General features: G+C 44.9%; 1 protein-coding gene across 3 annotated transcripts; it reads left to right on the top strand.

Annotated features, from left to right (window-relative positions):
* Positions 1-14,240: 14,240 nt before the first annotated feature.
* On the top strand, positions 14,241-60,292 carry TRAF5 (TNF receptor associated factor 5). Of its 3 annotated transcripts, none has more exons than XM_066361813.1 (11): positions 14,241-14,345; positions 41,946-42,164; positions 43,150-43,207; positions 45,475-45,576; positions 47,744-47,908; positions 48,566-48,643; positions 48,955-49,029; positions 50,156-50,248; positions 54,009-54,149; positions 55,932-56,100; positions 57,269-60,292. In XM_066361813.1, exons 2-11 carry the CDS (start codon positions 41,947-41,949, stop codon positions 57,844-57,846), a joined length of 1,677 nt encoding a protein of 558 aa, XP_066217910.1. In that variant the 5' UTR covers positions 14,241-14,345; position 41,946; the 3' UTR covers positions 57,847-60,292. The 3 variants fall into 3 exon arrangements, with proteins under 3 accessions (XP_066217910.1, XP_066217911.1, XP_066217912.1); XM_066361814.1 differs by lacking the exon at positions 14,241-14,345 and adding an exon at positions 38,040-38,063; XM_066361815.1 differs by lacking the exons at positions 14,241-14,345; positions 43,150-43,207.
* Positions 60,293-71,829: the final 11,537 nt, after the last annotated feature.

Raw genomic sequence — 71,829 nt, 5'->3', positions numbered from 1 at the left:
AGGCATGGTTATATGTCAATAAAACTTTATTTACAAAAACAAGCATGAAAATTCTGTGACTTACACTAACTGATTTCCATACTAGTTATGAAGCTGCAGAAATGAAGGCTGTGTGATATTGGTTTAATGGTGGACATATACATATTGATAGCATTGAAACAGAATAAAGAGTCCAGAAACAAACACATATATGACAGAGTAATTTAATAGCAGAAAGGACATGATAGCTGTATTTTTAAAAATTCTTACTTCATACCATGCACAAAAATTAACTTTCAATGAATCACAAGCCTAGATGTAAGAACTAAAACAACAAACTTCCAGAAGAAAATATAAAAAAAAATATGTCATCAAAAGCATGACCTTTACTTGTAGACCAGGGCACATGATTACAGTTCTTCCTGTGAAGGAGAGGCAGAAACCGCAGCGACAGCCCCAGCGGGCTGGCACTGGCAATGCCCATACCCGAAAGCCCTAGGTAGCAGTGGCAGAGGGGGTGGCAGGCCTGCAGACAGACCACACCTAGGGATCACAGAGGCCACACCCATTGGACTCCAGTGGCCATGCCCTTCTTATACACAAACAAAATGGGAAGGCAGAGAAATGCAACACAAATGAATCAAGAGAAATCCCCAGAAAAGGACCTGAATGAGTCAGATATGACCAAATCACCAGATGCAGAGTTTAAAATAATGATTGTTAGGATGCTCAAAGATCTTAAAACAACAATAGATGGTCATTACGAACACCTAAATAAAGACATAGCAAGTATAAAAAAGGACATTGAAATAATAAAAAAGAATCAGTCAGAAATGACAAATACAATATCCAAAATGAAGACCACAATGGAAGGAATTAAAAGCAGGATGGATGAAGCTGAGAATCGAATCAGTGAGTTAGAGGACAAGATAAATGAAGGCATGGAAGCAGAGCAGAAAAAAAGAAAAGAGACTCAAAAAGTCTGAGGAAACTCTAAGAGAGCTCTGTGACAACATGAAGAGAAATAACATCCTCATTATAGGTGTTCCTGAAGAAGAAGAGAAAGAACAAGGGATAGAGACCTTGTTCAACCATTTTATAGCTGAAAACTTCCCTAAATTAATGCAGAAAAATGTCTCACAAGTTCAAGAAGCACAGAGAACTCCATTAAAGAGAAACCCAAAGAAATCTACACCAAGACACATCATAATTAAAATAGCAAAGCTAAGTGATAAAGAGAAAATATTAAAAACTGCTGGAGAAAAAAAGGTTATCACCTACAAAGGAGCCCCCAAAAGGATGACATACGACTTCTCAACAAAAACACTTGAGGCCAGAAGGGAATGGCAAGAAATATTCAAAGTAATGCAGAACCAAAAAATTATATTCATAGTAGTATCAAAAAGAATAAAATATTTGGTAGTACATTTAATTAAAATGTGAAAGACCTGTTAAATGTATAAAATATTTCTGAGACAAATTAAAGTGAACCTAAATAAATGAAGGCATATACCATGTTCACAGATTGGAAGACTTAATATTGTTAAAATGGTTATGGATTTAACCCAATCCCTATAGAAATCTTAGCAGGATTCTTTTGTATACACTGACAAGCTAATTCTAAAATTTGTATGTCCATGCAAAAGACTTAGACCAGGAGCCAGCAAACTTTTTCTATAAATGGCAAGACATTAATGATTTTAGTCTTTGCAATCCACATAATCTCTGTTGCAAATATTCATCTTTACCAATGTAGTTCAAAAGAATCATAGAAAATACATATATGAACAGGCATGGTTATATGTCAATAAAACTTCATTTACAAAAACAAGCATGAAAATTCTGTGACTAATACTAACTGATTTCCATACTAGTTATGAAGCTGCAGTAATGAAGGCTGTGTGATATTGGTGTAATGGTGGAAATATATATCATTGAAACAGAATAAAGAATCCATAAACATACACATATACAAGACTACTTTATCCAGCAAGACTATCGTTTAAAATTGAAGGAGAAATAAAAAGCTTCCCAAACAAAAAAAAAAAACCTTAAGGAATTCACTACAACCAAACCAATGCTGCAAGAAATGCTAAGGGGCCTGCTATAAACAGATCAAAGGGGAAAAAGAATATAGCAAAAGAGGAATAGAGCTTTAAAGAATAAAATGGCGCCTGACCAGGCGGTGGCGCAGTGGATAGAGCATCGGACTGGGATGCGGAAGGACCCAGGTTCGAGACCCTGGGGTTGCCAGCTTGAGCACGGGCTCATCTGGCTTGAGCAAAAAGCTCACTAGCATGGACCCAAGGTCACTGGCTCGAGCAGGGGGTTACTCAGTCTACTGAAGGCCCACGGTCATGGCACATATGAGAAAGCAATCAATGAACAACTACGGTGTTGCAACAAAAAACTGATTATTGATGCTTCTCATCTCTCTCCGTTCCTGTCTGTCTGTCCCTGTCTATCCCTCTATCTGACTCTCTCTGTCCCTGTAAAAAAAAAAAAAAAAAGAATAAAATGGCAATAAACAACTACATATCAATAATAACCTTAAATGTAAATGGATTAAATGATCCAATCAAAAGACATAGGGTAGCTGCTTAGATAAGAAATCAAGACCCATACATATGCTGTCTCCAAGAGATACACCTTAAAACAAAAGATGCACATAGAGTGAAGGTAAAAGAATGGAAAAAAAATATTTCAGGCAAATGGAAATGAAAAAAAAGCTGGGTAGCAATACTTATATCAGACAAAATGGACTTTAAAACAAAGACTATAGTGAGAGATAAAGAAGGTCACTACATAATGATACAGGGAGCAATCCAACAGGAAAATATAACCATTATAAATATCTATGCACCTAATATAGGAGCACCTAAATATATGAAGCAGAACTTTGATGGATATAAAGGGCAAGATCAACAGCAATACTATAATAGTAGGGGATTTCAATACCCCACTGACATCACTAGATAGATCTTCAAGGAAGAAAATTAACAAAGAAACAGCAGACTTAAAGGACATACTAGATCAACTCGATTTAATAGCTATCTTCAGAACCTTTCACCTTAAAGCAGCAGAATATACATTCTTTTCAAGTGCTTATGGTACATTCTCTAGGATAGACCACATGTTAGGGCACAAAGTGATCTCAACAAATTTAAGAAGATTGAAATCATATCAAGCATTTTCTCTGATCACAATGGCATGAAACTAGAAATCATCCACAACAGAAAAACTGAAAAATACTCAAACACATGGAAACTAAATGCCATGTTATTAAATAACAAATGGGTAAACAATGAGATCAAAGAAGAAATAAAAAAAATTCCTAGAAACGAAGAATAACGAGCATACATCAACTCAAAATTTATGGGACACAGCAAAAGCAGTCCTGAGAGGGAAGTTCATAGCATTACAGGCATTCCTTAAGAAGCTAGAAAAAGCTCAAATAAACAACTTGACCCTGCATCTAAAAGAACTAGAAAAAGTACAGCAAATAAATCCCAGAGCTAGTAGAAGGAAGGAAATAATAAAGATCAGAGTGGAAATAAATGACATAGAGGCTAAATAAACAATACAGAGGATCAATGAAGTCAGGAGCTGGTTCTTTGAAAAGGTAAACAAGATCGATGAACCTTTAACCAGACTCGCCAAGAAAAAAAGAGAGAAGACTCAAATAAATAAGATTAGAAATACGAGTGGAGAAATAACAACTGACACAACAGAAATACAAAATATTGTAAGAAAATACTATGAAGAACTGTATGACAAAAATTAGACAACCTAGATGAAATAGACAAATTCCTTGAAACATATAATCTTCCAAAAATTAATCTGGAAGAATCAGAAAACCTAAACAGACCGATTACACCAAATGAGATTGAAACAGTTATCAAAAAACTCCCAACAAAGGAAAGTCCTGGACCTGATGGCTTCACAAGTGAATTCTACCAAATATTCAAAGAAGAACTAACTCCTATCCTTCTCAAGCTATTTCAAAAAATTCAAGAGGAAGGAAGACTTTCAGGCTCTTTTATGAGATGAGCATAATTCTGACTCCAAAACCAGGCAAAGATAACACAAAGAAATAAAATTATAGGCCAATATCTCTGATGAATTTAGATGCTAAAATCCTCAACAAAATATTAGCAAACCGGATCCCACAATACATGAAAAAAATCATACATCATGATCAAGTGGGATTTATTCTGGGGAGGCAAGGGTGGTACAATATTCGCAAATCAATCAATGTGATTCATCATATAAACAAAAAGAAGGAGAAAAAACACATGATAATTTCAACAGATGCAGAAAAAGCATTTGATAAAATCTAGCACCCATTCATGATCAAAACTCTCAGCAAAGTGGGAATACAGGGAACATACCTCAACATGATAAAGGCCATCTATGACAAACCCACAGCCAACATCATACTCAATGAGCGAAAATTAAAAGCAATCCCCTTAAGATCAGGAACAAGGCACGGGTGCCCCCTCACATCACTCTTATTCAACATAGTTCTGGAAGTCCTAGCCACAACAATCAAACAAGAAGAAATAAAAGGCATCCAAATTGGAAAAGAAGTAAAACTATCATTATCTGCAGATGATATGATATTGTATATAGAAAATCCTAAAGTCTCAGTCAAAAAACTACTGGACCTGATAAATAAATTCAGCAAGGTGGCAGGATAAAAAAATTAATACTCAGTAATCAGAGGCATTTTTATACACCAACAATGAATTGTCAGAAAGACATATTAAGAAAACAATCCCCTTCACTATTGCAACCAAAAAAAATAAAGTACCTAGGAGTAAATTTAACCAAGGAGATTAAAGACTTGTACTCGGAAAATTATAAAACATTGATAAAAGAAATCAAGAAAGATCCAAACAAGTGGAAGCATATACCGTGCTCATGGTTAGGAAGAATAAACATCATTAAAATGTCTATATTAACCAAACCAATTTATAAATTCAATGCAATACCAAATAAAATACCAATGACATACTTCAAAGATATAGAACACATATTCCAAAAATTTATATGGAACCAAAAAAACCACGAATAGCCTCAGCAATCTTGAAAAGGAAGAATAAAGTGGGAAGTATCACACTTCCTGATATCAAGTTATACTACAAGGCCATTGTACTCAAAACAGCCTGGTACTGGCATAAGAACAGGCATATAGATCAATGGAACGGAACAGAGAACCCAGAAATAAACCCATACCTTTATGGACGACTGATATTTGACAAAGGAGGTAAGAGCATACAATGGAGTAAAGACAGCCTCTTTAACAAATGGTGTTGGGAAAATTGGACAGCTACCTGCAAAAAAATGAAACTAGACCACCAACTTACCCCATTCACAAAATAAACTCAAAGTGGATAAAAGACTTAAATGTAAGCCGTAAAACCATAAACATCTTAAAAGAAAACATAGGCAGTAAGCTCTCTGACATCTATTGCAGCAATATATTTGCCGATTTATCTCCAAGGGCAAGTGAAATAAAAGACAGGATAAACAAATGGGACTATATCAAACTAAAAATTTTTTGCACAGCTAAAGACAATAAGAACAGAATAAGGCCCTGGCCGGTTGGCTCAGCAGTAGAGCGTCGGCCTAGCGTGCGGAGGACCCGGGTTCGATTCCCAGCCAGGGCACACAGGAGAAGCGCCCATTTGCTTCTCCACCCTTCTGCCGCGCTTTCCTCTCTGTCTCTCTCTTCCCCTCCCGCAGCCAAGGCTCCATTGGAGCAAAGATGGCCCGGGTGCTGGGGATGGCTCTGTGGCCTCTGCCTCAAGAGCTAGAGTGGCTCTGGTCGCAACATGGCGACGCCCAGGATGGGCAGAGCATCGCCCCCTGGTGGGCAGAGCGTCGCCCCTGGTGGGCGTGCCGGGTGGATCCCAGTCGGGCGCATGCGGGAGTCTGTCTGACTGTCTCTCCCTGTTTCCAGCTTCAGAAAAATGAAAAGAAAAAAAAAAAAAAAAAAAAAAAAGAACAGAATAAAAAGATAAACTACACAATGGGAGAACATATTCGACAATACGTCTGATAAAGGATTAATAACCAAAATTTATAAAGAATTTGTAAAACTCAACACCAGGAAGACAAACAATCAATCAAAAATGGGCAAAAGAAATGAATAAAGACTTCTCCAAAGAGGACATACAGTTGGCCAATAGGCATATGAAGAAATGCTCAACATCACTAATCATTAGAGAAATGCAAATTAAAACCACAAGGAGATATCACCTCACACCAGTCAGAATGGTGCTCATTAATAACACAGAATAAGTGCTGGCAAGGATTTCGAGAAAAGGGAGCCCTTCTGTACTGCTGGTGGGAATGCAGACTGGTGCAGCCACTGTGGAAAACAGTATGGAGATTCCTAAAAAATTAAAAATCGAACTGCCTTTTGACCCAGCTATACCACTTTTAGGAATATACCCCAAGAACACCATAGCACTGTTTCAAAAGGAGAAATACACCCCCATGTTTATGGCAGCATTGTTCATAATAGCCAAGATCTGGAAACAGCCCAAGTGTCCGTCAGTGGATGAGTGGATTAAAAAGCTTTGGTACATATATACTATGGAATACTACTCAGCCATAAGAAATGATGACATCGGATCATTTACAACAACATGGATGGACCTTGATAACATTACACTCAGTGAAATAAGTAAATCAGAAAAAACTAAGAACTATATGAATCCATACATAGATGGGACATAAAAATGAGACTCAGAGACACCGACAAGTGGGTTGTGGTTACTGGGTTGGAGGGAGGGGAGGTGAGGAGGGGAGGAGCACAAAGAAAACCAGATAAAGGTGATGGAGGACAATTTGACTTTGGGTGATGGATATGCAACATAATCAAATGTCAAAATGACCTGGAGATGTTTTCTCTGAACATATGTACCCTGATTTATCAATGTCACCCTATTAAAATTAATAATAAATTTATTTATTTATTTTTCTGAAGCTGGAAACGGGGAGAGACAGTCAGACAGACTCCCGCATGCGCCCGACTGGGATCCACCCGGCATGTCCACCAGGGGCGACGCTCTGCCCACCAGGGGGCGATGCTCTGCCCACCAGGGCGTCGCTCTGCCGTGACCAGAGCCACTCTAGCGCCTGGGGCAGAGGCCAAGGAGCCATCCCCAGCGCCTGGGCCATCTTTGCTCCAAAGGAGCCTCGGCTGCGGGAGGGGAAGAGAGAGACAGAGAGGAAGGGGGGGGTTGGAGAAGCAAATGGGCGCTTCTCCTATGTGCCTTGGCCGGGAATTGAACCCGGTTCCCCCGCACGCCAGGCCGACGCTCTACCACTGAGCCAACCGGCCAGGGCAATAATAAATTTATTTTTATTGAAAAAAAAAAGTCAAATTGGATACACTGGTATTTATCACAAAGATTCAATCAGCACTAGCTGTAGGGGAAAAATTGTTATATAGGGAAATTTTTCTTCAGTGACCTTTGCCCTCTTTTTAGCAGCCTTCCCATATCCTCTGAGTCCCAGTTTCCTAAGCCCAGAGCTTTAGGCTAAGTCCCATTACCCACCACTTGACATTGCAGGAAATGCTCCTCGTTATTCTGGTTACTTTTACTGTCATATCCTGGAAACTCCTGCCCTCACCTTAATTAACATTTGATGCTTACCATAGGTGCTCTCTCTTTTTTAATTTATTCATTTTAGAGAGAAAAAGAGAGAGAGAGAAAATGCCTGTGGGGGGGGGGGGAGGGCATCAGTTCATAGTTGCTTCCTATATGTGCATTGAAACCCAGGGTTTGGAACCAGCAACCTCAATGTTCCAGGTCAACGCTTTACCCACTGTACCACCACAGGTCAGGCCCATAGGTTCTCCATAAATGTGTTATGAATAGGTAAATGTACAGGTGAATAGATTAGTTACTTAATCAGTAACTCAAAAGGTGAGAATCCCAAAGGAGGTAAGAAGAGAGAGTGATAGTGTAGCAGTTTAATAGAGGAAGGGACAGAGGGAACATTAACAGCAGGTTTAACTTTCACTGTACCCTTCAAATTACTGATAAATTACTAATTTAACCATTTTAAATAAAAATAAGTGGTAAAATGTACACTAAATATAGTCAATACACAAGCAAAAAGGCTAGTGAATTTAATGGCATTGTGAATATAGAGTGTTTTGGGAAAAGCAGTTGTAACCACCACCCCCTCCAGGCAAAATCCCATTTTAAAAAATCTCTTGCATTGCTGGTAGGACATCACCGTGGAAAATAGTATAATGGTTCTTCAAAAAAAATAAACATACAATTACCATATTGTGTAAGATAATAGACAATATATATACAGTATAGTGGTCGCTGCCCTCTCCCATTCCTCAGTTCTTGTCGCAGTACTCATGAAATCTTTGTAACTTCCTAGCCAATCATAACACTAGGACCATCCTTAGTTCAAATTTTGGGTTTTGACCCCAGTTTCTGACATAGGGCTCCTCAATTCCTTGGAGTTTTCTGGGTGATTAAAGTGTCTTTCCTTAAAAAAAAAAAAAGCATGACCTATAATAGATTAAAAAAAAATTGATAAATTGGATTTTATTTAAAAATATTTTCAAAAGATGCAACTAAAAAAATAAAAAGGCATATCATCAACTAGGGGAAAATATTTTCAAAACGTACATCTGATACACAATTTGTATGTAGAATATATAATAAACTGTTAAAACTCAAGAACTCTTACAAGTCAGTAATAAGAGGACAAAAAAATTCAAATAGCAGAAGATTTGAATAGACATTTGCCAAAGAAGATATGCAAATGGCAAATGAATGCACGGAAAGATGTCACATCATTAGTCATAAGGGAAATGCAAAGTAAAACCACAATGAAGTAAGTACAGATAACACCCACTAGAGTGACTAATATTAAAAGACTGACAATACCAACTGTTGCCAGGGTTTGGAAGAAACTGGAACCCTCTCATAAGGCTGGTAGAAATGCAATGTGATACAGTGATACAGCCACTTTGGAAAATTGACAATTTCTAACAGATTAAATGTACGTGTATAATAAGACCTAGTAATTTAATACCTAGGTATCTACCTAAAGAGAAATAATGTATGTCCACACAAAGAATTTGTACTCAAATGTTCATAACAACATCATTCATCTTAGTCCAAAACTGGAAATAATCCAGATGCCTATTAGCTGGTGAATGGATAAAACGTGTGTAACCACACGATGGTATACTATGCAGCCCTAAAAAGGAAGAAAGTACTGATATGTGTAACAAAGTGAATGAACCTCAAAAACATTATGCTAATTGACACAAAATATTATATATTTACGTATTTATAATATATACAATTTTCGGAAAATGCAAAACCATAGAAACAGAAAGCAGATCCCCTCTTGCCTGAGCCCGGGGCTGGGAGTGGGGGTTGACTGCAGAAGGACGCAAGGAGGGACAGATTCCTTCTAACATGTCATTGCGTTTAGGGTTGCATAACTGCACATTTACTAATATTCATTGATTGGGTGAATTTTGTGGTCTTGAAAGTAGAACAGTAAAGCTGTTTTAAAAGAAAAAAAAGGATGAAACAAAGGTATGTGCACTGGATGCAGCAGCCCCTGATGGTGTGTCACGTGAGAAACCCTCAGTGTGCCCATAGAAGGCCCCATGGGAATTCCCAGGATAGAGGGACAAGGGCGGGGAATACTGAGCTGTGTTGGAGTCAAGGACATTTGAATTTTATTTGTGGGTTTTTTTCCAGACTAAGCCTTTCCTGAGTTTATGCCTTGTCTTCTGTCCTGTTTTCTGTAAAATGGAGGCCATGGCTAACCAGAGTTATAAGATCATTGTTTAAAATCTCTCTATATAGAGTAGGCACCATTTTCAAAAAGAAGAAACACCGAATAAATGGTCTTTTGTGTTACCAACCTATTACAAAGTCTAACAAAACCAAACTGTGCCCATCAAATCTTACTTCATGGTTCCCAAGGCTAAACAATAACTTTAATATTTATATTTTAATGCCTTTTAGTGGCTATGCAGAATTAATATGTTAAAATGTATTCTGAGCACTGATGGGAATTGCATGTGTGAATCTTAATAAAGGAACTGTCAAAATGGACAGACTCCACATTTAGCCAAGTAGTGTAAATGAAGACAGCAGGTCTAATTTTAAAACAATAAAAATCTCATTTGTCCAACAAAAAGACTGACTAACAGATAATCAAACCATGAACAGAGAATGGGAGGGGTGAGTGCATATATATTGAGCAGGAACAAATACAGAATATATTGTCTCAGGTACAGCCTAAGTCTGATTTTTTTTGAATGGGTGCTGAGCCTATGCATTATAGATCAGAACAGAGTGAGGCAGGTAGAACAAAAAACACAGTCTTTCTTGAACTCCTAAGCTAAAAGAGCAACTGTGGGTGCACATGCACAGAGGATATATGACCACATCAAACCTGCACATGGGCCCTGGCTGGTGGCTCAGTGGATAGTGTGTCATCTCGGCATATGGGCATCTTGGGTTCGATTCCTGGTCAGGGCACACATGAGAAGTGACTATCTGCTTCTCTTTCCTCCCTCTCCCCCTTTTCTCCCTCTTCCCTTCCCACAGCCAGTGGCTGGATTGGTTCCAGTGTCAGCCCAGGCACTGAGGATAGCTTGATTGATTCGAGCATTGGTCCCAAAAGGGGGTTGCCAGGTGGATCCCAGTCAGGGCACAGGCAGGAGTCTGTCTCACTATTTCCCCTCCTCTCACTTAAAACAAAACAAAACAAAACAAAACAAAAAAATAGAAATAAAAAGGTAAAACCAAACCCAAAAAACCTGCACATGGATGTTATAGCAGCTTTGTTTAAAATTGCCAAAGCATGGAAGCAACCAAGATGTCTTTCAGTAGATGAATGGATGAATAAACTGTGGTATGTTAAGATGTATCTTCGGGAAAAGAGTCTTTAAAAATGAGTCTTTTTAAAAAAAAAAAATTACATCAGTCCTGGCAGAACCACAGCCGCCAGCACTCCCTGCCTCTCTTCTTGCGGTGTGATCAGCACCCTGACAGGCAGAGCTGCGATCAAGTTGATCTGATGAAAAAATAAGGGACCGCGTATCACTGGATCAAGAAATTAAATACAGAAAATCCAGACAGTCATTTGTTTATTGCTCAATGCAGGAACTACTCAGTGAGCAAGTGAGCAGTCTATGTGCTCAGGCCCCTGAGGTTTTGCTTTTTGCCTGAGAGCGGCTTCTGCTCTATCACATTTTCCATTACGGGCAAAGACTTTCCACTGTAACTTGCAATGAAAGTTAGAGGTGCAAGCTAAGGCCCAAGGAGAGGATTTTTTCTCCTCTGATCTCACTGATTTTTTAAATGATGGAAGATAGGACCTTTCACTTTGCTTTACCTAACCCACTACATTGATGGGCCTGTCAGGGTAGGGCCGCCTGAGGAAGATAATGTCTCCATCTACTATTCCAGTAGGTGGCACCCTGCTCTCTCCATTAGCACCGTCTCTTCTTTGACAGCCAGGGCTGCAATCTCTTACCCCTTTCAATTTATCCAGCCAAATAGGTATAAGCTATGTCTTTCTGAAATCAGGGTAATCTTAGGGTGTTTGGAAGAAAAAAAAATTTAACCCTTTTTTTCATGTAAAAATGTAGTGTATAGTTCAATCCTACCCTCATTTTTGTTGATGAATTTAGTTTCAAGACTGGATTCTGTTTATTGCAAATATTTTGAGAACACTAAAACTGCTAAAATTTGTCTGCTGCCTGACCAGGCGGTGGCACAGTGGATAGAGCATAGGCCTGGGATGCTGAGGACCCACGCTCAAAACCCTGAGGTTACTGGCTTGGGCGCAGGCTCATCTGGCTTGAGCATGGGCTCACCAGCTTGAGCATGAGGCCTCTGGCTTGAGCATGGGATCACAGATGTGACCCCATGGTTGCTGGCTTAAAGCCCAAGGTCACTGGCTTGAGCCCAAGGTCGCTGGATTGAGCCCAAAGTCGCTGGCTTGAGCAAGGGGTCACTGGCTCAGCTGGAGTCATCTGGTCAAGGCATGTATGAGAAAGCAATCAATGAACAACTACAGTGCTGCAACAAGTTGATGCTTCTCATCTTTCTCCATTCTTGTTTGTCTGTCCCTGTCTGTCCCTCTCTCACTCTCTTTCTCGCTTAAAAAAAATAAATTGTCTCCTTAAACTCATTTGGTTTGAATTCACACCAACCATTTCTTTGAGGGACAGCAGGGCATAGTGCTTAAGAGCCAGAATCAGACTTCCCAGTTTTAAATCTCACTTCTTCCAAACTAAGAATTTGGCAGTTTGGGGCAAATGGTTCTAGAGATGAGTTTTCTCATCTTTAAAATAGAGCTGATGATTTAATGTGTTAACATGAATAATGCACTGAGCACACTACTTGGTGTGTGATAAGACAATAAATCATAGCTATAACTGCAAGTATTTAAAGTTTGCATTATATGTACATTTATGTCTTATTCTTCCCATCTGTCTGCAAAATCCTTGAGGAAAGGAATCATGTCACCTAATTGGACCGGACTGGGCCCCAGGGTTTGTCTTCTCTATTCTTCCAGACACCCTGCCTAGGATTCTGCTATTTACAAGGGGACCTGGGAAAGTGTTCTTGACTTCCAACTGACAGCCATCTATAATTCCTCTACCTTTCCACTTAGGCTCCTAGCCCTGGAATCATGTGGCCCGTACTTGATACCACTGTGATTCATTATCTATCCCAGATTCTGATTTCATCACATTTAAAGATTGAAACAAATTGACTGCATTTTTCAGTCTATGACGAAGAGGGGTGAAGGGAGACAAGTGAATCACAGTCAGAGCCAGTACCAAGGGACCTGATCATCCCTGCATATAGGCATACTAGGCATTCCTGTTTCCAGCCAGCAAAAAGAGATACACCTTGACAACACATACTGCCTTACAGTGTGCTGGGGTGGGGGTGGGTAATGAAAAGGGAGGAGGAAGTAGGTAACCATAAGAAAAGGTATACTGTGTGGGGAACAGGGAGTGATACTGAGGTTCACAGAACACCTGCTCTGTGTCAGGAGTACAGGAAAGTCATCTCATTTAGTTCTCACAAAATAGTGAGGTGGATCTAGAATCCCAAAGCGGTACCCTCAGGCCCCATTTCCTCAAGGAGTGGTTAATCTGGCTCACTGACCAAAAGGTTTCAATCTGAATCTCTTGCTCTTGTTGAAAAATAAGAGAGCAGGTAAGGACAGGCTGGCACTGAACCTGCCTGAGAGCCTGCCTGCTCCCTGAGACCCCGCAAGCGTTCTTTAGTGCCCCAATGTTCCTCCCTTTCCCCTCACTACAACTCTAGATTCCTCCTTTTTCCTGTCTGGCTCCTATGCATATCTGAGTTGACTATATCATTATTCTCTCCTTTCACCAATGAGTAACTGATGCTCAGAGCAGTTAAGTAATTTTCCCAGGCTGCTAAACTGAAACTGAAGAAGCTAGAATTGAAATTCTGGTCTATTGCCATCCGAAGCCCATACGCTTCATGCTCCACCCATTCTTCGCAAAGGAGATTTATATAGAATACAAGCATCACTCAGAACATATGCTCATGGGGAGAAGGAGCGTGAGAAAGAGCGCTATATTTAGGAGTCGGGAGACCTGCATTCAAGTTGTAGCTGCAGCACTTGCGGAGCTCTGGCTTTCAGCACATCACTTCCTGTCACTTCTCTGCGCCTCAGAGAGCTCATCTGTAAAACAGGATGCCCAGATCTACTTCACAAGGTTGTCTGGACTGGAAAGAGATGTTTGGGGAGGGCTGGCAATTATGTACTAACTGTGCAGGTGTAGTATTTGTAGTATTGTGTGCAGTAGTATTTGCACTACCGTGAAGGAAGGTGAGGAAGGACGATTCGAGCCAGACCTCAGACCTTGGCTAAAGAGTCAAAATGTGAATGGATGGGCTAAACCTGGTTATATCCCTGGTAGAAGGGTAAGATGTATACAGTTCAAACCCATTTGAGAGAAATCGGAGATGGTTTTTAATTCGTAGACATTGATGATTCTAGCGAGGGTGGGTTAAAGTTCTAAATGCCGGAGTAGATGGATCTTTGGACCTCCTGCCCAGCACCTCCTGCCCAGAGCTGCCGCAGGTCCCCGAGTCCCGCGCCCCTCACTGGGGCCGCTCCCCCGGGTCCGCCCCCGGCCCCGCCCCCGTCCCGGGACCGCCCCTTCCCCTCGGCGGGCGGGGCTCGCGCTGGGCTCCCGGGCTGAGAGCCTGGCCCCCGCTTCTGCTTGACCAGCCGCTGCCCGGCGTAGCCCAGAGCCTGCGGACCGCTGCAGGAGGAGCCCCTCGCGCCGGCCACACGTGAGTCCCTGCAGGTCGCCTGCCGGGGTTGAAGCCCCCTCGCGGTAGGGCTGGAGTGAGGGGACACTGGAGCGCTTTCGGCTCGTCCCATATACACTGAAACCGAAAGCGCCGATGCGGCGTGAGCCCCGCAGCCGCCTCCCCGCGCCCCCCGCGCCGGGTCCTGGGGCCCCGGGCGAGTCCCTGCCTGGCGCGGGGAGGGCGCGGGCGGAGGGCGGAGGGCGCAAGGCGGCAGCCGGGCCGGGGCGGGGCGGGAAGGCCGGCGGGGCAGTGGCCACCGATGCGGGCCAGCGGGCGCGGTGTGGCGGGCAGCTGGACTCCGGCGCCCGGAGTAGGCTTGCTTAGCAGAGGAGGGGTGCGGCGAGGACAGAGGCTGGGGTCCTGGGCTGGGGAGCTGCTCCAGAGCGCGGCTGCGGACTGGATGGGCCAGGTTTAAGTTGGGGTGCACAGGCCCGGACTTTCAGGTGTGCCCCGCACATCCGCAACCCACCTCCTGGATCCCCTTCCCATCCCCTTAGGCATCCCTTCCACTTTTGCAAGACTTTACAACCAGAGCACGCCAGAATGAAACTTTAATATTGGAATCAATAGAAACCTCTTCGAACTGTTCGGTTGAGCATGCTCATTTAGAAATGGAAACACACACACACACACACACACACACACACACACACACACACACACACACGGTGAGCTCAGAAGGGTCTTGGAGGAATCCAAGCCGCAGAGGTGAAATGAGTGCCCCCAGAGGACACACAGAGACTGGAGGCCATCTGGATTCTCCACACCACATTGCCTCCTTCTCATTACCTCTGTGCTGGGTTTTGGCAATTCTAAGAATGTTCAGTGAGTACAGTACTGGAGCCACGGTCCTGACTGCTAACCCCGCTGCCCGCTGCCGACTTTCTCAGCTGGTTCTGCCCCCTCCTGCAGAGTTTCCATATTTGGCTATTTCAGATTTACTTTCATCAGAACTCAGTTCTCTGGCTGTGCAGGCACGCCTGCTGTAGGCCGGCCTGCGGTGGGTGAAATGGGGCATGGCTTTCTGCGCAGGCTGCCCCTGCACACCCCACCTCCACAGCCCTGGGCTCTGACCCGTGTCCTGTGAGGACAGGCATCTAGTAACCGATTTAATTCAGTAAATATTTGGGCACAGGTGTGTATGGGAACTGGACTAGGGCCAGTGGAATATGATTCCTTCCTTCAGAGATATTTGCCTTTGAAAAGGGTTGTGGAAGACAGAACATGAAAAGAAATGGGTTGAAGTACTCCTGGGAATAGAACAGTCTGGGTGTGTGTGAAATAATTTTCGTCAGGGAAAGATTGGGTAGTACTTTTCAAATCCAAAGTGCAGCCGCCTGCTCTGCCTCACATACACGGCCAGAGACAGGGGTGTTAGCACAGTTAATGGTTTGGGTGAACATCTTACCATATTACCCCCCACCCCCAAGTCTATTCTAATTTGAACACAAGAGACAGGAATTGCTGCAGGAAAGATGACTGTGAGATGCAAGCAGAAAATGTCTAGCCTCTCTAAGGCTTTTTGTTTTTGTTACTTTGTTTTGAACTCTATAGAATGGTTTGGCTATCGGATCCTGGAAGACCCTTCCTGGGTCTGGGGCCTAGGCAGGAGAAAGTCTCCTGTCTGAACCAGCTTCTGGAAGTCCTGCTGCACCATCTGAGTGTCTTGGCTGTGGGTAGCAGGACAGTGGGAAGAATATGGAAAGGAGATGGGTTGCATCCACTAGAAGGATAACTGTAGCCACTCGGATATTCCAGTGGAGATGACTTGCAGAGAGAGGGAGCTGGAATGGAGTCAATCCTGTTAGGCTAGCCATGGGCAAGGCTCATCAGCATGTGGACAAACCTTGGTGACTATCTCAGCTTTACTGGGGAGGACCCTGAAGAAAAAAATGGTAATTTCTTGTTTGTAAAGCTTTTTCCTTTTTCATTGCTCTTGTCACTTTGTTCTCGTTTTGTCTTCCATGATATACTTGTGAGTCAGGCCAAAGCAAGACTGTTCCCACACCCTCCTGTTGGGGAGGGTGCAGCGTGGAGAGTGTAAGAAGCCTTCAGGCTCCACTGCTGGGCCAGGCCTGGCCCTGCCATGTGTCTGATTCTTCTTCTAGGCCCTTTACTCTGGTTTCTCAGAGCTAAATCTGCCCATCTCTGCTCAATCCCAGGGGATCACATGCCTATGCAGTTTGTTCCTACAACATGGGGCAGATCCTACTGCAGATGCCTTGGCCATCATTTGAACAGACACCTCCTCTGTTGGCTCTACCCAGCTGAGCGCACTGAGGGCAAGTTCTGAGTCTGTTCCTATTTGTATTCTGGCATCTGGCACAGAGTAGATTTAAACCAAGGTTGCACTGAATTAATTTGAGATGTGTCTACGGTGGGCTCTGAGCTGCCAGGGACTGCTGGCTGGGAACATGTATAGGTGGGGATCTGTGGAGAGAGGCTGAGCTGCCAACAGGATCTGCTTAGATCTCAGAGATTAGAATAGCACTGGGCAATTTAAAAATAGCCTATCTCACCTGAACTCCTCACTGCCTTCCTGAGAAAAGAGAGATGCACACGCTGTTTCTTTCGCTTTACCCGGTTGCAAGCTGGGGTTCAGAATTGACTTGAAAGGTGTCATAGCATGCAGGGACTGGCCAGGATCCCAGCCCAAGTCTGCTGATTCCCATTCCTGTGCTTTTCTCATAGTATTTAGGCTTGAGAAAGATGGCATTCTGGGCAGGAAGAGGGTGAGGGAACCAGAAAGGCATCCATCAGAGGCTGTTTGGCATCTTTGTCACTCAGTGGTTCTTTAAGAACTGACAGACCAGGGGGAGGGGGGGGCAGCAGTGGCTGACCCAGTCTCTGAGGAGCTGTTCCTGCCCAGGTGTTAACTTTTTCTGCGGTTTCTCTGGTGCAGGAGCTCTTACCCCAGTAGAGTGTAGCAGGTGTGTGTGTGTGTGTGTGTGTGTGTGTGTGTGTGTGTGTGTGTGTGTGTCTGGGGTAGAGGCGAGCATAGCTCTTACCCCAGGAGAGTGTAGCAGGTGGGTCTGTGTGTGTGTGTGTGTGTGTGTGTCTGGGGTAGAGGCGAGCATACCACAGGGCAGAAGCCAGCAGGTGTGTGTGTGCGTGTGTGTGTGTGTGTGTGTGTCTGGGGTAGAGGCGAGCATTCCACAGGGCAGAAGCCAGCAGGTGTGTGTGTGTGTGTGTGTGTGTGTCTGGGGTAGAGGCGAGCATTCCACAGGGCAGAAGTGTGTGTGTGTGTGTGTGTGTGTGTGTGTGTGTGTGTCTGTGTCTGGGGTAGAGGCGAGCATAGCTCTTACCCCAGGAGAGTGTAGCAGGTGGGTCTGTGTGTGTGTGTGTGTGTCTGGGGTAGAGGCGAGCATACCACAGGGCAGAAGCCAGCAGGTGTGTGTGTGTGTGTGTGTGTGTGTCTGGGGTAGAGGGGAGCATACCACAGGGCAGAAGCCAGCAGGTGTGTGTGTGTGTGTGTGTGTGTGTGTGTGCTGGGGTAGAGGGGAGCATACCACAGGGCAGAAGCCAGCAGGTGTGTGTGTGCGTGTGTGTGTGTGTGTGTGTGTCTGGGGTAGAGGCGAGCATACCACAGGGCAGAAGCCAGCAGGTGTGTGTGTGTGTGCGTGTGTGTGTGTGTGTGTGTGTGTGTCTGGGGTAGAGGGGAGCATTCCACAGGGCAGAAGCCATCCCCAGGCTGCTGAGGCCTCCTGCAGAGGTGGGACCCCAGTGAGTCTGTCGCTTTGCTCAGAGGACAGATTTATTTGGAGGATCAGACAGCAGTTGACTCATATGGCCCCCAGCAAGCCCTGTCTTGTGAGGAAGTGGCTGGAGGACCAGGGAAGAAATAGAAGTGAAAATATTCATCACTCCGGACAAAAAAAATCTCAAAGTTCAGTTGCAGTGCCAGTGGTGAGCACAGTGCATACTGTTACCTGGAGGCAGGTGGTGTTAGATGGCCCCGTGGCAAGAGCAGGAACACCTGGATGTGCGTGCAGGGTCTGTGCGCCACTGTTTTGTAATTTATTGAATTTATTGGGGTAACATTGGTTAATAAAATTATATCATTTTCAGGTGTACAATTCTCTAATACATCATCTATATATTGCACTGTGTGTCCACCACCCCAAGTCAAGTCTCCTTTCATCACCATTTATCCTCCCTTTACCCTCCGCTACCTCCCCCACCCTCCTTTTGGCCTCAGTGTTAAGTGATAGCCAGTGGGCGGCCCCCCTGGGGTGTTTGTGGGGAGGGATCCCATCTTACTTGCTTTCTGCAGACCCCAGGCCCTGGTTTTGTCATGCGCACCATCAGCTTGCACTCTAACCGATTCAGAGCATCCCTGAGTGTCCCCCAGAGCTCCTTCCTCTCATGCTGTCCTGACCACCCAGGAGGAGCACACTTTCTCCACCTACACTCCCGATTCAGCGCTCTCCTCCCTCAGAGACATGACAGTTCCCTCCGTTAACCCTCTGAACACTGACTCCTTCCCCCACACGTGCTCCGTCTCTGTTAAACAGTAAGGCCCCAGATTTTGCCAGCCCCTGTTCTCTGCCTTCACTGACCTGCTTCTAGAAGAGCAGCCAGCACTTGCCCCTGTGCCCTCCTCCTCAGCGCGTGCACCTGCCGCGCTGCTCGGCTCTCCCTTTGAGGGCTTATAGGGACTATAGTAATCCTCTGTCGCCAGTCTGCTCTGCAGCTGCTGCCCGTCTCCCTGGAGGGTGCCACTCCGTCCCCACTGACGTTCCCTTCCTTGACTTTGAGCTTCTTGTCTTCCTCCCACCCTGCAAGTGCCCATGTGGGGCTGGGTCCTCAGCTGGCTTGCTATTCCCTATGCTCCTCTTCCTCGACCTCCCTTATGCTCCCAAAGTCAAATCTCTCCCCAGCTTCTTCGTGGCCATTTGATATGTGATACACAAAATCTTCCCGCTGAAGGTTCAGGACCCCTTGTCCCAAACCACCTCTTCCTCTGTCCTCCCTAACCCATGTAGAGATCAGTGCTTGCTCTCAGTCACCCTCATCTTTCCTCCCGCCAGCCAGTCCGTCCCCAGGGCTGCTACCCAAGTTCACGCAGCCCAGCCTCTTCCCTCTACTACCTTAACTGTGCATTCGCTCTCCTTCCTGCCCTTCTAAATTCTCTCCCACAGTGCTGCAGAGGGTCCTTCTTAATGCACAGCCTCATCAAGACCTACTGCCTTCACCAGACATCGTGGAAATAGTGTGGACTTTGGAATCTGGCAGGCTTGGGTTTGATTTTAGATATAGGACTTGCTGGCTGTAGTTTTGTGATCTGAGCTTCTGTGTTACCGCTGGTAAACAGAGATAGCAATGTCACCCACTTGGGGCTGCTGGAAGGGTTAAATGAGCCAATACATATACGGAGCTAGTGTCTGGAGGTTATTCAGTACAGCTGGTTTTCTTCTTCCCTGTGTTTGATGGCAATATGGAGTTGTGGGGCCTCTGAGAAGGTATATAATGTGTGTCTAGCCTAAAGGCCTTACAATTTAAATTAAAAACAGACAAGCAAGAGAACTGCTCCCTGCCAGGGTAGACCATCATTTAACTAGCTTATTGTTGCTACCTTGCAGTCTAAAGGAGGCAGACCGCAGGGGCCAGGCTAGGTGAGCTGGGATGGGGCAGGACATGGTGTGGAGATGCTGGGACAAGCCCTCAGCAGACAGAGGACAAAGGAGGGCAGGCAGCATCAGACATGGAGGCTCAGCCTTAGGGGGCAGATTTCAGGGGCAGGATTCTAGTCTTTTTTTTGTTTTGTTTTGTTTTGTTTTTAGGAGGAGACAGGCCGACAGACAAGAAGGAAAGGAGAGATATGAGAAGCATCAACTCATAATTGCGTCACTTTAGTTGTTCATTGATTGTTTCTCATACATACCTTGATGGAGGCCTCAGCTGAGTCAGTGACCCCTTGCTCAAGCCAGCAACCTTGGGATCATATCTATGACCCCACGCTGAAGCCTCAAACCGGTGACCCTGTGCTTAAGCTGGTGAGCCTGAGCTCAAGTCTGCAGCCTTGTGGTTTTGAACCTGGGACCTCAGCATCCCAGATTGATGTTCTAGCCACTGTGCTACCACCAGTCAGGCTAGATTCTAGTCTTTTGAAGGACTTGTGGGCTTAGCAGGTGCAGCCTTGGAGGAAGATTAGCATTCGCAGGGAGAAAACACAAGGACCTAGGAGAAGAAATAAAATGCACTTGGGATGCAAAATACAGGCACTGGCTTGTTCACCACGAGCAGAGCAGTTAGTTACTTCAGTGGGATCCTACTCTGAAGTCAGAGCCGGGTAGGGAGTGAGACTGCCAGCCAGAGCCCTGTCCTTTCCTCCTTACTAAGGGGAATGGCTTGGAACAACAGGCCGTGCTCTCAGCCTTCTGCTAGTGGGGCCCTCGACGCTGGAGGACTGGGGCAGGTGCGTGGAGTGTGCCAAGCAGATCATGAAAGTCGCTCTTCTGCCTTTGTGACATAGGAGTCGGAAGAAGAGGCCTATGATGCAACCTAAGAAAACCTACCATGCTTCTCCAGGCTAAAGGCTAAATGACATAAAGTGAAGGCATCTGTGCCAAGTAGCCTTAGATGAAGTGATTGATGTGTGGGGTTACTTCAGGAAGCCTGCCTGAGTGGCGAAGAGGGGTGACAGGAGGGAGAGGAGTGAACATTAGACTGTGGCCAAAGGCATTTCAAAGGGATAAAGGAAGGAGTCAGTAATTGCCCTTAATAAGTGCAAAGTAGATTATTTTTGAAGCGGATTGGTCTCCTTATGTTGAGGTGGTTTATTTGAAAAACCAGTAATTTGGAATGTTGCTTCAGCCTCTCAACTGCACTCCCCAGGCCTCTTAGAATTGGGCAGTGCCACATATGAGCTGTGAACAGCCGGACCCTGAAGTCTTTCCGTCCTTCCTTGATGCTCACAGCTCTATATGTCTGACTTCAAGTGGTCACTTCACTGATGCTGGGTCAGTGTGACTCTCTGGCTCCCTCTCTTCTATGTCATACCTGTAATGCTCAGTTTTCTCAGCATCAACTCTGTTTAGGTCAGATTAAAGGGCTGTAGGGCCATCTACACCTGACTTGTCTATTCTGAACTTTCTCTACATCATTTCTTCAGCCTAGAACGCCTCCTGCTTTAATCTACAAATTCATCCCTGTTTTACTCTTTAAAAAAAAAATAAAACTTCAAAATTCATGTCTTAAGAAAGTTTCTGTGTTGGGGGTCCCCAAGACCATGCGCAGGATTGATGGTTTGCTGGGAGCACTTGTAGGATTCAGCATATGGATACAGAGTGATTTCTTACAGTGAAAATATTCAAGGCAAAGTTAGCACAGGAGGCAAAGTCGAGAGGAAGCCAGGTGGAGACTTCCCAGAGTCTCCTCCAGTGACATCACATAGGACATGTTTCATTCCTACAGCACTGGATTGTGACAACAAGTGTGAAAATATCATCCGGGGAAGCTCATTAGAGTCAGTGCCCAGGGTTTTTATTGAGGAGTGGTAGCTCAAAAAAATCGCCTAGCAGATACCAAAATTCCTGACTTCCAGAAGAAAAACAAATTCTCAGCATAAAGGGCACTGGTTGCAAACAGTTTAGGTACAGTGAGCCCCCCTAGCGTTTAGAGCAGTGGTTGGCAAACTCTTTAGTCAGCAGAGCCAAATATCAACAGTACAACGATTGAAATTTCTTTTGAGAGCCAAATATTTTAAACTTCAACTATATAGGTAGGTACATTCCTTATGGAGGTAGCACCCGCACGTGGTATTTTGTGGAAGAGCCACACTCAAGGGGCCAAAGAGCTGCATGTGGCTCGTGAGCCGCAGTTTGCTGACCAGGGGGTTACGAGAACCTGCCCCTAATCCACCTGCTCAGACATCAGCCAAGGACCATCCTTGTAAGCAGACATCTGTGAGGATCATCTGCGTCAGGCCTGCTAGGTTAACTCTTTCGTGCATAGCTTCCCTGCATAATCCCACCTGTCAGAGCCTACCTGTGGTCATGTGGTAGAGAAATCACCCCAGAGAAGTAGCCAGAATGCATGGGTTGCAGCTCATCATGGTTACCTACTGTGAGATGACACTTTGAACCCCTTAAATTCCATTTTCCTTCCTCATTTAGAAAAGAGGAATTGTTCATTCTTGTTTGTGGACTTCAAGGATGACCGTGAGGACCAACTGAAATGACAGTGTCCGCCATCTTGGGTGAGCACCCACGAAGTCTAAGGCTGTGTGCGAGTGTGCACATGGGGAATGCAGAGGGCAGTGCCGTGTAGTGGCTCTGAAGGGCAACAAGCCTGAGACTGAATCCTTACTCGGTACTTACCAGCTCTGTTACCGTGAACGCATTATACATTCCCCTGGGCTTCGGGACCTGATCCATCATGTGTGAACGGGAATAATTAAATTAGTGCCCATACCTCATTGAGTTGCTGTGTAGAATGAGTGGAACCACCCACGTCAAGCTCCCAACCACCGTGTCTGGTTCATCGTAGGCGGCTGTTCATTCACGGAAATATTCAAGTACTTGCTCTGCGCTAGCACCTTGAAGAAGGGAGTCCCGTCCCCCTCTGTTTACTGGTGCAGGATAATTTTGAAAACACCGTTACATAAAAAATAAACTATAATCATAAGTACTATGAAGGACAAGTACAGGGTGACAAAGGGCATGTGATGAGGATGGGAGAAGGAGGAACACATGAGGCTACAGCTGGGTTTAGGGAGTGGAGAGACAGAGGAGAGGAAGTTTGCAGAAGAGACAGCAATTTGAGCAAAGGGCAACCAGCCTTAAGGCAAAGGCTGTTAAGGAGGGAAGTTTCTGCACCTATATGAGGAACGGCAAGAAGACCAGAGAGGCTGGAGAGTAGGGGCGGGGAGGGGGAGAGCTCACAAACCATACCGCAGATGTGGGCAGGCCGGGATCTGGAACTGTGAGCACAGTGGGAGGCCCTCTGAGTGACAACAGCTTGGCATTTCAAAAGCTAAATCAGGCTGTGGAGAATGCTTGGGAGGAGCAAGTGGGGGAGGGGAGACCAGTTATTGGTGGGGAATGAGGAGAGATCAACCATAGGAGGAGAGACCAGTTTCAGAAGGCTGTTGTGGCTCAGGGAGAGGGGATGGTGGCTTGAATAAGGGGTTGTGGTTTTTTTTGAGGGGGTGTCCATGACGTACATTCAGGGGAGCTCTGACCAATTGGCTGTGGGGGTGGAGAGAGAAAGCATCGCCAGGAATGATGCCTGTTGTCTGGTGACAAGAGCACCATAAAGAGTGAGTCTTCGAGAGCGAGCTCTGGAGAGAGAACAACTCAGGAGAGGTCGATGGGTTCCATTTGGGATGCGTTGGCTTTGGAGTCAGAGGGAGACACTAGGTAGGCAGTAGCATGTGTGGAGTGAGACAACCGGCCATGGTTAGTCATGCATGGTCTTTCATGGCAGGGCAGTGTGGCTCCAGGGAAAGGGTATGTTAAAGTGTGTGTTTTCCGGGTAAGGGGAGTCAGCAATGTCAGATGAGGCATAGAGGCCAGGTAAGATGAAGACTGAAATTGACCATTGGCATTAGTGACCCAGAAGTCCCTGGGGCCTCAGGGAGGGAAGTTTGGGGGCTTGGTTTGTGTAAGCCAGGTTGGAGCAGGCTGAGGACTAAATTGAAGGGAAGTTGGTGGAGGCGGTCACTCCACTGTGTCCGTGTGAGGACGAGTCAAGAAGTTTGGCTGTTAGAGGGAGAAAAGCTCGAGAAGCATAGGAGTGAGAATTTTTTGTGCTGCTTTCATCTTAGGCGGGTTTGTTTGAGCACTGGTGGAAGGAGCTAGCAGGAAGGGAGAGCCTGCCGGAGCAGTGGGGAGAGAGACTGACATCAAAAGACTCCTGAGGAGGCAAGAGTCCAGGGCAGCTGGACAGTCTGGCCTAATTCAAAGGTGACCTCTGCCATGACTCTGGGAGGAAAGGGCGGGGCAGGGGCCCGGTGCTGGTAGACCTGGAGGTCTGGTGGCAGGAAGTGGAGGTATTTCTGGTCTGAAGGCTTCTATTTCTTTTCTGTGTAGTAGGAAGTAAAGTTTGCCAGTAAGACTGGAGGGAGTGGTCAAGGTGTGTGGAAATGATAAACATTTAAAATAGATCTTAAAAACAAGAGAGTGAGCTGACAGGGAAACCTGGCCCCACCCTCTCTGACCAATGGACACCATGACGTCTCCAGAAATGGACCCAGCAAATGCGGTTTGAAATCTCCAGAGCCCTGTAAGGCACTGTTGGGCAGATAAAATATATTATGCTCACTTTGTTAAAGATGGCGCTGCTGGCCCTGGCCAGTTGGCTCAGCGGTGGAGCGTTGGCCTGGTGTGCAGGAGTCCCGGGTTTGATTCCCAGCCGGGGCACACAGGAGAGGCGCCCATTTGCCTCTCCATCCCTCCCCCTCTCCTTCCTCTCTGTCTCTCTCTTCCCCTCCCGCAGTGAGGCTCCATTGGAGCGGGGATGGCCCGGCGCTGGGGATGGCTCTGTGGCCTCTGCCTCAGGCGCTGGAGTGGCTCTGGACACAACAGAGCGACGCCCCAGAGGGGCAGGGCATCGCCCCCTGGTGGGCAGAGCATCGCCCCCTGGTGGGCATGCCGGGTGGATCCCGGTCGGGCGCATGTGGGAGTCTGTCTGACTGCCTCCCTGTTTCCAGCTTTGGAAAAATGAAAAAAAAAAAAAAATTAAAAAAAAAAAGATGGCGCTGCCCATGTGGAGGCCGTTGGCCAGGTGATATTAATGTGTGTTGGGGGCGGGCTGTGGGCAGGCAGGATCCTTGTAGCCTGGGGCTTGGTTTTAGGACTAAGCCTTTCCCACCCTTTTTGATGTGGGATGGTACAATCCTATCATGCCTCAGAAAGTGACTTTGTATTAGAGACTTCCCTATTTTGTATATAGGATTAAAGGTTTGGATTTCTACACTATAAAATAGGGGCAGACAAGGCTCCATTGGAGCAAAGATGGCCCGGGCGCTGGGGATGGCTCTGTGGCCTCTGCCTCAGGCGTTAGAGTGGCTCTGGTCGCAACATGGCGACGCCCAGGATGGGCAGAGCATCGCCCCCTGGTGGGCAGAGCGTTGCCCCTGGTGGGCGTGCCGGGTGGATCCCGGTCGGGCACATGCGGGAGTCTGTCTGACTGTCTCTCCCTGTTTCCAGCTTCAGAAAAATGAAAAAAATAAAATAAAATAGGGGCAGAACTGGAGCTTGCGCTCTTGGTTCCTGAGATTATCATTAGAGAAGAGAGCAGAGCAGAGAGCAGAGAAAGGCCACATGGAAGAGGCCAGGAGAAGCAGCCAAGATGGCGGAGTATTGAGTGAGAGGCCAGTTTGTTCAGTTTGATGCTGGAGAAGGAAGGAGATGGGAAACAGGTGAATAAGTCTGGTGAGCTAGAAACCTTTGATTCTAGGAAACTCGGGTAAGTCAGTAGCTTTGTGAGCACCGAATGTGAGTGGGTTTTGGAGCCCAGTGTGTGTTTTTACTTGCCCGCCGGGTGCAAGCTAGAATTAAAAATAATGGCCCACCAGTTCTTGGCTCCATTGTTTCTTTTTTTTTTTTTTTTTTTTTTTTTTCATTTTTCTGAAGCTGGAAACAGGGAGAGACAGTCAGACAGACTCCCGCATGCGCCCGACCGGGATCCACCCGGCACGCCCACCATGGGGCGACACTCTGCTCACCAGGGGGCGATGTTCTGCCCATCCTGGGCGTCGCATGTTGCGACCAGAGCCACTCTAGCGCCTGGGGCAGAGGCCACAGAGCCATCCCCAGCGCCCGGGCCATCTTTGCTCCAATGGAGCCTTGGCTGCGGGAGGGGAAGAGAGAGACAGAGAGGAAAGCGCGGCGGAGGGGTGGAGAAGCAAATGGGCGCTTCTCCTGTGTGCCCTGGCCGGGAATCGAACCCGGGTCCACCGCACGCTAGGCCGACGCTCTACCGCTGAGCCAACCGGCCAGGGCCGCCATTGTTTCTTTACCGATTGTCCGAATCCAATGAGAACCTGCATGGACAAGGCTGCTGTGTTGGCGGCCCTGGCTGCTGGCTTTACAGGCACCTAGGTAAGGACCCCATAGGTGCTTAGGGCACTGAATCATTGGCATGTCTGCTATTCAGAGTCCTCTGCATTTCCCCTCCTTCCCAAGTACCAGGCTCCTTACTGTGGCTCCAATCAGGGACTGGTTCACAGGAGCAAGGACCCTGCTCAAGCCCCACTCTTCCAGCCCCTAGCCCTCCCCCTCCGGCCATGGACTGCCCTCCCCTAGGCAGCCATCATTACCAGTGGGGCCCTCTCTCCCTGTAACTGGTAGAATTGCAGGACTTTTCAGAGCTGAGAGGAAGAGTTTGGACCGGGGAAGCATGCGCAGTGGGAGAGAGGCGGTCTTGCTTGCTGCAGGACACCGACAGGCTGCCATCCAGCCTGCCCGCTGGGCTGACTGAGCGCCTGTGGGGTGCAACGTTCTACGTATGGGCACCTCAGTAAACAAGAAACATCCTGCCCTCACGCGGCTTGTGTTCAGGCAGGGAAGACAGGCAGCAAAGGAGGAAACATACAAGATGCTGGTGGTATGAAGTGTTTTGGAGAAAAACGCAGCAAGCGACGGGGCTGCTGGGGATGTGGCATTCTCACGTGGGTCAGCGAAGGTCTCACTTGCGAAATAACATTTGAGCGGATGCCTGAAGTGGGGGAATGAGCCATCCAGGCGTCAGGGAGCAGAGCATTCCCAGCAGGGGAACAGCAAGCGGAAGGCTCTACTGCTAATCAAGAAAAAGCAAGGCTGGTGTGGCTGGAGTGCGCGAAAGGGGAACGTGCCAGGGAATGAGGACGTGGGGGGCGGGGCAGACGGGACGGGGGCGGGGCAGACAGGACGGAGGCCAGATCACATGTGGCTCTAAGGACACTGGCATTTACCCTGAATGGCATGGGGCCAGAGGAGCAGAGGAATGACACGTTTGACTTTGTTTTTGGAAAAATCACTCTGGCTGCTGGCCTTGCCACTGTGCAGGAGGGGATTGCCCTGGCACCTTCCATGGACCATCAACTCATGCGGCAGCCATGGGCTTCCCCAGCTCTGGGGCAGTCGGCAGTAGGCAGTATGTCATATGTCCGTGGCCCCCTTTGGAGTGTGATCCTAATTCAAAGGTAGCTGTGGCCTGACCAGGTTGTGGTACAGTGGATAGAGCGTCAGACTAGGATGCAGCAGACCCAGATTCGAAACCCCATGGTCGCTGGCTTTAGCATGGGCTCACCAGCTGAGTGCTGGGTCGCTGGCTTGAGTGTGGGATAATAGACATGACCTCATGGTCTCTGGCTTGAAACTCGAGGTTGCTGGCTTGAGCACGGGGTTACTTGCTCTGCTAAAGCCTCCCACCCCCCTGTCAAGGCACATAGAGAAAGCAATCAGTGAACAACTAAGGTGCTGCACAGAGAATTGATGCCTTTCATCTCTCTCCCTTCCTGTCTGCCTGTCCCTATCTATCTGTCCTTCTCTGTCTCTGTCACACACACACACACACACACACACACACACACACACAAAAGGTAGCTGTGCACGATTGTTTGTGGGAAAAAGAGGCACAGCTAGTGTTGGGCAGGTAAAATATATTATGCTCACTTTGTTAAAGACAGTGCTGCCCACGAGGAGGCCGTCGCCCAGGTGATATTAATGTGTGTTGAGAATCCTTGTAGCCTGGGACTTGGTTTTGGGATTAAGCCTTTCCCACCCTTTTTGATGTGGGGTGGTACAATCCAATCATGCCTCAGAGAAGTGACTTTGTATTAGAGACTTCCCTATTTTGTATATTGGATTAGAGGTTGTGAAGCTACAATATAAAATGGGGACGGAGCAGGAGCTTGCTCTCTTGGTTCCTGGGATGATTAGCATGAGAGAGCAGAGGGAGCAGAGCAGAGAGCAGAAAGAGGCCATGTGGCCAGGAGAAGCAGCCAAGATGGCGGAGTGCTGAGTGAGAGGCCAGTTTGTGCAGTTTGATGCTGGAGAAGGAAGGAGATGGGGAACTGAGGAGAATAAGGCTGGTGAGCTAGAAACCTTTGATTCTAGGAAACTCGGATAAGTCCGTGGCTTTGTGAGCACTGAATGTGAGTGGGTTTTGGAGCCCAGTGTGTGTTTTTACTTGCCCGCCGGGTGCAAGCTAGAATTAAAGACTATGGCCTACCAGTATTTGGCTCCATTGTTTCTTTACCAACTGTCCGAATCCAATGCGAACCTGCATGGGCCAGGAGGCTGCTGTGATAGTGGCCCTGGCCGTGACTACTGGCTTTACAGCTAGAATGATGTTGGTCTTTGGAAGCCGAAAGTCACCAAAAAGTCAAGCCAAGATTTCTGAACCCTCCTTGACAGGTCTGTTGTGTAGCTTGTGGAGGGGGCCTCAGGGCTTTCCCTTTCCCTCAGAGCACCCTAAGGCCATGGAGAGTGGGCCAGGCAAAGGCCCTGCCCAGTCCGCCTTAGAAATGTTTCAGAATTCTAAGCTAAATCCAAACTGTGGCCTGTTGGCTGAGACTCCAAGCTCCTAATCCCTCTGCTTGTGAGGCCACTGAAATCTCCATCACCTTTGGAGAGTGTGCACTCTGTCTGCCCGTCTGTGTGAGAGCACTGGGTGTCCAAGAAAGGAGAGGGCGAGGGGACCTGAGCCTGTCTGTGATGGTGTTGGTGGAGTGGGGACACCTGCCTTTGCATTCAGAAATAGTCCGGCCAGGGGCGTGGGGGAGCCTTTCACCTGAGAAGGGCGGGCGTTGGGGCAGGAGTGGAGGGCAGAATGCTGACCCAGCCTCAGCGGAGCCCCACACAGAACCTCTCGGGGGTGTGGTCAGGGCTGGGAGGAGAACCAAAAAGTACAGTGTCCCTGAGGCAAAGGATCAGGGAGTTTCAAGAAGGAAGCCCCAAATACCACACAAAGAGCAGGAGAGCAACAATTTAGAGGAGACCAATTGGCAAGTCTGGTGATGTGAAAAGTTAAGATCATTCATTGAGCTATCATATGCTTTTCCAAACTTTGCAAAGCCTCACACACAAGCCCCAACACCTAGAGGATTCGGGCGCCCCAGCTTGGTGGCAGGCAGGTACAGATAAACTTGGGAGGGGAGGGAAGGCGGCAGGCAGGTGCATGGGATGTGATGAGGGACACAGGTCTGCAGGGGACGGGAGGAAGTGGCCGGTGGGGGTGCTGCTCGGCTGAGGGTGGTGCTGAATCCGGCCCGCTGTGCTGTGCTCCTGTTTCCCCACCAGTGTCTGCGTGGGGTAGGTTCGCAGCAAAGGACTTAGTGAGTAACCAAAGGAATAAATGTTCAGTGGGAGATGGTCCAGTATAACCATGAACTCAAAATAATGCATTGGGCGAAGCAAGAAAAATGCATTTGCAGGGTGGAATGAAGAAATGAGAAAAACGGCAACAGAAAGGCAGTTCTAAGTAGAGGAAGAGCAGTGAGCTCAGTTCAGGGTCCCCGAAGAGGACGAGCAGCCCTTGTGTTGGGAGAGGCAGTACCCAGAAACCCGTGGGAAGGTGTGCAGCATGTGCACACAGGTGAAGGTAAGTCAGCAATGTGCTGTGCCCACCATGAGAGAGTTGTGGCCTGAGCCTTAACAGGAGACCCGACTGTAGGGGAGGGGACAGTGGGGCAGTAAGGGTGGGAGGCTCGCAGGACTCTGCTCTCTGATCAGACCTCATACAATCATCACTTTGACTTCTGGGCCCCGACAAGGGGATGGGGGCAGGAACATGGGGATACTGAAAAAGCAAAGTCACTTGAAGGTGAGTCATCAGGAAAAGGGGTTAGTGTTAATCAGTTCCTCCCCACCTTTAAGCCTCATATTCAGTCACCGAGTCCTCCTGATTCTACTGTGAAAATGTATTCTAAATTCCCCCGAGTCGCTCTGTGTCCCCACCAACGCCACAATCCAGGCCTGTGACATCTCTCCCTGACTACTGCAGCATCGCCACCAGGATGGCATCCGCCTCCTAACTGCTCTGCCCACTGCCCGGGCTCGCAATAGCGCACTCTCCTTTCGGCATCCAGAAGGGTTTTTTTAGATTCCAAAGCAGCCAGTGCCATTGGCTCCGTACAACAGCGCGCTGCTTCCCACTTCTCTGCTCTGAGAATGAGCCCAAGCTCCGTCCTGCCCCATGGGCCCCAGGACCCTTTTCTCTGGCTCCTGCCCTACCTCCTCCTGCCCTGCCTTTTACTTGGCAACACTGGCCTTTGTGTTTCTCCAATGGGGCAAGCCCTTTCCCAGGACCGATCCATCGTTATCCTGCCTGAAATGCCCTTCCCGCCAAGCCTCGCCCTTGCTCCTTCTCATCCTTCTGATAGCTGTTCAAACATCACCTCCTCCATGAGGCCTTCCAGTTTACAGTGGCTGCCCTCTCTCTCAGTCTCAACATCCTGGTTATTTTCTTCAGAGAACTTATCACAGCCTATAACTACCTCCTTCGTTTGTTGTTCTTTGGTCTCCTCCATTAGGTTGTGAGCTCCACAGGGACAGCCTTGGACCACTCCGCCCTGTCCCTCCTCGGCCCCTAGAGCCTAACACAGTGCCTGACCTGCCGGGCAGCCAGGTTATCCTCAGAGTGGAGGATGCTTATGGAAGGGCTCTGGGCCAAATGCTTTCATTGTAACTCCCTTCATAGCACTTACCGTGATCCACCACTATCAGCTACTTATGCGTGGGGGGCCAGCAGTCTTCTTCTGCAGAGGACCAGATAAGGAATAGTTGAGGCTTCATGGGCCATATGGTCCATGGCACAACCACTGCACTCCGCCACGATAGTGCAAAAACAACCATGGGCGATATACAGACGAATGAGCGTGGCTGGGTTCTTATTTACAGAAGCAAGTGGTGGGCTGGCCGACCCTTGATGTATAGTATTAACTTATTTAATCTTCAAAAATTCTGATAGGTAACTGCTGCGATCATTATCACCATTTTACCGATGAAGAAACTGAGAAGCATAGAGAGTGAGTCCGAGCTCACATGGCTATTCAGCAATAGACCCAGGATTTGAGTGCAGGCAGGTCTACTCCAGAGTCCACGGTGGTAACTACTGTACCACACGGCTCCTGGCAGACCTTTAAAGGCCCTCACTGCTTCCTGCCATCGGACCTCTCCAACTGTCCTCCCTTGAAAAATGGGGATGATAATATTTATAATATGATATATAAGTCACATGGTTGCTGTCAGGATGAAAATGAGACAGTGCATGTAAATTAGGTGGCGCTGAGCCCAGACACAGACACAGTGATTGTAATCCTGACCCATATCCAGTTTCAGCCCTTAGGTTTCATTCACATCTTTTTGTGTCACCCCCATTGCCTCTGTCTGCCTCATTCAGATCCGTCCCAGGATGTTTTCATGGCCCTGCTTCCAACAGCCCCTTTCCACTGAAGCCTCATGTTAATTCTAAATCTCCCTTCTTATAAATTATATTTACCAAACACTGATGAGTGCCCTGTGTCAGGTAGAGGGCTGTCCCTGAGGTGCTGGGGACTAATAAGGACAGTCCCCCCACCCCAAGGAGCTCACTGAGCTGTCCCTGGAAGGCAGTGGGGACTGTGACTGAGTTGGAGCTGAGCGTGGGGGCTGAGAGTTCTGGAGTCAAAGCTGCCTAAAGAGGAAGACGTTCCTTTGTGGGAAGATCAGTAGTGTTTTATTTTCTTTTTCTCTTGGTCTAAGTTCTGAGAACAAATCTAAAAGGTCTCCAGCAACCTTACTTGGAGCCAGGGGTACTCTGGATGGTTCTGAGCAAGAGAGGAGTTCCATTGAAGGCTTCCCTACAATGCGACTGACGTGAGTTAGGGCCGCGGCAGCCGCAGGGCCCGGGAGGGAAGTGGGGAAGCCCTCCCCTTTGCCAGCCAGCCGCGCTTCGCTGAGCTCTCACTAAAATGAGGAACCAGAGGTTTCCTGACAACTTGGAGAGAAATCACACTTCTCTTCAAAGGAATTAAGGTTACATCCACACCATTCTTTGTCCTGTGTCCAAGAAAATTCTCTTCTGTGAAAGTTTAGGGAAAAGAGAAGAGAACACAGCTGGCTTCTGCCTTGGAGACACCGTACCAGCTGTTCTGTGCACAGGACAGCGGGTGGATGGGCTGTTGTCACATGTTGGCTGGCTGCTGTGATGTCACTCAGTTCCTGTGTGGCCCCTGGCCTGATGGATAATAGCCTCGTTACATCTGTGTTTCTCCGAGGCCCTCCTCTTTGTCTAACCTGCATGGTTAAAGGCTCATGAAAATAAAGCCAGTTTCTCCCAGGGGTCTTCGCAGTGTTGTGTTGTGGTTGTGTTAAGCTCTGGGAGCAGCGGCGAGGAAGAGAGGTTCCAGGGTTGGAGCAGAGGCCCAGCTGTTGTCTGAGGGCTTTCTCCCTCAGAGGACAGACCTTTGGGGCCGGCACAGACAAGGCCTTAGTAACCCATCTCAGTTCTCCCCTGTGCTGTGAGGATGATGTACTAAAGTGCTTTCTTTCTTCTTCTGCCACCCCCACCGTGCCTCTTTCCCCTTCTTCTTTCCTGGTCATGAGTGTTCTCCCTGGAAGAGCAGGACCTCAGAATTAAAGGGCCGGCAGCAACCTGGAGGGAGGGCACTGCCCTTCCTCCTGGCAAGTAAGCGTCTCTACCAGAGTGGGGCTGTACCTTTTCCAGTACTGCCCAGGACACAGATGCCAGAGTCTCCTTGGGTCGCTGCATCTTGGGATTTGACATTTTAATTCTGCCTTATCGCTAACCATAACCTCTCCTTTAATTTAAGCCCAGCCTCCTTCAGTGGATCTCCGGTGGGTCCCACCAGGCTGAGTGGGGATTACTTTGGGGAAGTGGCACCATTTAAATCCCAAATAGGGAGTCACACAAGAGCTGTGCTAAAACCAGCTGGTGTGAGTGGGAAGCAAAAGCTGGCAGGCGTCAGTCAGTACTGGCTTCAGGGACTTTCTCCATTGCTGTCACTCTCGGATGTCTTATCTCTCCAGATCTTATTTTCCTGTCCCGATTATGTCAAATGCCATCACCAAAACAACCACCAAATGATTGGTAGAGTGGAGAAAAATGTAAATGTAATGCCTTGGGCAGTTTTATAATAATCACTGATACCACAAAGGAAATGTGGCCATTCCTAGGAAGTATGTAATTTATGCTAGAAGAGATGTTTGATATCAGCTGGTCTGACTCATCCCTGCTCCCCTAGACTGTCCCTAAGGCACCCCATGTGGCCATGTCTCCTCCCCACAATCTTAGCTCTCTCTGCTCCTCTCCCTCATCCCCTCCCTGGTGTCATGATTGACCCAGTCTTCCGGACTGGAACCTGGAAGTCACCCTCCACTGCCCCTTCCTTCAGCCCTTCCATCAAAGCCATTTCTAAGTCTATGCGTTTTATCTCAGTGATGTCTCACACACATGACTTCCCCTGGCCGCTGCCTTGGAGCAGGCCACCGTCGTTGTCCTCCTGTGGCCTATTGTGGTGCCTCTTCCCCTAAACTCCCTGCGTGGTCCTCTCTGTTTATCATCCCCAAACAGGGCAAAACCATGGGGTGAAAGTTGGACTTCCTGACTGTGGCATGCATTCAGGACTCTTCCTACCATGCTCCTTCCTTGTCTCTGCACACTTACCCCTCACAAGGACTCTTAAAGGTCTTTCCGACAGAGTTTGCACAGGAAACAGCAACGCAGGGGAAGGCAAAGCTGGGAAGCCAAACAGGAGACTCCAAGGGAGGCAACTCCAAGACAAGCCCTGGCAGGAAGCTGCCCACTGCCCCCGGAGCTACAAGAACAATGGGAGGAGATGGTGTTTCCAGAGCTTTGGAGCTGGGCACCATCCTGGCTGCCTGGCAGGAACTAGTCCACAGAGAGGGGCCATCTGGCGGTGATTAAAGCTGTGGAGGAGACCCAGTCACTGCTCAGGTGCTGCACCAACAACACCATGGGACGGTGAGAGGTGCGCTGGCTTCTCCCTTTCTCCCACCCCTCAGTCTCCTGACAGTGCCTCTCATTGGCCGAGCCCCGCCAAAAGCCAGGGAGCCCAGGAAGCAGTTCATGGGGTCAACCCTCACCGCACCTGGAGATGCAGGCCAGCGAGAGGAAGGGCAGAGTAGATCTGAGAGCAGACCTGCAGATGACTGGCATGTTCCCTTAATTCCACTTCAGCCTCCGTGAATTATTAACCATCCCAGAACGTTTAGGACACACTCTGGGAAATTCTTTTATCAACCTCATCTAGAAAATACCTCTGCCTTCTTCAAGACGAGCTGTGATGTTTTCTTCTCTGTGAAATCAGCAGACACCTCAGAAAGTGTTCGCTATGCCTCATCTGGGTTCCGGCAGTCAATTTTTTCTTCGTGGTACCTGTCACTGGGGTATTTTAATGTATCCTTCTTCTGTTCCTTTTCAAATTGGAGACACTCAAGGACAGATAAGATATCATAGGTCTCTGTATTCTTGGGACCTAACATAGGATATGTATATACTGTGGGGGTATCATGCCCAAAGTTTCATAGCTGCTGAGAGAGCAGTGATTGGACCCAAGTCTCTGGCCCTGTGTCCTTTCCGCCCTAGGATCTGAGTTCCCAGAACCCCCAGGAATCAGAACTTGAAAACCCTGGAGCCTTGTTCATGGGATTATATCTTATGAAATATTATGTAGTATGTAAACACATTCATGTGTTTTCCAGACCTTCACTAATCTACACAAGATGTTGGGGGGTGGGCGCAGTGGAAGTAGTTTGGACACACCGACAAGGACCTACCTTCCTATTTTAAATCCAAGATTGAATTCTGCTAAGATATGTGTCCTTTTTATTGTAACCAAAAGCCAAGCTCATGCAGCTTCAGAATGTTAGACTCTTTATTATGTGCTCCCCCAAAACATGAATCAGAAGAAATATTTAAGTAAAGATTTAAATCATGATATCCACAGCTTTCCTTTGGAGTTCCTAGAAAATTCTCAGGGGGAAAAAATACATCAGTTTATGAAGATATAAATGACATTTTAAAAAACTCAAAAAAGAGTTCTTAGGGAGCAAATGAGATATGATTTATTCTTGTTGGTTTTGGTTTGAGTCAATAACTCTTCAGCTGGGGACCACAGTGTACATTCCAATAATGGCAGGAATAGGTGGTATTAACTGCAGTAAGGAGATATAGGAGCTCTTTGAGTAATTATGATGGCTTTGTTTTCTTATTTGCAAAAGCTGAACTCTCGCTGTTCCTGTTACATAAGCTATTATACCCAAAGGAAAAAGATTTTAATAAAATGGAACCTTATTCATTTCCACTAAATAACTGCCTGGGAATGGCAGTGTACCAGCTTCAAATGTTGAATTAATTAGAGAAATGTATTTGTTAGGCAAGAAAATGTCAGCCTTTATAGTGCTATTATTGGGACTCTCTCAGGTCAGTGAGCACAGTGAATTGATTCCATTTTTGGAGTCGAGTCCTGGGCCTGAGGGACTTCAAAGGAGGGAGACAGACCCCACACAGCTCGGTGTACATAAAAGAACACCACCCTGAAACTCCCAAAGTCCATATTATATAGCAGAACAAAAGTGCTTGTTTTAAGGGTCTGATGAGAAAAACTCAGTTCCATAAAAACAGATACTGAACAAGGCAACAGATTAGGGCATGGACAAGGTCGGTGGCCGACTCAGGCATGTGGGCTAGAGTCGGGCAAGGCACGCAGTAGGAGGGAGAGGGGGACGCACAGCCGGCTTTCGGGCCTCTGCTGCTCCCTTATGGAAGCAGGAGTCTGTCGGTGGGGGTCACACATGCTGAGCCCTGTCAGCACAAAGACTGACAAGACCCAGGCTCACCCGCAGCCCAATAGATAGAGTAGTGGTTCCGAAAATGTGCTTCAGGGGCCCTGGGGGTGCTGGAGCAGCTCCTCCCAGGAAAGCAGCTAATGGGCTCTTAGTTTAGGTATGTTCTGGCACAGAAATCGGCAAATTTTGCAAACTGGAGCTTTCCCCCAGTAGCAGATTGTTAAACATTTACCACTATACCACTTCCTGGAGCTCCCTGTGACCCTGTCAGGGGACCTGCACGGGCAAAGCTATCTTCTTAATAATACTGAGCTGCTGTTTGCCGTTTTTACTCTCCTTTCATGAGTATACAGTGGTGTTTTCCAGAAGCGACACGACAGTGATAGGGCAACAGCCTGAATGCAGGAGTACATATGATAATTCTGCTTTGTTCTATTAAGCCCAGAGATGTGCAAAAACCTAAAACAATGCCACTCTGCTCACTAGTTTTTGTTGTTTTGGAAAATGGCTATTTGTCATAAAATATTTTATTTATGTTAACATGGTACTGGCTCGTTATCATCTTAAAGGGAATTAAAATATTTTTAAATTCTCAATTTGAAATGTTCAATTTGATAAATAGTGATGGAACCCACATAAAAACTCTTTGGGGTTCTCAGTTTTTAAAAAGAGACTTTATTTTAGAGCAGTTTTAGGTTCACAGCAAAACTGAATGAAAGGTACAGAGATTTCCCACACAGCTCCTGCCCCACACATGCACAGCCTCCCCCACGATCAACATCCCTACCACAGCCGCACGTTTGTTACACTTGCTAACCTGCATTGTGGAAGGGAGGAAAATAATTTTCCCCCTACCCTTCTGAGTTCTTAACTGAGACCCCCTGGTATAAAAGACAGATTAAGAAGAAAAAAGCAAACAGAAGTTTATTAACATATATACCTCATATATACATGGGAGATACCCAGACAACGAATAGGAACTCTCCAATGTGGCTTAGAACTCAGGCTGCAATACCATTTTAATAAGGAAAGAGTGTGTGTGTGGGTGGGCCATTTAGTGGAAAGAAAATGATTATTTAGGAAAGATGAATGGGCTCTTAGAAGAATAGATGGGAGATGAGTGTTTGTAACAAAGTTTGTCTGGGTGTCAACTTCTAGTTTCTTCTTCTGTGATGAGTCAGTCTTCCTTGGTTGATGAAACTCCCAGAAAGAGGATTTGTGATAACTAAGTTCCTTTTCAGATAGATAAGGTGTTCAGAGAAAGCTGCTTCCTGCATTTGTTATTTTTCAAGTGCCTATAGTTCAAAATATTCAATATACCAATGCAGCATATTTTGAGGTAGCATATTCTGCTACCCTTCTCTGGACACATCATTATCACTCACAGTCCATCATTTACGTAAGGGCTCACTCTTACATTCTGTGGTAGCAATTTTCAACCAGTGTGCCATGAGAATTTTTAATAGAGAATTTTTAAAACATGCAGAATCTGATTATTTAATCAGGAGCACTGACTTCTCCCTAGATCTAAAAAAAAAAAAAAAAAAAGACAACATCCAACACAACTATAGCCTTCCAGTGTGAATGAATCAAAATTATACTTTTTTTTGTCAGATCGGCAAATATATAATTTTTGGTGTGTTGCAGAATTTTAGTAATGAGTTCACATGTGCCATTAGATGAAAAAGGTTGAAAAGCACTTTTCTAAGGGTTTGCAGAAATGCATAATGACATGTGTTTACCATTATAGTATCATATAGAGTAGTTTCACTGCCTAAAAATCCTCAGTGATCCTCTTATTTCTCTCCTCCCTCCATCCTCACCACTGCTGAAAACCACTGCTCTTCCTACTGCCTCCATAGTTTCGCCTTTTTCGGAGTTTTATTTAGTTGGACTCATACTGTCTGGATGGACTACACTTTATCCATTCACCTGCTGGAGGATGTCTTGATTACTTGTAAGTGTTGGAAATTATAAATAAAGCTCCTATAAGTATCCATGTGCAGAGTTTGATGTGGACATACGTTTCCAGCTCTCTTGGGTAAATACCAAGGAGTGTGATTGTTGGATCAGAGTGTATTTCGTTTTGTAGGAAACTGCCAAACTGTCTTCCAAAGTGCTACATTCCTACCAGCGATATATGAGTACCTGTTGCTATCTGACTTCACCAGTGTTCTGGATTTTGGCCATTCTAATAGTGTATAGGGGTACCTCATTGTTTTAATTTGCATTTCCCTGAGCACCTTTTCATGATCTTATTTGCCACCTGTATATCTATACTTTGGATAACATTCCATTATCAGATATATCTTTTGCAAATATTTTCTCCCAATCTCCGGCATATCTTTTCATTCTCTTGATGGTATCTTTCACAGAGCAGAAATTTTTAATTTTGATGAAGTCCAGCTTATAAATTCTTGCTTTCGTGGATTGTGCCTTTGGTGTTGTATCTAAAAAGTCATTGCCAAACCGAGTTTATCTGTTTTTTTCTCCTGTGTTATTTTCTAGGCATTTAATAGTTTTGTGTTTTGCATTTTACATTTAGGTCTATGAGCCGTTTTTAGTTAATTTTTGTAAAGGGTGTAGAATCTGTGTCTAGATTCATTTTGGGGGAATTCACATTTGGGAAAGGGCTATCACTGCTTATTGTATTGCTTTTGTCCTTTGTTAGAGATCAGCTGACTGTATTCATGTGGGTCTATTTCTGGGCTCTCTAGTCTGTTCCATTGATCTACTATGCCACAGTCTTGATTATTGTAGCTTTATAGAAAGTCTTGGAGTAGGGTAGTGTCAACCCTCCAATATGATTCTACTTCTTTACTATTGAGCTGCTATTCCAGTTCTTTGGGTCCTCAGTTATTAAGAGTCTGAAGAGAAGTCTTGAGACTAAAAATTCTGAGAACTGCTGTTGTAGAGAAACATGGACACAGATAAATGCATTTAAATACTTGTGCTAGGAAAGAGGATAAAATGTATCAGAGGGAAACCTAACCTGAGTTTTGTACCTACTACTGCGTTGTTCAGGGGGCTGAACCAGCCTGTTGTTTTAGGGTACATCTCTGAGTCCAAATTTATTTTATTTTATGTATGTATGTATGTATGTATTTATTTGTTTTTTACAGAGACAGAGAGTCAGAGAGAGGGATAGATAGGGACAGACAGACAGGAACGGAGAGAGATGAGAAGCATCAATCATCAGTTTTTCGTTGTAGCACTTTAGTTCATTGATTGCTTTCTCATATGTCCCTTGACCAGGGAGCTACAGCAGACGGAGTAACCCCTTGCTCGAGCCAGCGACCTTGGGTCCAAGCTGGTGAGCTTTTGCTCAAACCAGATGAGCCCGCGCTCAAGCTGGCAACCTCGGGGGTCTCGAACCTGGGTCCTCTGCATCCCAGTCCACCGCTCTATCCACTGCGCCACCGCCTGGTCAGGCTCTGAGTCCTAATTTAGATGCTATGTAACACAGATGCAAACCCAGACTCAAGAGAGAATCCCAGAGAGGCATAGAATGTGAATTGTCAACTTCCCTTGGTTATTAGGGTTGTGCATGTAACTCAAGTGCCACACTTATTTGCTCTTTGTAATTAAAACCTGTTAAATCTCAAGAGTAAACCATGTTAGAAAGGGGAACAACCACATCTGTTACAGATCACCTACCACCCTTGAAGTTCTGCAGGAAACACATGCAGAGAAGAAAAGGTGAGGCTTTAGTCTCAAACCTCAGGACAAAAACATATATATATATATTCTCTGGTCTGCTGGACTCCTCCAGAGAGAGAAAGCTTTGCTTGCTGAAGGAGGCCCGTTGCTTCCTCTGTTCCCTTCACCCAGGCCACGCCCCCAGACTCAGACCCCCTCCAGCAGTGAGAGGCCAGATGCTGACCTGAGCAGAGATGAGGGTTGAATGGGGCCCCTACGTGATCAGGCTGTGCAGTTCTTCCCCTGCCCAGTTGACCTCATCAGCTCCAAGAGAATCAGGAGGGATCCCAGGCAAGCCAAAGCAAGCAATCCTGAGGCCAGGCCTTCCTGTACCCTGGCCATGTGGAAGTATAAGACCCCAGGGACCACCCCAGATGGCTTCCCATCTGTTAGTCATTTGCCAGACACGTCCCCAGGCACTGCTCCTGGCGCTGTGCCAGAAGTAACATTTCCTGCTGGGGAGGCAAGGCTGTTGTTAACCTGGGGAACACCGGTGGGTTCAGAGGGTCCCTAAAGGTCCAGCTGTTGGCAAGTGTACAAGGAGAAGGTCTAGAGTTCTCATCAAACTTTGAAGGCAGGAGGAAGTTCTTTCTCAAAAAATGGTTAAGAATCACTATGTAAAGGTCAACAGTGATTACAGCTGCTTTGTTGAGGGTTTTTGAAATAGGCCATTTAATAACATCAGTTCAACAAATAGCTGAGTTGTTTTCCATGCCTGGCTCAGGGCTGAGTGGAGACGCAACAGGATCATGACCAGATGCTCTCTGTGTCTCATTGAGGAACACAAGATATAAATCAAATAATCACATGCACAAAATGTCTAATTTCAAATCAAGTCTTGCTATAAAGGAAAAGAACCTGCTTTGATGACAGGTATAACAGTAGATGCTTATTTTTTGTTTTTATATGTTTATTAATTTTGAATAGGTAATGCATTCATGTTTTAAAGAATCAAAAGGATTATGCAGTGAAACCTCCCTTCCCCTGAGGCCATGCATGTTCTCCAGACTGGTGAACAAGCCTCCTACTGTTAGACTGGGGCTGAGGGGCTGGGGGGGGGGGGGGGGAGGGGAGTAGGGCGGGGTGGGGAAGCTTGCTTGAGACCATGAAGCTTGAAATGAAAGTTGAAGCATGAATGTGAGTTAACTAAGTGAAGGGGACTGTAAAGGGATAGGGGGAGTACTCTAGGCAAAAGCAACAGCTTGTGCAAAGGCCCTGTGGCAGGAGACAGAATGGTATATTGGAAGAACTAAAAGAAAGCCAGCCTCTGGCTGGAATGCAGAAAGCAAGCGAGGAAGTTCAGGAAGCCATTGGGCAGGGAGGGTGCACTCTTGTAGCCTGCTCACTATTATGGCTTTTCCCTAGGAGCCCTGGAAAACCCTTGAACAATGAGCGGATATAATAATCAATCACACTTGCATTTTTAAAATATTACCCTGACTATTGTATGGAGAAGGGTGTGGAGGGAAAGCAATTAGTGGGTTCTTATTGAGTTCAGGTGAGAAATGATGTGGGTGGGTGGTGGTGCTTTATCTAGTATAGCAGGTTTTCAAACAACTTTTGTTCAAGGTTATTTTGTTATAATGCTGATGAGATGCTGGAAGAACTTAACTCTTGCTTATATCAATTGGTCTAAGGTAAAACTAGTTTTGTCATGCATTGTTTTGTGGCGGGTTCTAAGGACCTTTCAATGATGTTAAGTAAGGACTTACTGTATACAGCAAGAAATACACTGGTGTGCATGGTTCTTGCTTTTGAAAAATGTTAACAAAACATCTGTTTCAGTTCTCTCCACTGAGTGAAAGAAAATTCATAACAGGAGTTTTGCTTAAAATGTAGTTAGCATCTGGCTAGATTTTGTCCAAGCATGTGGCCCAACTTGCAGAATAATTGAGTACCCTTTAGAAAGGTTGATAGACAAAGGGCTGACGTCTCTTAGAATTGTGCTAGACTACATCTGGTCTAGCCTCCGGCCTGAGCACCCAGATATCTCCCATCTGCGGGGGCAGGAGGTTGTCACTGTTGTTACAAGGTCATAACAGTGACCGTGTGGGTGACGTTCAATAGTTAAAGTACCGATGCCTGTAGTTGTTGGGCTATGTGCACACTTAACTTTCCTTCTGTTCTCCTGACCCCCCAGAATGGCTTACCCTGAGGAGCAAGGAGGCATCCCCTGCGGTTTTATCCGCCAGAACTCCGGCAACTCCATTTCCTTGGACTTTGAGCCCAACACGGAGTACCAGTTTGTGGAGCAATTAGAAGAGCGATACAGATGTGCCTTCTGTCACTCAGTGCTTCACAACCCTCACCAGACAGGTTGCGGGCACCGTTTCTGCCAGCATTGCATCCTGTCCCTGCGGTGAGTGGGCAGGTTGCTTCTGGACACAGTAGACAAGCACCAGGTGGGGGCAGGGGCGCAATCGTGGGATCTAACCCATCAGCTGCGGCCACTGAACTGTAATCGTGATTTTGGAATTGCTGTGATTGGCCACAGAAGCACGAATATGAGAGGGGGCTCTCCCAGGCCCTTCTGTGAGACCCTGAGAGGATCAATCTTCATTTTTTGCCACTCTCCGATTTTCACCTTTTGTTTTGCATGTGAGGGCAAACCTAGAGGCACAGTCTGTGTTGGGGCACCCATGTCACCCCAGGGCCTTGGCTCTGGCCACCCTGACCTTTTCTGGCTTTGAGGTAGAAGTGATGTCACATCCAAAAGGACCTCGCTGTCCTGGGTGCTGTTTTCCCCTGGGTGGCTGTCGAACCTGGTCATACCATGTTGTGGGAGGAGACCAAGGGAAACACAGAAGCAGGCACTGGGGGCTAACAGAGCGGCAGTCAGGACGTGGAACCCTGCCCCTGCCGAGCTTAGAGAGGGGGTTATCATAGCACAGTCTCATTCATTCATGGGTCATGGGTTCGTTCATTCAGGCACTTTGCTACACTAAGCTCTAGTGTCCAGAGTTGAAGAGCTAGAGGTCCAGTGCGGAACAGGACCCAGTCTCTGCCTTCTAGAATGTTCCAGCCTAGTGAAGCAGACAGGTTGCGGTACAGTGTGATAAGCAAAGGACTGCCGAGGGAACCACCGGCAGAGGGCATTTCGCTCTGTCGGGACTATTTGACTCGTGTCTGGGGGATGGATGGGAGTTTGTCAGGCAGACTGGAGAGATGCTGGAACTGAGGTGCCGAGGGGCTTTCTGGGAGAGGGGAATAGCATGAGTAAAGACAGGGCCTGGCCTGCTCAGGGGAACTTCGGGGGGGTCGAGCATGGCTGGAGTGCTGGGGCTGCTCTTGGAAGAGTTGAGGTCAACTCTTAATTCTGGCTCTATTTTTATTTTTCTTTCCAGAGAATTAAATGCAGTGCCACTCTGCCCTGTAGATAAGGAGGTTATCAAATCTCAGGAGGTGAGAAAATCACTGCTTTGGTTTAGCAGCTCTCTAGGTGATGGAGAAGCCAGTGTCCTGATTGGACAACGAGGTTGGAGCAGGAGAGTGGCGGGGTGGGGGGACCTTTTTCTGAGCCCATTCCTCTGCTGAGGGGTCAGGTCAGACCCCACTCCTACCATTGTCTGACAGGGGCTTGTTTGGGACATGATTGACTCCCCATATTTCTTCTCCTGCGTCTTCCTCACCTGCTTCCTATACTGGCTCCAGCTGCATTGAGTCACTTGGAGAAATGAAACATCCTGTTTCCTGGAATTCACTTTCTCCTCTGGTTAATCTCTAAAACTGCTTTTGATATTGTTACATCTAATAGCCCTACTGAGATATAATTCATATGTCATAAAATTTACTTTTAAAAAGTACATGTTTCTTGTGTACATTCCTAGGAGTGGGATTGCTGGGCCATATGGTAACTCTATGTTTAACATTCTGTAGAACTGTCTGCCTATTGCCCAGAGGAGTCACACACCCTTTTATATCCCCTCCAGCAATCGAATTTGTCCTGATCCTTGCCAGAATTTGTTATCGTTCATCTTTTTTATCATAGCCTTCCTCATGGGTATGAAGAGGTATCTTACGGTTTTGATTTATGTTTCCCTAATGATTAACAATGTTGAGTGTCTGTTCATGTGCTTGGCCATTTGTATGTGTTCTTTGTAAAAATGTCTATTCAATTCCCTTGTCCATTTTTTCCTGTGGATTATTTGTCTTTTATTGTTTATTTTTTTATTATTTATTTAATTTATTGTACTAACATGGATTCAAGTGTCTCACTTAATAGTCCTTTATTGTTGAGTTCTAAGAGTTCTTTATATATTCTGGATACAAGTCTCTTATCATATATATGATTTGCAAATATTTTTCTCTCATTTTGTGGGTTGTCTTTTCACTTTCTTGATGGCTTCCTTTGGAGCACATTTTTCATTTTGACATAGTCTTCTTTATATTTTGTTTGTTTTGGTCACTTGTGCTTTTAGCGTTGTGTCTCAGAAACACTTACCTAAGCCATGGTCATGAAGATTTTCTCCATTAAAATATTCTTTTAAGGTCAGTTTTCTTCCTTTAAAATTCCGATACAGAACATTGTAGCATCACCTCCACCGGGAAGCTCCCTGAACACCTGTCTGATACGCGCACTCCTTCTCTGTGCTTTCGGATGCATTCTGGAAGCCTAGCAGAGGGCGGAGTGGTGTTGTGTCTGCCTCACCCACTAGGCCAGGACTGGGCATACTGCACAGTGTGAGTTGTTGGGACAGATCCAACCTGCCACCTGTTTTGTATGGCCTGTGAGCTAAGACTGGCTTTTATATTTTTAAATCATTGGGAAAAAAAATCAAAAGAAGGGCACACAGATCTCTGTACTATTTTTGCAACTTCTTATGAATCTTAAACTATTTCAAAATAAAAAAATTAAATAAAAATAAGAATAATGGTTTGGGACATGTGAAAATTACATTCCAGTGTTCATGAATAACATCTTACTGAAACACAGCCATGTCCATTCATTTAAGTATTGTGCACGGCAGAGTTGAATAGTTGCAACAGAGATCATTGCAGTGTGGCCCACAAAACTGAAAATATCTACTATCCAACACTTTTTTTTCCAGTCATTTGAGAGAGAGATAAAGAAGAAGGTAGTGGAAAGAGAAAGAGGGACGCATCAACACATTGTTCCACTTAGTTGTTCCATTTCATTGTACAGTCATTAGTTGCTTCTCACATGTGCCCTGACTGGGTATCGAACCCACAACCTTGGCACACTGGGATGATGCTCTATCCACTGAGCCATGCAGTCAGGGCCTCCTATCTGACCCTTTATGGCAAAAGTTTGCCACCCCCTGATTTGTGCTGAAATACCAAGTCAGCACAGCTTCAGTGACTCTGGTTGGTGACTAATAGAAACCTTTCTGCTGGGACAGAAAACTGAAAGCATCACCCTCAGTCAAAGCCCCACCTCCTGACCTTTGAGCATGTGGGGTCAAGTTCACCATGAGATCCTCCTAGCTGCCGCCTACTGCACCGGACATCGAATTACCTGACTTGTGTGTTTAGTGACCTGCTAGAAGTATGCATCTGAGACAGCTTTTTCTTTTATGGTGGTGAATCTGGTATTTCCATTCCAACCACAGTCTGGAAGTTTCCACCCAACTTCTGAGATGTACGTGAGGACCAAATTAATAATAGCTTCATTGATATTGCTCCAAAACTTTGGTATGTTTGTCTTTTAGGTTTTTAAAGACAATTGCTGCAAAAGGGAAGTCCTCAATTTATATGTATATTGCAAAAATGCTCCTGGATGTAATGCCAAGATTATTCTGGGACGATACCAGGTTGGTATTACTCATGAACAATGTTTGCCTTTGCCAGTTTCCAGTGATGTGCATTGAATACCGTTTTGTGATTCCTATCTAGAAATACTACAGCACAGCATGCCAAGGGCCAAGGTGTGGGGGAAGTTTGTTCTGTCCGGAAGGCATGGGGGACTCTGCTAGACCTTGAATTGTGAGTTAGGGGCATTGGTCCAAAAGTGAAGATATGAGATATGCTGGGCGAAAGGAATGCTTAAGGAAGGACTTGTATCTGGGGGAAAGTGTGAAGGATTTGGGGTCCGTAGGGAGGGGCCAGGGCATGACTGCCTGAAAGCATCTGCAGATGCTGGGGTGGCTGTTTCCCAGCAGCTGGGGGCCCCAGCCTCTTAGAGTTTATTATGATCTAAGGCAGATAACAGATCAGAACAGAGTTAGGATGGAGATGAAAGGGGAAGCACTGTGATGAGATGCAAACAAACTAGGTGTAGGGGAAGTGAATGGGAATCAACTTCCTCTCAGATGAAACTGTCCTGCTTGGCTTTTCAACCCAGCCAGGGCAGCTTATCAAGTTCGAGGCGGGAAGTGTGGCTCCGCCATGGCAGGCCCACATCAGGTTTGATCACACTTAGGAACGAACGGGACTCAGGCATCTCAAGCTTCCAGGGAATTGCTTGGAGGCTGCTGAGATTTTTCCACTCCCACCCACACATTTGGAACAAATTTCAGGTGCTCCAGTATTTTCTCTATCCTGCCTCCCAACCCCTCAGGCGCTGAGCTTATAAATGTGTAAATGATTTCCTAGTGAAACAAGGAAGTTCTTTTTTGTGTTTCCCTACACAGTCCCTAGCCACTTGTTCTGATAGTTGATTCCCAGAGCATGGCCTGGTTTCCAACTTTGTTGTGTTGTCACTAAGTCTGAAAAGGAGATGAGGTTCAGATTGACCATTTATCAGCTTTAGTGACTGGATCATCAGCTTTCAGAGAAGAGTGGCTGGTTTCTTTTCACCTCTTTCTTTTGTATTTCCCCTCATCCCCTGTCCTCCCCTCCCAGCATGGTAAGGTGTAGCTCTCACAGGTAGCAGAGTCTCCGTGAGCTGAAGGTAGTAGCATCAATGAACTTTGGATAAGATGTGGGTTGCAATTGTCAACACCATGTGTGTCTTCCTAGCCAATGCAAAGGAAAATAGCTCTACTATTCAGTTCCCATAGAAAAACTCTTTGCTCTTTCTTCCTTCAGAGAAGGGGTCAGCAAACTTTCTGTCAAGAGCCAGATGGTAAACATTTTACGCTTTGCAGGCCCTAGAGTTTCTGTCACAACAGCTTAGTTTTCCCATGTTAGAGGGAAAGGAGCCCCTATGTGCACAAATAAGTAGGTGGCTATTCTCCAATAAAACTTTATTTACAAAAGCAAACAACGGGCCAAGTTGGCCCAAAGGCAGTCCGTTGCCAACCCTGTTTTAAAGGATTTTTCAGGGAGACAAGCTCATTATGATTTTGATAACTTGTGAAAATCACAGTAACTGACAGCCATTCAAAGGTTTCATTAAAATATGCCTGTTTTTCTAAACCTCTATTGTTGACGACAACTGGAATGAACACAAATTATGTCATGGTTCTCTTATATTCTAGTTAAAAACATTCCCTGACCCTCGGAGACCAGACATCCCCGGCTTCTCTGGGACGTGTGATCCTATTTCCTCTGCTTCCTTCATTGGACCCCTTCTGGACCCGTTCCCTCTCCTCCCTTTTCTTCCTTTAATCCCTTCCCTTTGTTTTCTTTCCTCTCTCTCCTGCCTTTTACCATCTCCATGGCAGTACTTGGTGCTGGGGGTAGGGATGAAGAGTGCACAAAAGAAATTAAAAATATCTTTGAAGATCTGATCAATTCATTGGCAAGCCTAAGGGAAATATTCAAAAATTAGCCTGAGACTCTGAGATCATCTAAAATGTTACATCTACTTCTTCACCCATCTTCCCCCGTCTTCCTTAGTCCCACCCATTAAGGCTGGCTTTCACAGCCTGGGCCCAGCAGTCCTCCCCTTGGGCAGAGGCAGGGTGGCCTCCACTCAGAGCCTGTGGGCGGCGGCGCCCCTCCCTGCCTCGCAGCGCCCCCTAGCGATCGCAGGAGGCCTTCCTGCTGCCTCCGGTCCCGCCTCCTCCCTTCCCGCTGCCCTGTGCTCTATTGCAGGACCACCTTCAACAATGCTTATTTCAAGTTGTGCAGTGTTCTAATGACAACTGTCAGCAGCCGGTCCTTCGGAAGGATCTGAAGGAGCACCTGAGCGCAGACTGCCAGTTTCGAGAGGAAAAATGCCTTTATTGCAAAAAGGATGTGGTAGTCATCCATCTACAGGTAAAAAAATAAGTAAAAAATTGTCACCATTATGGGGTTAAATTCTGCGTGAGGGATCACAGTGAATCAGATGGGCTACCAAAAGCACCTTTCAGGATTTCTTTTTGTACAGAAACAGATCTAAAGAATAACTTTATGTGAGAGAAGTTCTATATAAAAAACAAACATTCTTGTTGGTAAGACTCTAGACATTTATTATTGGCAAAAATAATGTTTGAGCACCTGCTGAGGGTGAGTGTGCCAGGAATGATGCTAGTCCTGGATCACAGGAGGTGACGATCCTGTCTGTCCTCTGGATGCCATGGTCTACCTGGAGAGGGAGGGTGTAGGCGTGGGACCAGAGCGTGGGGACCTTTCCCCTGTGCCAAAGGAGCCGTACCGATGACCCCCTTTGCCAAAGGAGCCATACCGATGACTCCCAGTCTGCCCTCTGACCTTCTAGTCAAATAATTGGAAAACTGAGTGGAATTGAGTTCATTTATTCTGAGAAGGCAGCCATCTATATGTACTCCTTTCTGGAACCAGGTGGTCCCTTCCTGCAGATGGCAAGCCACGTAAATAGATTCCCAGAGAGACCCATGTGTAAACACTGGGTGCACAGAAGGGAGCCCTTGGAAGCAAGGGTGGCTTTGCTTCCTCACACTTCCTCTGTTTCAGAATCACGAGGAAAACCTGTGTCCTGAGTACCCAGTATCTTGTCCCAACAAGTGTCTGCAGATTATTCCCAGAACTGAGGTAACTGTAAATAATTCTCTCAGGACATTTTATGTAAGATAAAGTTTTAGTAATCATGATAGTGTGTCTGATACAATTGCCTGGGCAAAGGCCCACGGTTTAAATGACATGCGTGCTAGCCACATCTCTGCCTCCCCTTCCTGTCTCGGGGTCCCAGCTTCCCCACAACGTTCCCTCCACCGCCTCAGCTCGGCCTTTTCCCTCTCCTCCCGCTCTGTCCTCAAGCCACCCCGGGCTCCCTGCTGGGGTTACACCAGGAAGTAGGGGAATCACTGATGAATTTCTGTAGCCTGACCCTGTCCATTTCCTAGATGGATGAGCACCTTGTTGTGTGTCCTGAAGCGGAACAAGACTGTCGTTTTAAGCAGTATGGCTGTCCTGTAAAGGTACGGAGTGCCTTTTTGTTTCTGCCTTTGCAGTCCACTGCGTAGTTCACTGGGTGAGTTCCTCGCACTCTGTGATTCCAGCTGGGATGCAAAAGGACGTTCGCTTATGAGAACTTTAGAACTGACAATTGTATTTGTCCGGGTACTCCAGAGAAGCAGAACCAACAGGAGAAATAAAACATATATTTACATATTTATATCTGTGTGTGTGTACATATATATATATACATACACATATACATACTTGTCTTTGCTATAAAAAGGGTAGAGTCTACCTTCTTGGGCATGGAATACATAATTGCTTTCCAGTTCTGAAAGGAATCTTCCTTAAAGTTAGACCCAAACCTCCAATTAGGTTGTATTCTAGAACTTACGTCAGTACCAGAGCTGGGGATGGATGTTGTTCTCTGGACAAGAAGGGGCCAACCCTCAATAGAGGGGAAATTGATGACAACTGTTTGCTTACAGTCTGTGGATCACCCAGAACCCCTAAGATTTGCTTTTATTAGTAATATTGGCACTTTGCAATGATTGTGAGGGCAACAGATTTGCATGGGCTGGAATTACAGTTAGGATGCACACCTTCAACCTGTGATAGCAAGATGATCATAGAAGACTGGAAATGTGCTCGGTAGTAGGGAGAACTAACCTGGGCTTGGCACCAATCTGGAGATAGCTCACCCAGGAGATAGGGTTTGTATGGTCACAGCTGAAAGATGAGAATAGCTACATTCTCCCACAGTCATATACAGGGTGGGGCAAAAGTAGGTTTGCAGTTGTGAGTACGCAAAACAGTTTATTTCTGTATTATGTATTAATTATTGTATTTTCCATGCCAACACCTGTAAACCTACTTTTGCCCACCCTGTCCCAGGGCAAGGAAAGAAATCAGCATTGAGACCTTTGATAGTGACCTGGTTCTCAGTCTCTTTAAATTTGAAATTGTCTCATGGGTACTATAGAATTCTAATGCTGGAAAGGAGACTTGGAGGGGCCATTTTCCTACAACCCACCCTGAGACAAGTAAGCAAAGTTGCTAAAGTTCTGCTTCAGGAGAGAATCCCACCACCATCCTTGTTCTGGGAGACTTTCGACAACCTGACTTGTTCTTCTCTCCGTGCTGAAGGGTAAACGGGGGAACCTGCAGCAGCATGAGCACTCGGCCCTGCGGGACCACATGCTTCTCGTTTTAGAGAAGAACATCCAATTAGAAGAACAGGTAAATAAACAGTCAAGGGTTCAAATATAAAGTGAGGCAGCAGGATGGCTGGCATTTGCAATTCTTGGTATTTTTATATTCTCCGTTTGGATGTAAGTTGACTGAAAGTAGATGTTTTTCGACTAAGTGGCTAGACAGAGTCATAGGATTGTAGAATATTAGAAGTGGCAGGTGTCTTTGAGATCCTCATTCAACAGACAAAGTAACAAAACTCAAATTTTGATGTGTTTATAACTTGTGAGTGTCAGGAGTCAATCTCTAACCGCTGTGCCCTGATTCTCCATGAGATACCGTACTGCCTGCTGGCAGCCTCTCCACACACCGTTTGGTTAATAATACCTGGCACCTAGTAAGTGTCTGATGTTTTGCAGTTGAATCAATATTACCATGACATGACGGTCGACAATCTATTCTAGGCGCGGTGGGTTTAATATATTTTCTAGTAAGTTCTAGTGCCTTCTTTTGAGAAGCTTTGCAACCTGATAAATGCCTGCACACAGGTTTATTTCACCGAGTTGCAATTATCAAATGAAAATATGTGTGCAAATGCTGAGTTTATTGAGTAATTATTATCAAAGTTAATTATTTTGGTAGAACATCTGAGAGGATCAGACTTTTCAAGGCCACGTAGGGAAGAAAAACATCACCCACCTGCAGAGAGGGAGCTGAATTTTCTCCTGCGTATCATTTTATGATGTCTGACTCCAGGTTCAAGTAGGTGTGTGAGTTCTAGGGTGAGATCCTAGAGAAAGTTAGAAAGACTGATTAAACTGTAACCTTGGTAGAAGCCATGTTGTCTAGTAACTATTTCCTCTCAGGTTTGTTCTATGTCACTGCTTCATTCACCCATCCATTCATTTAACAAACACCTTCTAGTTGTCAGGTACAATGTTAGTTGCTAGGAACACTGAGTTGAGGAAGGCACGCTTCTATCCTTGAAGAACTCACGAAAATGTAAACATGTAAGTTGCGGTGACTCCTAGGACATGCTATGAGAGTACCCGTGTCTGGGTTCAGTGGCTGCATCAGTTTACTCCAGGGTAGGTACGGAAGGACATCTGAGCTACGTCTTGAAGGAAGAGAAGGTCTGGCAGTTTAAATCTTCTGGACAGAGGACATTCCAGAAGGGGAAAGTTTGTGCCAAGACAGGGAGGCAGGAGAAAGGTTGATGGTTCAAGGAAATGTGTTTTTGGGGTGGTGGGACACCCAGGTGTGACACAGGGTATGGCCAGAGACTAATCTGTTGGATCCAGATGGCAATGGCCTTTCATGTAAGCCAAGATATTTTTGAACACTGTGCATTCAAGTATTTTTTTATTCATTGGTATTCTGCCTTATTTCAGAAAGGATTTAAGGACCAAAAGTTTGAACTAATGTTTGGCAGTAATAGGGAGCTAATGGGGGCTTTTAAATTGGAAGAATACTTGGCCAGCTAATTGTTTGGTCTCAAAAAGCAGGACAGATGGCAGTAGCGTGGAAGATGGGTAGAAAGAGAGAAGAGAATGAGGACAGAGGAACCAGGCAGAAGGGTGTAGCAATAAACTAGCAATGCAGCAGTAGAGCCCAGGAATTGATGAGCGAGGGGTCAGTGACAGAGTGACTCAGTTTCCATGACTGGCTCCACACTATCAGATGAATTTGGGGATGCTACTTGACCTCTCTCTCTCTCCCAATTTCCTCATTTTTAAAAGGAGATTGGAGTGAGGGTTAAATGAGATCGTGTATTGAAGTTCTTAGCACAGTGCCTGAAACGTAAGCATTTCAACATCAGGTGGAGTTAAGGTGCTGGAGGAGGGGGTGGTGATGGTGAAGAATCAAGCAAGGCTGCATCAGTGGGGATGGAAAGAGGGTGCTGGGAAACATTCGGAGGTTGGACTGGGATGCTGTAAGCTTAGAGGGCAAGAGCATGGTAATGTTCAGGAGCAGGTTATTTGTGAGGGTAAAGAGACTCCTGAGTTTGCTTTTGTTCGGGGGATATGTCTAATGCATAGGTGCAAGTCAGCTTAATAGAAGATTCAGGGTCAGAAATCAGGTGGTTGTTGCAACTATTTGTGCATTCATTCATAGAACATGTATCAGATCCCTGTTGTGTACCAGGCACTGTGTGAGGCTTAGGGAATGAAGAAATAAGTGAGGTATAGCCTCAGCAATTTAGTGTAGAAAATAAAATCTAAATAACCATGGGGAAAAAAGCAGTAAGAGCAATGGGGGTAAGTTATACACTAGAGCAGTGTTTTTCAACTGCCAGTCCACCGGAAATGTTGCGCCAGTCTGCAAAAGAGTTAACCACCCTGATGTTGTATGAAGATTACAAACCCAGTGATCTTAACTGAATTCGCTTATGCTCAGGGTGACTTCTGCCTTAGCGGTCCCTGAAATAATTCTCCTATTTTCATTGGTCCCCAAGTGTAAAAAGGTTGAAAACCACTGCACTAGATAGAGTATGGTCAGGGTGTCATGGAACTTGAGAGGTGGCCTGGGTGGGTGGTCCAAGTAAGGAAATAGTTCTGAGAGGACGTACTCTTGAATGGAGGCTTGGAAAGCAGTACTTTCTGAGAGGGCAAGGCTTGATAGGAAATAGAAGTTGCATAGTTGGGCTGGGCAGGGCACACATGGGACATGAATGGGCATGAGGCTGGCAAGACAGCCAGGAGCAGACCCTGTAGAGCCTTGACTGGCCTGTAAAAGGCCCCTAGAAATAGGTAAGTGGAAGAAGGGGGTGTGACAAGACCAGATCTGTCTCTTCATATTATTGTAGACACCATAGGGAGTATGCACTGGAAGAAAACGAGACTAAAGACCAGAAGAGCGTTCATTCATTCACTCATTCATTCAACAAATATTGATCAAGCAGCTGCTGTTGCCAGGTGCCAGGCCAGTTGCTGGGATTACAGTGGCCTGTGGGAGCCATGCCAGTCCCAGCTCCCATAGAGCTCCCCTCTGGCACATGTGTGAGGGAGAGCATAGGGCCAGTTAAGCCGCTGTTGTGCCCATCCAGGTGAGATGTTATGGAGGCAGAAACAAGCGCTAAAACAAGATGAGACGAAATGAGAATTGGATGTGAGAGTTGTTTTGTTTGTTTTGCTGTGTTAGGAGTTAAAGTTAGCAGGTATTGCTGAACAAGTGGATGTGAGGATGAGGGGAGTTGTCTAGGGTCACTCCTAGGTTTTTGGTTTTTCTTTCGAATAGAACAATAGATTACAAATTCTGAGAGAGTAGCATGTTCTGCCTACCACTGGCTACCTTTGTGCTGGGTAGATTATTTAAACTCTCTGCCTCTGTTCCATCATCTGTAAAATGGGACTTATGGTCTATTTACACCGAGCTCACAGGGTTCTTTGAGGATAAAAGAGCTAATGATTATAATGGTATGATCGACATTCAGCAAATTTCAGCGATTACTGTTGGTACTATGCACATAACATCTAATGTGGTATGGTGATCTGTTGTTGTTTAATAAGTGCATACTGAGTGATTGAAGAGAACCAGTTCACCAAATTCAGTCAAACGATGTCACTATCATTAGATGAACCATCATAACAAGTTAGTTATAGAAAGGGCTGATGAGAAATTTGTGGGTCAGGTTTTTTTTTCAAAGCACCTGCAAATACTTTCCTAGAAAAATACACACACACACACACACACACACACTACAGTTTTCTTAGAAACACTTTTTTATGTGCATTATTTTCCTAGAACTACATTTATTTTAATTTGTATGCATGCATTTAAATGACCTCATTCACATTCCTGTTATTAGATCTCTGACTTACATAAGAGCCTAGAACGGAAAGAAAGTAAAATCCAGCAGCTAGCAGAAACTGTAAAGAAATTTGAAAAGGAGTTCAAGCAGTTTGCACAGCTATTTGGCAAAAATGGAAGCTTCCTCTCGAATATCCAGGTGAGAAATGACCCTTCTATTCATAGCCAAGATTTAGCCTTCAAGCGGCAATGAGGGTTTCTCTTATAACTTTTCAAATGGAAATAACTTCAAATGTACAGAAAAGCTGAAAGAATAAGATAGTGCAAAAAAAGCACCTGTGTATTCTCCTCCCAGACTCAGCCATTGTCAATTTTTTGTCCTGTTTGCATCATCATTCAGTCATTCACTCATTCTCTCTCTCTCCCTTTGTTCTTTATAAACCATTTGAGAATAAGCTGTGTATATTATCGCATTGTACCCCCCGTCCTATAGTATGTATTTCATGAAAATAAAGATCTCCTTTTACATAACCCCAGTACATTTAACAATGTCAGTAAATTTAACATCGATACAATACTTTTATATAATTTATGGCAGTTAGGGTTTTAATTGATGTTGGGCCAATATTAGTTACTTGAGTTTAGATTCATTGAGAACATCTATAGTTCTGCTCTCTGTAATCAACAAAGTGAAACTATTAATTCCCTTGGGGAAAAAATGCTTTAAACAGCACTCCAATATAGCAGAAATTATTTATAAATCACGAGTATGAAATAACCATAAACAAATTCCTAATGATAATGTCTTGATTGTGATTATCAAATTTATAGTAAAAAAAGATTTCAAGACATGTGGTATGAGCAGTATTTTTGAAATTTGGATCCAAAAAGATGCAGGCCATATAGTTTGGATACTTTGTCAGCACACTCTGTGTGTGCGTGCATGCGTGTGTGTGTGTGTGTGTGTGTGTGTGTGTGTGTGTGTGTGTGTGTGTGTCTAGAGAAAAGGAAATGCATTATATGTTACTATCTCAATTCTGATCTTTTCTAACACATGAGCAGTCAGAGTTAAGGCAGTGAGGGTGAGGGTGGAGAAGAAATATGGTTGTAATTTTTATTTAATCTCTTTCATCTAAAGAGAGCAATCAGAAGTTTGGGCCTAATCTCAGGGCACTTGTGTATCACCTGTAGTGCTCCGGCAAGAGCTGGGGAACTGACTTCCAGCTCATTCTCTGCCTTCTATCAGAGAGAAGTTAATCAGGATAGCAGCTTCTAAGAAGAAAAGGCAGTGATGAGAGGAGAGACATGAGAACAGAGATCTGAAGGTAGGGTAGAGCCTGACCAGTGGTGGTGCAGTGGATAGAGCATCGACCTGGGATGCTGAGTTCCCAGGTTTCAAAATCTCAAGGTAGCTGGCTTGAGTACAGGCCCACCAGCTTGAGCGCGGGGTCGCTGGCTTGAATGTGGTATCATCAACATCATCTCATGGTATGGGCTTGAGCCCAGAGGTCGCTGGCTTAAGCCTAAGGTCGCTGGCTTGAACAAGGGGTCATTGGCTTGGTTAGAGTCCCATGGTCAAGGCACATATGAGAAGCAATCAATGAACAACTAAGGGGCCACAACTACTGGTTGATGCTTCTCATCTCTCTGCCTTCCTGCCTGTCTATCTGTCCATCTGCCTGCTTCTCTCTCTCCCTCTCTCAAACAAATAAATAAATAAAGGCTAGAGAACTAAATAGAGAGAAATTGAGGGAGGAGTAAAAATCAGGTGAAGAGAAGTTCAGAGATTTGGAACAGAACCCGGGTAGGAAGGAGGAGGAGGAAGACAAAGGTGGTTAATCTTTCTGTAATCCTTTCTGAATTCTCTATTCTGGACTGTATAGTTTTCATTTCATCAGTTGATTAAATGTGAAATGTTTTGAGTTGAAAAATGTAATCTCAGTGAATTACTAAAATGTTTATATCCATTTTGTACTGAAAGGTTCTTGCCAGTCACATTGACAAGTCAGCCTGGCTAGAAGCTCAAGTGCGTCAGTTATTACACACGGCAAACCAGCAACAAAGTAAATTTGATCTGAGACCTTTGGTGGATGCAATTGATACAGTGAAACAGAAAATTACCCTGCTAGAAAGTAATGACCAAAGATTAGGTATGTCTGATATTTTACACTTGTCTTTTGGTGACTGGTTTGTCGGCATGTGTTCATGAAACAAGCAAACACCTGGCCAAATGGAGAGTCACAGCTGTCCAAAATAAACAATGGTCGAATCTGGTATTTGTGAAACAGAACAGCATGGTATTCTAGACACTCAGGCAAAAAGTATGAAGAGCCGTGAGTGGCGGCTAGAAGAGGCAAAAGGTGGAGAAGGGCCAGGGAGTTCCTAGAGCAAGGGAGCGATGGTTTGTAATTGAGAGTGGAAACTAATGTGAAAGCTAAGAAAGAGATGTGGTGGGAACATTGTTTTCAGTAGAGGCGTAACTCAGAGATGTCATAGGTTTGGTGCAGACCACCACAATAAAGCAAATATTGCAAGAAAGTGAGTCACCAATTTTTTGGTTTCCCAGTGCGGATAAAAGTTATATTTACACTATACTGTGTGGTCTATTTAAGTGTGCCGTAGAATTTTCTGAAAAAGCTTATGTGCCTTAATGAAAGAATACTTTATCCCTAAGAAATGCTAACCATCGCCCAAGCCTTCAATGATTTGTAATCTTTTTCTTGGTGAAGGGTCTTGCCCTAGTAACATCAAAGATCACTGATCAGAAATCGCCATAACAAATATAATGAAAATGTTTGAAATACGGCGAGAACTCCCCAACTGTGACAGGAAGACAGGAAGGGAACAAACGCTGCTAGGTCAATGGTGCCAGTAGACTTGCTCATGGCAGGGTTGCCCCAAACCTGCGATTGGTGAGAAACACAATGTCCTGCAAAAGACAACAAAGTGCAGTGAAACAAGGCATGCCTGTTCAGAAACACAGAAAAGGATCGGGCTATTTAAAAGTATCCCAATTTGAAAAATGTGGTGTCACCATGCTAACACACATTGGCTGAATGTGTCTTCTCTACACGTGGGTGGGTGTCAGTTCAGGAGGACGCACTGGGGTTTTCCTGGTGCCACTCTTGCCAGACATGAGATCCACTGAATTGATGTTATTACTACAAATGGTCCATTGGTGGATATTGATTTCACTTCATCTTTAGGATGTCAGAATTTTATTGATTGTTTTCAGATAACAAAATTCCACTTTGGGCAAATTCTAAAGACAACCCAGGCCTACAGCAACTGGTTTGTTTTTTTTTTTTCTCATTGCAGTTGTTTTGGAAGGGGAGACAAACAAACACGATGCCCACATTAATATTCATAAAGCACAGCTGAATAAAAATGAGGAGCGATTTAAACTGCTAGAAGGGGCCTGTTATAACGGAAAGCTCATCTGGAAGGTGACTGACTACAAGATGAAGAAGAGGGAGGCTCTGGACGGACACACGGTCTCCATCTTCAGCCAGCCCTTCTACACCAGCCGCTGTGGCTACCGGCTCTGCGCTAGGGCGTACCTGAATGGGGACGGGTCCGGGAAGGGGACGCACCTGTCGCTGTACTTCGTGGTGATGCGAGGGGAGTTTGACTCGCTGTTGCAGTGGCCATTCAGGCAGAGGGTGACCCTGATGCTTTTGGACCAGAGTGGCAAGAAGAACCACATCGTGGAGACCTTCAAGGCTGACCCCAACAGCAGCAGCTTTAAAAGACCCGACGGGGAGATGAACATCGCCTCGGGCTGTCCTCGCTTTGTGCCCCATTCCACTTTGGAGAGTGCCAAGAACACCTACATTAAAGATGACACCCTGTTCTTGAAAGTGGCTGTGGATTTAACGGACCTGGAGGATCTCTAGTCCCTCTTGCTGGGGTGATAAAAGGACCTTTTGGGTCCAGAACCATGAAGGAACCCTTCTGAATTTAAACTTGGTACACATTTGTGTTTGGCGTTTTGCCCTCCAGTTTGAAGTCAGTTTTAAAGTACTTCCTAACTTCTGTTTTCTTTTTACATTTTACTCTGTCCCAATTGAAAACTTAAAACACTTAGGATATCTTTTTGTTATTTATATCTTTCTATCTCTTGAAAGATGGTAAGTTTCTTACAATGTCAGGGGCATATCTCTTTTACTGGTGCTTAGCATGGGGTCTCAGAGTAGGCACTCTATGTTAAATGTTATTGGGACACAGATGTAGAATTCCCAGTTGAACATGCTTTGGTACCTGACCAGGTGGTGGCACAGTGCATAGAGCATCAGCCTGGGACACTGAGGACCCAGGTTCAAAACCCCAAGGTCACTGGCTTGAGCACAGGCTCACCAGCTTATGCGTAGTTCACTGGCTTGAACATGGACTCATTGACATGATCCCATGGTCACTGACTTGAGCCCAGAGGACACTGGCTTGAAGCCCAAGATTGCTGGCTTGAAGCCCAAGGTCGCTGGCTTGAGTAAGGGATCACTGGCTCGGCTGGAGTCCCCCGGTCAAGGCACATATGAGAAGCAATCAATGAACAATTAAGGTGCCACAACTGTGAGTTGGTGCTTCTCATCTCTCTCCTTTCCTTTCTCTCTCTTGCTATAAAAAATAAATTTTTAAAAAAGGAAAAAAAAAGATAGGAAGAAAATGCTTTGGTCTTTGGTCTGCTGATTCTAGACTTGACCATAAGCCTGCAAAAACCATCGTTTGGGGTAGGTTGTTCCAGATCACAAGATGGGTGGTGTACGTACAAAGACAGTATGTCCAGTTGGAACAATTCAGATCTCATTAGGTTCAACCATGTTAAAAAACTGTTTTCATATATCAAAAACAGTCAAATACTAAGAGTTTAATAAGGTTCAACTTAATGTATATATGTATATGTATACAAATAATTTAAAGGTATTTTGGTAATAATAAATTAATGTGAGGAGGGACAGAATTTAGTATATGATGGAGAAAGTGCCATAATTGGATAAGAGGAATTTAAAACCTAGGGAAGACGCCATTACAATTTCCTGTGGGATCAGAAGTACTCCCATCCAAAACTGATTGCTTAAAACAGTATCTTCTATTCTCTTTGAGAGAAATTTTGAATTCATAAATTGGTATTAAAAATGGGTACTTATGCCTGACCAGGCGGTGGCACAGTGGATAAAGTGTCGGACTGGGATGCAGAGGACCCAGGTTTGAAACCCCTAGGTCGCCAGCTTGAGTGTGGGCTCGTCTGGTTTGAGCAAAGCTCACCAGCTTGGACCCAAGGTTGCTGGCTTGAGCAAGGGGTCACTTGGTCTGCTGTAGCCCCCTGGTCAAGGTACATATGAGAAAGCAATCAATGAACAACTAAGGTGCTGCAATGAGGAATTGATGCTTTTCATCTCTCTCCATTCCTGTCTGTCTGTCCCTGTCTATCCCTCTCTCTGTCTCTGACACAAAAATAAATAAATAAATAATGGGCACTTACATAAACTTGTGACTTTTCTTGTCAAAGTCCTGAGTAATCTTTTGAATCTATCTGTATACATCTGAGGTGTATAAGCAAGTCGAGATGAGTCTTTCTGACTCTTGATAAGCCCAAGTTAACAAAAAATGCCCAGTTAACCTGAGCCCTAATTCATTGTTATACAACTGAGCACTATACTTGGCTTGGCTCCCTTGACCTTGCAAGGACAAGTGCCGTGGGCTGAGGGCTACTTAGTGCAGCTCACTCAGGTGACGACCATGCACCTGACAACTTCTGAACAGTTAACCTTATAGAAGAAGCATGATTTATAGCGGTGGCTTCTGGGATAACTGAAACGTTCTTAATCTCTTCTGTGCTCTTTCAAGATGCTAAGGATATATAGCGCAGAAATCATCCCAAAGGGTGAAATTCAAAGAAATAAGTTCATAGTAGAAATATACTCAAGAATACATACACTGTAGCTGCTGGTGAACTCCAGGACGGCTGACGGTCAACATGTGACCTCAGACAAGCTCAGGAAGCCTTTCTCTACACCACATGGTGGTTCTGTGTGCTTGTTTTCCATGTTTCTAATCAAGTTCAAGACCACTCCTGTATTCCTTGGGAGTGGAAGACCAGGTTGTAACTAGCTTTAAGTAAATGATATGAAAACATTTTAAAGTGAATTTGTCAAAATACTGCTTTTGTGTTTTAACCAACTTCTCTGTGTAAAAAGTTTAAGTCATGGCATGGTTTGTTTGTGAGTTCAGAGTCCCTTCCTCATTGAAACAGAGAATGAGGTAATTTATGTCAATAGCACTCCTTTCCTACAAAATAAGAGTTGTCATTTTTCTTTTAAAGAAGCAAATCCATGTAAATGATTTTCCTCATTTATAATATAAAATTATTCTATATGAATAAGGTTTTAATTTTATTTCCATTTTGGTTTGATATAGATTCCTGGTGAAAAGAAGATGATACACTCAGCATAAAAGGGGCGTTAACCTTGAGAAAGCTGGGTGGGAGGTAGGTACATATCTATATTAATGCATACTCACAGATCTGAACTCTCGCCCCTGATCTCCAAATTTGATGTTTTCAGCCAAGATATAGTCACAGCCAAGATCAATTCACAGTGCCAGCCTTGCATGCCAGTTAACAGGACAGAGAGCCACCAACCCTTTATGTGAACAATCAGTTCACACTGCCAACTACCTCTTTACTCTTAGAAAGTGATTGGACACCTGGGTCTTAATCTTATGTAAGAATTCTGGGCTGGAGATAAAACTTTGACAGATGCACAGGAGGGGACTCAGGTGAGGAAGTCACCCGAGACCACCACATTTGGGGGGGGGGGGTGAGAGGAGCCTGCAGAGCATTTGGAGAAGGAATGGCCAAAGGTAAGAGAAGCACAAGGGAGGTGGGAAGGGAAAGAAATGTCCTCAGGACCAAAGGCCACCCGGAGAACAGCAGCTCTTCCAGTACACCCCACAGCTGACTCTTGACTGCATTTATCCACCCACGTGTTGCTCCCTTTCAGTCCGAATCTCTGACCTGGGCCTTAGCTTCAGCTGCAGACTCATATATCCCAGTAGCTGCTGGCCATCTACACTTAGAAGTTCTACAGGTACTTTAGAGTCAGCTTCCTAACTGAGCTGTAAGCCTGCCCACTCTCCCCACCAGTGCCAATCTCTGACTCCTGTTCATTCTACTCCACCATTATCCCTGGCCGAGAAGTTCGGACAGTATTCTAGTCCCCATCCAATCACCCATCCAGTTCTGTCAATATGACCTACATATAACTTTAAAATCATTACTAACTACTTACGCCTCCTGCCTGCGGCTATCCTATTGCAGCCTGCATTTTTTGCTATGCAGTTATTGTATTTTTTCTTTTACCTCTCAAATCCAACTTTGCACTGCCACGCAGTAATCTCTCTAAGTGAAAGTCTGAGAAGGATTCCGCACCCCATCCCCTATAGGACAAAGCCCAGGCTCACTGGTGTGGTGAACAGGCTTTGCATGCCCCCTCTGGCCCCCCAGCCTCACCTCCTGACAATTCTGTGACTTCTCACTTAGCAACAGCAATAGCACACCGATTGCCATTTGTCTGTGTGTATGCCATACCTCTACGTGGAACACTCTTCCCTGCCCTCACCTTCTTTGTCAGATGAATTCTTGCCCTTTAAGATTCTGCTTTGGCCTCACCTCCTCCAGGAAGCCTTCCCAAAGCAGCACTGATTGCTGCACACCCCAGCCTACCCTTTACTAGGCTGAGAGTCCCTGCTTTGTGCTGTGTATTTCCTTATCTTTACTGTAATTGGTAGACTTTTCTATTTTTTTCCCCAGGAAACAAGCGTTAATTGACTATGTATTTGTCAGATTTTGTGTTAGGTGCAAACAGCGCAGATATGGTACTTGTCCTCATAAAATGTATAATTTGAAGATCAGCCACAAGTGGTGACCCAGAATGATCGATGTGTATATGCTCCCAGTCTCCTCTGGAAACGGATCCCTTGGGCCATTTCTCCATGTCTGTGATGCAGAATAAGAGAACAGGCAAAAGATATTCCAAGGGAGAGCCCTAGGAGCAAAATTTATGAAGGAAAAGCTACACCAATCCACACAAAGAGTGAGGAGAATTAAAGGAGGGAGAAAAGGGAGTGTGAACCAATGGGAACTGTTGGGAATTGGGACTCGCAGCCCCTCTGATGCTTTTTTCCTCCCAAGAGACCATTAAAGACTTAAAGTACATTTTAAAAGTATTCTTGGCTGTTTGAATTACACTTGTTTGAAGGAAACTCCATGTAGAGACTAAACTCCAGCTCTAGGACTTATCAGGCACTTGAACAAAGAAGAAAATAACAGAGTTCAGTGAAAATAGCAGAATGTTGGTGGTGAGAATAGATATATCCCTCTAAACAGGCATAACCATATAAAACTTCAACTTGAAAGATGAAGTTGGAAAGATTCAACTTTTTTTTTTTTGCCAGAGAGATTTGCAAGACGAAAGAAGGAAATGCCGAGCTCCGGCTCCGTGGTGGGGGTACCAGACGCAGAGCTGGTACCTAGGCCTGCTTCCCGTGCGCTGTTTGAGGTAGTCACAGCTTTGGGGTCACATAGTGGTGGCGGCAGTGGATTGTCACAAGAGAACTGGCTCTGCTGCACCCACATCTGGCCTCTGGTCTTCCTGGAGACTCTGTGGGTTCTGTAAATAAAGTCCTTTCCCAGGCAGAGCTGATTCTGTTGTTCATAACTAAGAACCCAACTGAGACCTGAGTCAGCCATGGGAAGAGGAGGTGGGGCGAGCCTTTTGGGCAAAGGGCGCTGAGGATACAGTGAAGTGCCACATAGTGACATTTCGGTCAGCCACAGACCACATATAATGACCAGGGGCCTCCAAGATAAGAATGGAGCAGAAAAATTCCTGTTATGTTGTGATGTCATAAAGTGGTAGCACAACACATTACTGGTGTGTTTGTGGTGATACTGGTGTACACAAACCTACCACACTGCTAGCCGTATAAAAGTCTAGCACATAGAATTATGTACAGTGCGTAATGCTTGATAATGGTAATAATGACTTATGCTGCTTTATGTATTTATTATACTATACTTTCACCTTTGTTTGAAAATGCATTCTTTCTACTTACAGAAGTTTGCTATAAAACAATATGCTGTTGTACCAGCAGCAGCCTCATACAACTTGTGTTCTCTGCATCTTGACTGTATAATTTTTCTTGTGCTTGATTTAAACTCATGTGTTTTGTGCAGTAACACACAGTACAGGTTTGTAGTCTGTACTGAGAGGCTCTACCAGACAGCCCCGGTGTGCAAGTAGGTTAGCCCATCCCAATTTGTGAGTGCGCTCTATGATCACACAGCGATGACATTACCGAATGACGCATTTCTCAGAATGTGTCCTGGTCGCTAAGTAGGGAGTGACTGTAAAAGAATTGGTTTAGGAACTGCGCAGAGGCCAGTGTGTTGAGAGTTCATTTGGAGAGAGGAGAGTGTCATTTGATGAAGTTAGGGAAGAAGGCAGGGCTCAGAATCTGGTGCTGAAGTCATGGCGAGGAGTTTGCAGTTTATGTGAAGTATAGTGAAAGCTGACATGATTTTGGCATGACCTGATTACTGTGTTCTAAAAAATTGCTCTGGGCGGAGCACAGATAAGAAGGGAACAGAGAGAATATGGGAAACATATTAAGGTCACATCACTTGTAATTGTGTTGACATGTTTGCAGCCTTAGATCATAAACTCCTTAAAGCCAAAAATCACATCTCATTCAAGTACATAGAAGGAGTTCAGTGTAATTTTTTTACAGGATAATGGGATTTATTTATTTTTAAAGAATTTCTATTGATTTGAAAGAGAGAACAAGAGAGGGAGAGGGAGAGAGGGAGAGAAGCATTAACTCATTGTTCCATTTAGTTGTACACTCATTGGTTGCTTCTTATATGTGCCCGGACCAGAGATTGAACCCATGACCTGGGCGTACCAGATGATGCTCTATCCTCTGAACCACTCAGCTAGTGCTTGGTCTATTAAACTGAACTGCATATATACAATAATGCATTGAATATAACAAATTTGTTAGGCAGGTTTTATGCTTATATCATAGATTAAAAAAAACTGGTCATTAGAGAAATCTAGGTGCTATGTGCTAGGCACATAGAGATTCTAAGAAGTTTATACACCAATTATATATGAATGTATGAATAATCACAATAATAATATGAGTTATATGCTATTTTATCCCCATTTGACAGATGAAGTTATATAATAAGCTCTAGGTTACATAGCTAATAAGTGGTAAAGCCAGAATTTGAATCCAGACAGTCTGGCTTCAGAGGCTCCATGCTTAACCACCATATAAGAAGGCCCCATATGGGTACTGAATTACTCTACATGTTTATATAAAAATATAGATGTAAGTGAGTTAAAATATAATGAGAGTAACCACTAGAATAAAACTTGAATGCATAACTTTCAAACCACTAGAGAAAAAAAAACCTGCAAAAAAAGAAACTATCAAACCAAAGACAATAAAACAATAGGAAGCATGAGGTACACATAAAAAAAAAACAATTTAGAAATCCAAACATGCAATTACTATTAAAAGAGAAAATACATCTAATATGTATGAAGGTACATGTATATGCTTTTTAAATACATACCTAAAATAAAACAGAGCTGACAATTCCATTCCTAGGTATATATTGACAGATACTCTTACATATGTGTACCAGAAGACACAAAGAAGAGAGTTTACTACCAGCATTGTTTATAATAAAAACAAACAAACAAACCAACAAGGGATGGCATGGATGCTGGTGGAAGGTAAACTGGTACAAGCACTAGAGAATAATTTTGCAATATCAAATAATGTTGAGTTGTGAAAACCTTAACCCTCGCAATTCCATTTGTAGACATATACCTAAAATTTCTTGCCTGTACCCAATATGATATGTACAAGAATGCTATTAACTCATGTTGGAATGCTAACAATCAGAAATTGTTAAATTACTAGCAACAGGAGAATGGATCAATAGCTTTATAGTCATATACTAGAATACTATAGAGAAATTACAGTGAAAAAACCTAGAACTACATGAATCAACAGATAACTTTCACAAATATAATTTTGGGTGAGAAACGCAAGTTGCAGGATAATATTATTTACATTAGGTATAAAAATACACAAAATGATACTGTATGTTACTTACATAGCTACATATATATGTAGAATATATAAAAGCTTTCATGGGAATGACAGAAACTATGTTCAGGGAAGGAGTTAACTTTGGGGAAGAGAAAGGGAGAAAGAGACGGCAGCAGCATTCATGAGAGGCTCTAACTGAATAGGTAAGATTTAAATCTGAAGCAAATATGGGAAAATGTGATGAAGTTAGGTTGTCGGTATTCATTATATTATTCTCTGTAACTTTACATGTTTGTAATATATTATATTAAACATTTTAAAGAAAATAAGTTTTCAACTCAAGAATCTACAAAAAGTACAAATAAACCCAGAGAAACAACAGATATTGATAAAGGTATAAATTAAAGAAAAATTTCTAAGATAGAGGTTATCAATCGAATCAAAAGTTGGTTCAATAAATCTGTTCAAGAAAAAGAAATTGCTCCATTAGAAGACATAAAAATGTCTGACCTCAGGTGGCACAGCAGATAAAGGGTTGACCTGGAATGCTGAGGTCGCTGGTTCAAAACCCTGGGCTTGCCTGGCCAAGGCACATATAGGAAGCAACTCCTGTAAAATGATGCTTCCACTTCTCCCCCTCTTTTTGGCTTTCCTCTCTCTAAAAATCAATTTTAAAAAAGAATATATAAAAATGAATAAGAACAATATAAGATAAAAAATGTCAATAATAATATGGACAATTTTATACCAATCAGTTTGAAAATGCAAATGAAATGGGTACTTTTCTAGGAAAAAATATTTATCCCTTGAAATTCAAAGGCACCACACCTAGATGACTTTAAAGATGAGTTCTTCAAAGCCAAAGAAACGGGTTATTCACACGCTGTGTTTATTTCAGATCATATAAAAAGAAGTTCATATGTTTGATCCACTTTGAGACCTAGCATAAACTGATTATCAAAACTTGACAAGTTCTTTAGACAACTAAAGAAAACCGTAAGTCAATTCATTTATGAACACAGGCACAAAAATCCTATTTTAAATACACAGCAAATTGCATCCAGCAATGTATTGGAAGAATACATAGCAGGATTATAAAGATAAATCAACATTAGAAAATCTATTATTGTGGGGTGATGGAGAGAAGCTGTATGATCATTTCTAATCTATCAGACTGATACTAAATGTATTTGGTAATACTCAATACATTCTTCTGATTTTCAAAAACTATAAGACAACTTGTCAAACTAGGAAAAGAACAAAATGCCTTTCCTTTTTTTTTTTTTTTTTTTTTTTTTTTTTTTTTTTTGGTATTTTTCTGAAGTTAGAAGCAGGGAGGTAGTCAGACAGACTTCTGCATGCGCCTGACTGGATCCACCCAGCATGCCCACCAGGGGGCGATGCACTGCCCATCTGGGGCGTTGCTCCATTGCAACAGGAGCCATTCTAGTGCCTGAGGTGGAGGCCATGGAGCCATCCTCAGTGCCAGGGTCAACTTTGCTCCAGTGGAGCCTTGGCTGCAGGAGAAGAAGAGAGAGAGAGAGAGAGGGAGGGAGAGAGAGAGAGAGAGAGAGGAAAGGGTGGAGAAGCAGATGGGCGCTTCTCCTGTGTGCCCTGGCCGGGAATGGAACCTGGGACATCCACAGGCCGGGCCGATGCTCTACCACTGAGCAAACTAGCCAGGGCCTGCCTTTCATTTTTAGAAAAGGTTATCCAGCAGAAACTGCCAGAAAACATCATGAACCAAAGCTAAGATACACTCCAAATAACTTCTGGAAAGAACTAGCCCTGAGGCTACTGTATGGTGTTGCACTGGATTCTTGGGGAAAGCCAAAATTGTTATTTACAGATGAGTTCTTACTTACAAATCCCAAAAGAATTGTAAGAATACAAAGGTTCAGCAGAGTAACAAGATAGATCAACATGAAACCAGAAAAATGACCCTCAGGTCTGTCTGCCTATTGCAGTGAAAACCAATTACACAGCAGAGGTGCTCATACAAAGGAAAGAGTTTTATTCAAGGGCCAGCCACCTGAGAAGATGGGGGCACTCCTGCCCTCAAAAACCCATCATCCTCTTCTGGTGCAGGCAGGGATTTTATAAGGAGGGGGAAGGAGGGGGGGAAATAGAACAAAGGAATCAGAAGGAGGGGTTTGAGAGTTCTTTGCTGAAGGGGGCAGTAGGGTTAGTGCAAGCTAGTTCAGAGTGTTCAGACAACAGATTGAAGGCCACATGTCTTCTTGAGCTGGCATGTCTGAAAGTTGCAGCCTGTTCCTTCCCTCGGTTGTTGAAAGAATTGAAGCTAGCAAGTAACTTATTGTAAGGCCAGTGGCTGCCGCTGTGGCTATGCACGTGCAAGTTCACATTGGATTCGGGCAGATAGTAAAAGAACTCTGGAGCCACAAGATGGTGGGCCATTCCGTTTATTAAAGTTTCATAACGGCAGATGAGCAAGCAGGTAGGGAAGACTGCTTACTTTTCTCCCTCCTGACTCACCTGGACTCAGAGGTCCCCACAAGCAAAACAACACTCCCCAAACAAGCTGGGCCCAAATCAGGGCTTCCAAGCCCTTACTAGGTCTCCGGTTCCACAATGGAACCAGACTCATTCTCCAGACTCACCCTCCCTGGGGTGTGTCTGTCTGTCTGTCTCTCTCTCTCCCTCCCTGCCTCCCTCCCTCTCTCCCTCCCTCCCTCCCTCTCTCCCTCCCTCTCCTCTCTGCATTCTCCAGCAAAACAGGCCAGGCTGGGGGGGGGGGGGACACCTTCTCCAGCAAAGAATAGCAAACTGGCCCTCCCCAGTAGGCAGTTGCAATTTGCAATCTGCCACCCTGTGGGAAAGCACCTGCAGCCTTCCATAGACACCCCCACCACACACACACACACACACACACACACACACACACACACACACACACACACACACACACGTGCTGCCCCAATACAAGCCAGTCCCATAGTAAGGTAGTCTTCTTGGCCTTGAGCAAGAATCAGAATGGCAAAGCGGTATTCTTCCTGCTGGGATGTTAACTTAACCCTTGTTAGAGGGGAGCAGGCCTTTTAACTGTAATGAAGCTTGGCCAGAGCTGAAAGTACAAGATTGATTACTTTTATTTGTTACAGAATACATAACTTTGATTACTAAACCAGTAATATTGAGTTATGATTTTAAGAGCAACCAACTGGATTTAACATTTTAAAGGCATCCTTTTATAAATCTACTTTGTTAGTACATTCTTATTTAACTCTATTTTATGGCTAGTCAGACTAATATCAGGTATCTATTCCTGGTTACAAACATACCAAAACCCAAATTATCCTAGGGTCCATTACAAAGAGTAAAACTAAAACAAGAAATGTGCACAACAATAAATCTGCAAGAATTCACCTGAGTAACAAGAGAAGATGAATTCATGGAGAAATAACTACATTACTGGGTGTGAAGTCTCAACATTGCACCTACCAATATCAACCTGGGCAAATTAATCTACCAAATAAAAGATCCCAGAATCCTTTCCCATACGCCGACAACCTATTACAAAATTTGAATGGATTCCCAAATTCCGAGAAAACACTGCCATTTGCTGACAACCGGCTCCAGAACTTGACCTCCTGACTTGAGTTCTACACGTTGCAGGTGGAAACTGTCTACGAAGAGTCAAACCCCAGACATAAAACCGCGCCCACATCCTTAAGCTAAGGCCGCAGGGCCAGAAAGGCCACGTGGGCCCCGCCCCCATTTGTGTCGTGGGCGGAGCATTTCCGGCCAATGACGCGAGTGCATGCCCGGAGGCCCCTACCCTCCGCCGGGCGCAGTATCTCGCGTGGGGGCGGTCGGGCTCCTGGGAGGTCGCCCCCCTCCTGGTCCCTCAGCACCCTCCGGGCGGGAACTCGAACCCTCCCAGTAAGGTTTCCTCTGCAGTTTCCAGTAAGTGACGGTCTCAATCGGAGCTGTGGCTAGAAAGTAGCCGCGCCGGCATTTTCTTTCTCCTCTTCTCCCAAGTCCCTCCTGGCCTCTGGGTCTCTCCAGGACACTCGGCTACGAATTCCCAAATCCAGCGGCGCTCAGCGCTCGGGGTCTCCCCAGAAGACGAGCCCTTTCTGATAAACGTTTCTAACTATTAGTGATCACTGGCTCCTCATATATACAGTAAAGCCTCAATGTCCTGACTATATATTGATAGTTTCTGCGACTTGAAGCAAAACTAGTGTCATTGGGTAATTGATATAAATAAACAGAGTTCCTAGGGCATCTCATCAACCAAAGCAGGCTGAACAAAACCACGTTATTTGAGGTCCCGCTGTACTCGAGAAGGTGCATTTCTGAACTGACCCCCCCCCCCCAGGTCTTCTGCAGACACGCCCCGTGGAAATGTTCCCACCGCCACTTCTCCCCCCATCTCCTTTTGGGAGCAACCTCTGGTGGCTGCATCAGAATGTCCGCTCTTTTAATGAAAATCTCTCCCAAGGACCACTCATCTAGGGGCAATGCCCCTTCCCCCGAAACCCCTCTTCTTATTAAATAATAGAAACAATTAGGAAAGAATACCTAAGAGTGAGACACTGACCTAAGCGTGTTACACGCGTTGTTTTATGTGATCATCGGATCATCACTCTGTAGGTAGACACCAGTGAGAACACTGAGGCACAGAAAACTTAGAGAATTTGTGTGAGGTTCCAGCTTGGGTGTGATGGAGTTGAGATTTTAATCCACTGTGGAACTTATTCCAAAGGTAGTGCTGTTTCCCTCTTTCTCTTCCTGACACACCTGGGCTTCCCCTTTTTAGTGCTTCTTTTGAGGAATTGGGAATTTTTTCTGGATGCTGTCTAGAACGCCTCTGTTTCTGGAAATCTGGCCTTTGTCTAAGAACTTTCCCAGAGCTCCACACAGTCCCTTGAGTGCTCCATTTTATTAGGTATCTGAACTCTTAGTTTAGTAATATTTTGCATCCCCACAATGAATTTACTCCTTCTTAAAAAAAGAGAGAAAAAAATGTGCTTCTAATCCAATACTCAGTAATCAGCCTTTTCCTCTGCATCACTATGACTGACATTATCACTGTTCTCGACAAACCTTTGAGCAGTTTGTGTAAGACAGTAAAGATAATTGAAGTTTCAAAGAATTCTGAGGTTTAATTCCTGACCTCAAGGAGAAATATGACATTTATATATATATAAAAGACCAAGAAAATAGCAGATAAGCACTAACTCCATTGCACAAAAAATAAATTCTGCAGGAGTGACTGGACAAAATAGTTAAGTGCTAGACTTGTTTCCTCATCTGTAAAATGTTACGGTTAGGTGAGATCATTAAATTTTTGTGAATCTATGTTCAAAGAAAGAAGCGATTACTCTGTACTGAAGTGGGGACTATTGGAGAGGTCCTATAGTATGTTCTTGATACATTATTGAGACCAGATTAAGTTTAAGGCCTCTCTTAGCAGTTTGAACATCTGATAATGGCTATAGACCTTGTTATGGAAATAAAACTTACATTTATACAGCATTTTATACTCAATTTTTAGGAAGTTGATGACTCACCCTTCCCCTCCAAAGCCTACATGTTAAAAACTCCTGATTTAGATTGAGAGAAGCAAAATGAACTGTAATTCAAAAGGCACAACTAAGCCGGAGGTAGCCTTTATTTGTGGTCAGTGTGGAATCACTGGAAGTTTAAGAAGGTAAAGCTGGCAGCAATGTGAAGGATCTGGAGAAGAGCGATGGGACTCATTAGGTGATAGGTGGAATTGTTTAGTTAGATAGTTTAGGAGATATTAAAGGGCTGTGCCAAGCAGTATTGGGAATGGCAAATTGCAAGAAATATTGGCAAGGATAAATCAAAAGGAATTGGTATATGACTGGATATGGAATTGAAAGACGAGGAAGTCAGTGATAACAAGGTTTGAGGTTTGTACAACTGCAGTTACATCCTTTCTCTACTTTATCCTGTGTTTAATTGTACTAGGTCATTTCTGTAACATACATGCTGTAAGAGGAGATAGCTTCACCAATGATGATGCACATTAAAAAGCATAATAAGGGAATTCTACAAATAACTCTATACTTTGTAAATTTAATATCTCAGATGAAATGGACCACTTTCAAAAAGACCAAAATTCACGCAAGAAGATTCAGATAAGTAGAATAGTTTCATAACAAAAAAAGGAAAACTCTCCAGTGCCATGTAGTTTCATTGGTGAATTTATCAAACAATTGAGGACAAAATAATAGTCATTCTACACAAGCTCTTCCAGAAAATAGAGGAGGAAGGAAAACCTCCCAACTCATTTTATGAAGCCAACGTTACCTGATACCAAAACCAGATTTAAAAAATACGAAAAAGCAAAGCAAATCATGAACAAAGATGCAAAAAATCCTCAAAAAAAAATATTAGCAAATTGACTCCAACAATGTGTAAAAAAAAATACTTTGTGACTGAGTGTCATTTATGCCAGGAATTCAAAGCTGGTTCAACATTTGAAAATCAATTAGTATAACTCACCATGTTAACAGACTACACAATAAAAACTACATGTCCCTATCAACAGGTGCAAAACATAACAAAAAAGCCTCTGGCAAAATGCAACATTCATGATTTTATTAACTCAGCATCATGAACCCAACAGGTTCATCTGTGTTCTTAAAAAGAGGAAAAAAATCAACCAATATAAAAAGAATATATTTTGAGCCCCAAACAGAGTCTCATCCATCTAGAAGCCACTGGTTCTTTAATAGCTGTAGAAATGATTACTATCT

The sequence above is a fragment of the Saccopteryx leptura genome, chromosome 2, assembly GCF_036850995.1.
Source record: "Saccopteryx leptura isolate mSacLep1 chromosome 2, mSacLep1_pri_phased_curated, whole genome shotgun sequence".
Lineage (NCBI taxonomy): Eukaryota > Metazoa > Chordata > Mammalia > Chiroptera > Emballonuridae > Saccopteryx > Saccopteryx leptura.
This window is presented reverse-complemented; position numbering and strand designations above follow the sequence as displayed.

Excerpts from the sequence above, each read along its gene's own strand:
- TRAF5 (XM_066361813.1), top strand. The coding sequence starts at position 41,947 with ATGGCTTACCCTGAGGAGCAAGGAGGCATCCCCTGCGGTTTTATCCGC. Across the intron at positions 42,165-43,149 it reads CATTGCATCCTGTCCCTGCG|AGAATTAAATGCAGTGCCAC; the intron begins GTGAGTGGGCAG and ends TTTTCTTTCCAG. Across the intron at positions 50,249-54,008 it reads ACATCCAATTAGAAGAACAG|ATCTCTGACTTACATAAGAG; the intron begins GTAAATAAACAG and ends TCCTGTTATTAG.